The following is a 64,065-nucleotide window of genomic DNA, read 5'->3' as shown; positions in this document are numbered from 1 at the left end:
ACCCTCACTCACCCTCACTCACCCTCACTCACCCTCACCCTCACTCACCCTCAAACCCTCACCCTCAACCCCTCACTCACCCTCAACCCCTCACCCTCCCTCACCCTCACCCTCCCTCACCCTCAACCCCTCACCCTCACCCACCCTCAACCCCTCACCCACCCTCAACCCCTCACCCTCACTCACCCTCACCCACCCTCAACCCCTCACCCACCCTCAACCTCACCCTCACCCTCACTCACCCTCACCCTCACTCACCCTCAAACCCTCACCCTCAACCCCTCACTCACCCTCCCTCACCCTCACCCTCCCTCACCCTCAACCTCACTCACCCTCAACCCCTCACCCTCACTCACCCTCAACCCTCACCCTCACTCACCCTCAACCCTCACCCTCACTCACCCTCAACCGCTCACTCACCCTCAACCCCTCACTCACCCTCAACCCCTCACCCTCACCCACCCTCACTCACCCTCACTCACCCTCACCCTCACTTATCCTCACCCTCACTCACCCTCACCCTCACCCTCACCCTCACTCACCCTCACCCCTCACCTCACCCTCACCTCACCCCTCACCCTCACCTCACCCTCACCTCACCCTCACCCTCACCCACCCTCACCCTCACCCACCTCACCCTCACCCACCCTCACCCTCATCCACCCTCACCCTCATCCACCCTCATCCACCCTCACCCTCACACCCTCACTCACCCTCCCTCACTCACCCTCAACCCCTCACTCACCCTCACCCTCACTCACCCTCACCCTCCCTCACCCTCACCCTCACCCACCCTCACTCACCCTCACTCACCCTCACTCACCCTCAACCCCTCACTCACCCTCACCCTCACTCACCCTCACCCTCAACCCCCCTCCCTCACTCACCCTCACTCACCCTCACTCACCCTCACTCACCCTCACTCACCCTCAACCCCTCCCTCACCCTCAACCCCTCACCCTCAACCCCTCACCCTCACCCTCACTCACCCTCACCCCTCCACCCTCACCTCACCCTCAACCCCTCACTCACCCTCACCCTCACCCTCACTCACCCTCACCCTCAAACCCTCACTAACCCTCACTAACCCTCACTCACCCTCACTCACCCTCAACCCTCACCCTTACTCACCCTCAACCCCTCACTCACCCTCAACCCCTCACCCTCACTCACCCCCTCACCCTTACTCACCCTCAACCCCTCACCCTCACCCTTACTCACCCTCAACCCCTTACTCACCCTCACCCTCTCACTCACCCTCAACCCCTCACTCACCCTCAACCCCTCTCACCCTCACCCCCTCACTCACCCTCAACCCCTCACCCTCCCTCACCCTCACTCACCCCCTCACCCTTACTCACCCTCAACCCTCACCCTCACCCTTACTCACCCTCAACCCCTTACTCACCCTCAACCCTCTCACTCACCCTCAACCCCTCACTCACCCTCACCCCCTCACTCACCCTCAACCCCTCACTCACCCTCACCCCCTCACTCACCCTCACCCCCTCACCCTCCCTCAACCCCTCACCCTCCCTCAACCCCTCACCCTCACTCACCCTCAACCCCTCACTCACCCTCAACCCCTCACTCACCCTCAACCCCTCACTCACCCTCAACCCCACTCACCCTCAACCCCTCACCCACCCTCACTCACCCTCACTCACCCACCCTCACTCACCCTCACTCACCCTCAACCCCTCTCACCCTCACTCACCCTCACCCACCCTCACTCACCCTCAACCCCTCTCACCCTCACTCACCCTCACCCACCCTCACTCACCCTCAACCCCTCACTCACCCTCACCCTCACTCACCCTCACCCTCACTCACCCTCAACCCCTCACCCTTACTCACCCTCTCACCCCTCACCCTCAACCCCTTACTCACCCTCAACCCTCTCACCCTCAACCCCTCAACCCTCACTCACCCTCTCACCCTCAACCCCTCAACCCTCACTCACCCTCAACCCCTCACCCTCACTCACCCGCAACCCCTCACTCACCCTCAACCCCTCACTCACCCTCAACCCCTCACCCTCCCCTCAACCCCTCACTCACCCTCAACCCCTCTCACCCTCAACCCCTCACCCTCCCTCCCTCACCCTCACCCACCCTCACCCTCACCCTCAACCCCTCACCCTCCCTCCCTCACCCTCACCCACCCTCACCCTCACCCTCGCCCCCTCACCCTCACTCACCCTCAACCCCTCACCCTCCCTCACCCACCCTCACCCACCCTCACCCACCCTCACTCACCCCCCTCACCCCCCTCACCCTCAACCCCTCACCCTCAACCCCTCACCCTCAACCCCTCACCCTCAACCCCTCACTCACCCTCACCCTCCCTCACTCACCCTCACTCACCCTCAACCCCTCACCCTCACTCACCCTCACTCACCCACCCTCAACCCCTCACCCTCACTCACCCTCAACCCCTCACCCTCAACCCCTCACCCTCACTCACCCACCCTCAACCCCTCACCCTCAACCCCTCACCCTCAACCCCTCACCCTCACTCACCCTCAACCCCTCACCCACCCTCACCCTCAACCCCTCACCCTCACTCACCCTCAACCCCTCACCCTCACCCTCACCCTCACCCTCAACCCCCAACCCCTCACAACACATTGTGTTACAATAGGTGTCACATTTGCGAAAGATAAAACTATTGGCATTGTAAATAACAAAGCTATTAATTTAGCTATTTTCAAAACAAGCACATAAATAAAAAATGTGTCCTTTACAATACCAATAGCTCAAACTTTCCTAATGTGAGACCTATTGCATTGCTGTGCTTCTCTCCCCTGCTGCACTCTCCTGTTCTCTAGAGATGTGGCCTAACGACCAGAGCTGCCATCTAAGTGACGTAAATACAAAACATGTTGCATTCCAAATGCTATAGGTGTCACATTCGCGAAAGTTATAACTATTGGCATTGTAAATGACAAAGCCATCAATTTAGCAATTTTAAAAACCAACAAATAAATAAAATATGTCATTTACAAGACCAATAACTCCAACTTTTCTAATGCGAGACCTATTGCATTTCCAATGCTTGTTAATATTATCAGGGTGACCACCATTACATAAATACATTTTGATTACACCCTAGATAAGTGTAATTAAATTTTATAAAGTCCAAAAGGTACATAAGCTCCTTCTTAGTATCAGATCTAAACTTTGTAGCATGTGTATTTAGGTTATGTGTACTGGAAATAGGAGTCAAGATATCCACTGGGAGCTATTTTAAAAGTATGCAAAGCTAGTCAAAAACTACATCACAGTAGACATAAGTGTTTTTTATACTATCATGTGCAATATTTCACATGACAACACAAGTGCCATATGAAGTTTAAACTATTAGTGCTGTAACACCTTCGTTGGAGGTAGCTGTGTGCTCTATAAATGTAATTTACTTTATTCATACAGACAATAACATTTCTTTTCTGCTATGTTTGATTATCAGTAAATACATGATACAATGGCTAGGGGGGGGGATTACTAGCCTCCTAGTATGTGTTTGATTACAATTTGTGACATTTTGAGGTATTAGGTGTCAACCTCAAGCTTTCCATCCAAGACCATGGGGCTCACAGTCAAGTTGCTTTTTTAAGTATCAAGCCTCATGACTGTTTGTGGGTCCCTGTGTCCACCAGGACACCATAGTATCTCTCAGGTGATATAGCAAGAGTGGCTAGGGCCCATTGCCAGCCTCCAGGTACAAGTCTGACTCCTATTTAGGACATTTCGAGGTGTTTGGGGGGTCACTCATTTTTTCCATTCTAGGCCATAGAGCTCAGTCACATCACATTTCTAGTTCTGGACCCAAGGACCCCATAGTATACCTCAGATGACATAGCAGGAGTGTCTCAGACCCATTTCAGACCTTCAGGGGTGACTGACATTTTGAGATTTAAAGGGGCAAAGTCACTTCTTCCACGCAGCCCAAGGTTCTCAAAATCAGGTACAATATCAGGTTTTTCCCTTGGCTGGAAGCTGGAAAAAACTTCAGATAATACCAAAGGTATATAGATCACATGTTATGTTATGGGTTTGATTAAGCGCGAACAGCTGCCCCAGCAATGAGGCGTCCCGGCGCTAAAGAACCTAGAAAACCAGCTGAGGGGAGGGGGTGAAAACAAAGGCCTAACACAGAGGGAACAAGTGAGTTTTAATAGCCTTCCTGAAGGCAGTCAGATTGTTAATGGAACGGATGTTCGGTGGAAGGGAGTTCCACAGTTTGGCCCCTAGAACTCTAAAGAAACGGCCCCCAACCCGACAAAGTTTCGTTCGGGGGACAGTCACAAGATGCTGGCCTAGGGAGCGCAGATTTCGCTGAGGGGTGTAGGGTACTAAGAGAGGACGCAGAAGTTCAGGGCATTCAGATTTGAGAATTTTAAAAGCAATGGTGAGGGTCTTAAATTTAATTCTGGATTCAATGGGAAGCCAGTGTAGTCTTTGGATAGTAGCTCTGGCGGAGCACCTACGGGGGAGGCCTACCATGGCCCTTGCTGCTGAGTTTTGTACCCGTTGCAGGCGTGCAGTTTCAGTTTTATTAGCGCCCAGAAATAGGACACTGGCATAATCCAAACTGGATAGAATAGTGGATTGGATTATCAGTTGCCGTGTTTTGGAGTCAAAGAATCCAAGTATTGGATTGAGGCTCCTCAGCAGGCCCACACAAGTGGCTGCCACTTTCTTTGTGTGGGCCTGAAAGCTGAGTGATGAATCCAGCCATACACCCAAGTTTTTCACCAGGGTTTTTGGGGGCGGTATGGGTCCCAGCACAGAAGGCCACCTGTGGTCACTCCAGAGACTGGGGTTCTTACCGAGGAGCAGCACCTCCGTCTTTCCTGCGTTCAGCTGGAGGCAGTTGTCCGTCATCCACTGGGCAACTGCCGCCAGGCCATCCCTAAATCTCGTAGCCGAGTTTGAGGGGCCCTCAGTGAGCATGATGACCAGCTGTGTGTTGTCTGCGTACGACACCAGCGTGAGGTCCCACTTCTTGGCTACTGCCGAGAGAGGCTGAACATACAGATTAAAAAGGGATGGGCTGAGTGCAGAGCCCTGGGGAACCTCTTGTCCGATGGAGTGGGACCGGGAAATGAACGGAGGAGCAGAGACCCGAAAGGATCTGTCCTTCAAGAAAGAACGGAACCAGTCAAGGGCGAGATCACAAATCCCTATAGCCTCAAGGCGTTTTAGCAGGATGTTATGGGACACTGTGTCAAAGGCTGCGCCGAGGTCAAGCAGAATCAGCGCAGCACTCTGACCGGTATCTAGTATCTTTCGGAGGTGTTCGGTAGTGGATAGAAGGGCAGACTCGGTGCTATGACCAGGTCTGAACCCATTCTGGGAAGGGTCCAAGATGTTATTCAGGGCCATGTGGTGGGACAAGACATTATTTACATGGGCTTCTGCTAGTTTGGACACCCAGGGGAGCAGTGAGATGGGTCTGAAATTTTCCAACTTTGTGGGATCTAGAGTGGGCTTTTTAATAATGGGGGTGACCCATGCCTGTTTCCAGCAGTTTGGGACTACAGCCGAAGAAAAAGAGAGGTTGAGCAGTGTGGCCAGGGAAGGAAGAAAAAACTCCAAGGACTCAAGAAATTGAGCCGGTCTCATGGGATCGGTAGGGGAACCAGACTTAACCTTTCTACAAAGTTTGGCTAGATCATCATAGGAAATCGCAGGTAAGTGCGACATCCTAATGCCAATGATAGATGGGTTAGAAGGATTGGTGGGATCGGAAGAGTCCTGTGGGAAGGCACTATATATTTTCCTCACCTTATCTATAAAGAAGGCGGCGAGATCTTCACACTGTTGGGTGGAGGTAATACAAGAAGCTGCATTGCCGCAGTTTTGAAGTTTATGCACCAGTTTAAAGATAGTTTTAGTGGGATTAGTGCTCAAGCTGATTTCTTTGGCGTAGAAAGACGCGCGTGCAGCGCGTATGGCTTTGTGATAAAGTTTCAATTTGGACATGTAAAGAGCTTTGTCCCTGTCCTTGTATTCCTTTCTCCAATTACGCTCCGCTACTTTACACTCTTTCCGCATAGTTTTAAGATTTTCATTATACCATGGGTTACTGGGGGAGCTCCGTCCTTTTAGCTGGAATGAGGGTGTCAAGTCCTTTAGTAATCCAGTTCTGGAATGCCGCGTAGGACGAGTTAATGTCTTCAGTGGCATTATAGCGAAATTCTCCCAGAGTGGTGAGAAAGTCATCAGTTTGCAGTTTATGCCATGGTCTCTTGAGACGAGAGGTAGACACTTCTTTCTTGGGCAGTTCTCTTACCATAGTTGTAAATCTGATTAAAAAAGTTGTCAGTCCATCCCATGGGTTTGGGTGGGTAAGCCCTGGCCTCCGAGATGTTGGTGAAGACGGGGTCTAATAAGTGACCAGCCGAGTGTGTGGACGTGTGGATAAGTGGAGTTAGCTGTAAGGCGGTGAAGTCCGCCAGAAGATTTTTAACGGTGGGGTCTAGGGTAGAATCGAAATGGAGGTTAAGATCTCCCAAAATAGTGAAGTTAGGTGAGGTCACTACTAGAGCATGGGCCGTCTCTAGAAGTTCCTCAATGAACTTAGAGGAGGGACCCGGAGGTCGATAAATATAAAGGCCGGAGAGGGAAAAATGAGGGCCAGTTATGATTTTAAAGCGGGCACTTTCACATCCCTTGATGCCTTCCTTCGAGAAAGAGCAGGTGAATAGCAATCGGTATATGACAGCTATGCCCCCTCCCCTGGTGTCTCTATTGATGGACTTCATAGAGAAACCTTCTGGCAAAGTAAGGCATGGGATGCTGGACATATCGTCCTGTAGCCAGGTCTCACATAGGAAGAGAAAATCCGGATTCTCATCGATTAGGAGAGTTGACTTCCGGGTGATGTTTTACAAGGGACCTGACATTCAGCTGGAGGACCGTGAGGGGAGTGTGTTTAGACACACTGGCTTTATGTCCAGACAAACAGGGTTTGGGGGTGTCAAAATTGCAGGACTTACAGTGTAGGCCAGTCTGTCCAAGGCAGCCGACTAGCTTATTGCATTTTTGGGCCGGGTTCAAGGCAAGAAGATACTCCCTATCGTATCGGTAGGCATCCCGTGAATTTTGAGCAGGGGGACAGGCGAGAGGCGATGTCCTGGCGCAGACTGGCTTGCCTTCGGCGCGCAGACGGCGCGCCCGTCCGCTGCGCGTACGGTGTAAGCACATATTATAAAGGGCGGGGGCGTGGCCTCGAGGCTCGCCGTCAATGGCGGCGTGATTTGTTTGTAAACTCGATTCTGCAGCCAGCGCATGAACGCATCAGATCTGACCTTTCTAACAAGTGTATTTACATCTTGTGCAATCAGGGTCTCTGATATCCAGTCTGAGCTATTTGACAAATCAGCAACACTCACTAGAAGTGCTCACTATTAGCGAGTTTTTCTAATTTTCAGTATAAACCCTAATGACTGTTTGCAGGTCCCTGTGGCCACCAGGACCCCATAATATATCTCAGGTGTTATAGCAAGAGTGGCTAGGGCTCATTTCCAGCCTCCAGGTACATGTCCGACTCCTACTTGTGAAATTTTGATGTTTTTGATGTCACTCATTTTATCCATTATAGGCCAGAGCCACGTCATATTAGGTCTTGATCCCAAGGACCCCTAATTATCCCTCAGATGACACGGCAAGATTGCCTTGGACCCACGAAGCATCCAGTAACAGGTTATAGTAATTTTTATAACATGGATAGGTGTTCAAGGGGCAAATTAACTTCTACACAAGACTACAGGACTCCAAGTCTGGTATGATAGCATGTGTATCCCCTTGGATGGAAGTGAAACCGATCTTCATATCTCCAAAAGGTACATACACCTCTGCATAGTATCAGATCTAAGCTTTCTAACAAGTACATCTAGGTCCTGTGTACTCACAAAGTGACTCAGATATCCATTATGAGCGGTGTGGAAAATTAGCAAATCTTGTCAAAAACGATTTTTGGAGAGCTTTTGCTAACTTTCAGTATCAACTCATGACAGTTTGTAAGTCCCTGTGGGCATTAGGATAGCATATTATACCTAAGGTGATGTAGCAGCAGCGCCTAGGGCCCAATTCTTGCACCCAGACACATGTTTTAGTAATATGTGTCACATTTTTAAGTGTTATGGGGAGAGAGTCACTTCTTCAACAGAAGGCTATGATACTCCATGTGCTCCGAGAGGTCAAAAAAAGATTTAATACAAAATAATTTTTAAAGTATAGGTACAACAGCAGTGTCCTGAATGCTATATAAATGAATTTGCATTGATCAGTGCACCTCCAAAATTAATTTTCAAAACTTTTGAAGTCTTCATGAAGCAAAAACTGACTAAGTCCCAAGACATCATTGATGTATCAGTGTTCAAAAACTGTAAAAAAAATAGATAAAAATGAAAAAAACAAAGTGCTACAGTGGCCCAATAGCATGCTAAACACATAATGAATGACACAGAATAGTTTTACAAAATACTTTAAAAATGCTATTTTAAATTTCAGGGGGACAAGGTCACGGAAGTCATGGAACTCAGAGTAGGGTAAAAGTTAAACCTTTACCCTCTTATGGAGGTCTAAATTTTAATACATCAAAATCATTTTAAAACTATATAGGTGTAATTGCAGTGTCATGGATACATCCCACATGAATTTTAAACACATTAGGAGTATCTCGGATCAAAATAATCATCAAATTTCCAAAGCTGCACCAGTGTTTCAAAGTGCTCCAAAACGCTCAAAAATGGTGGAAAGTGAAAAAAGACATTAGAGGCTTTATAATATTCTACAGATAATGTATATCTTCAATTAGTTTTAAATCCCTTTATTAAAAAGTTTCTCTTTTGTGCAACGCCTCAAGTCTGAGAGGCTGCACCAGTGGTGCAAAAGCTACTGGTGCAGCCGAAGCTGCACTGGTGTAACGGAAGTCAAGCTCTTACGTTTGATGTGGGTGCAGTGCCTGATTCAAACTGGATGTTAAGGTTAAATGTGGGAAGACACTAGTGATTACTATAGTGCACGCCTCAACGCATTTCGCCATATTGAAAATACCACATGGCATTTTGGGTCAGTTTGCAGTAATGCAAACAGTAACTACTGAAGACCCAGAAACGTTTACCCCACTGGCTAGGGAGTGCCAGAGTCACCCCACCCACAAGTTGGTTCCAGTCATATGTGGCACCTGGACATGCAGAAGAGTAGAGGACTGAAGTTCAAGACATGAGGGGTGGCTCAGTAAGTTGCCCCATGATCCATTCCCAGACTCTGAACGCCAAACTTCAAATAGGCTTAGTCGCCAACAAGAGTTGTGGTCAGTAACTGTATTAAAATCTCCAATGCCCACATGCATCAAACTCAATTGCATTCGCATACGGTGCGAATCGCAATTTTCGGCCATTTGCGAATCGCAATTGACTAATTTGGAATGCATCATGCATTTCGCAATTTTAGTAATCGCAAACCATGTTGCGATTTCTAAAATTGCGATTGCATTTAAGAAATCGCAATTTCAGATTTCCTAAATGCAATGCATGAACATTTTGAAATTGCGAATTCGCAATTTGGAAGGGGTAAATTAAGATGAAGTTGAACTTCATGCTAATTTACCGAAAACTTTCAAATATGCACCAATTACATTTTTGAAAGTTTTAAGTTACACACACACCCACACACATGCCCCTGGGGCATGTGTGTGTAAATTTCATTTAAAGTTACATTTCAGGGGTGCAGGGAGGGGTTCTTTGGACCCCCCTGCACCCTTGAAATTGCATTCACATTTTGCGAATCGCAATTTGAAATTCGCAAAATGTAAATGCCTTCCCATTCATTCCCATAGGAATCAATGGGAAGGGTTTTCCTTAATTGCGATTCACAAATTGTGAATCGCAATTAAGAAAAAATACCGAATCGCAAAAATAAATGCGATTTGTTCATGCATTGCCGTTTGAGATATCTAAATTGCGATTCCTTAATTTTCGCAATTTAGGAATCGCAAACTGAAACGTTGATGCATGTGGCCGCAAGTATCAAATTATGCCCGTAATCCAGCTTGCTGACAGGCATGTTTCCATGGATAAAGTTTGAGTTTATACTGGGCCCAAAAATATATCATACAAGTTAACGACAAAGCTAAAAAATTTCCTTTACAGGTTGAATAAAATGAAACAGTTTACGGTTGGCAGATATAGGGCTTACGAAACCATCCAGAGTTCATTTGAACCACAAGGATAAACCAATCATGCACGCCAGCAGTTGAAGGAATCGTGGGTGTAAAATAGGAAAAGCCATCAAACAAGACTTAATAGACTGGGTTTCCTGGAGTAATAGAATATCCCATTTCTTAATTTCTTTGCTCAGACTACTGGAGATTGGCAATGTTCCAGCTCAGAATGCTGATTGTGTGGGTAATACTGCTAGCTTGGTGCACTGGCCCCTGGTTCAACACTGCCCTTGTAAAGTAAAACCCAATCGGCCTCAATGGGATTGCTCTCAGGCCCATAATTAACCTAGCCAGAGCATTTAATAGTAGAAACCAGAGAGCTGTCATGCTTAACAAGTTCCAGTCAGTCACTCTTGCAAATTATGTAGTGCCCAATGCAGGTTAGGGGTTGAGCCTGGGGTGTCCACAGGGGGAAGATACAGATTGACGCACATTATGTACAAAAGCCCCTGGTGCCCCCCTCAGGCCCCGAACAAACACACTGGTAACCCCCATATAGATACTGTCCCTTGCAGGCTGAAATTGGATGTGTATTAGCTCGCCAGCAAGGTGTGGCTTCCTGAGTCACAATAAGGCCCCTTTTAAACTCCTTAGCCATGGGTCCCATCCATTTCATCATACGACTAAAAGGATGCCATTAAAAAGCCATGCAAGACTGAAAGTTTCTGTACAGCCAATGGGTAACTTTGAGGAGTTGGTTTGTGGTTTCAACTACCTATGCACTTAGTATTGATGCAGTCACAAACACTAGAACATATGGGAAAGAGCAGGTGCGGATAGGTCATCAGGCCAACGAAACTTGACATTTGTGTAAGATGTGGGAAATTAAAATGCAGATGGGTGGTTGTCCTGAATGATTCTTCTTTGCCCCGAACTTTCCTCACACGAGATTTGTTGACATTCCTGCCCTTTTCCTAACATCAATGAGACGCACTCTCAAGAAGAGAAGTCTTTCTTGAAACAGAAATGCCACCCTTGTGTGATCAGAGGGTTACTAGTTGTCCCAAACAAACCTAAACTATACGGCATCATAGCGACTGGAAGCCTCATGGTCCGCTCGTCCCCAGCTTGCTGCGCCCAACAGGAAATACTCATTTACTTATATCATACTAACCACCTTGACCCGGCCAGCATTGATCAGTTCAATCTTCACACATTAAAACAAAATGGCTTGGATACTTTTAAATATACTTCTCTTTGCGGGGCTAGAGTGCTTTGGGCTTCATGTAAGGCAAAGTGTGACAAACATAAGGCAAACACAATCTATACAGAACCTTTCTTTATTCAGACCCAACTCAAGTAGTCAACACCTATGCCATGAGAACACAAGCTCCCCCAACACCCTTAATCTTCTCTTCTGCCCTTCTGCTGAAAAACTTGGCTTTTACAATTACAGGCTGTTTTGGTAGCTTGCCTTTTCCCAAGACTTTGTAGTAGCCCTAGAAAAAAAAAAAAAAAAAAGTTAGCCGAAAATAGAAGACTTCAGTAGCAGGATAGTCACATGAAACAGTTCAGTCATGTCTACAGTTTTTATGCAGAGGATTAGGAATTCCTAAACTCTAGAATACCACTGACTTCAGAGCATTTTACAATGCAACATTAAAGAGTTGACTTTAGCCTTCCCAACAGCCAGCACTCACAGGTCAGAGTAAGCTGGGTGCGACCTGCAAATTACAAGTTTTAATTCAGACAATTCAGACAAGTCGACCCCGTCCTGCCTTTAAGTAATAGTAGTACCATTAGGTGCTAAGAAAAATTTATTTTCGGTGGGTGCCACACAAGTTGTGAATAGATCAGTACCAAGAAAAGATAGCAACCCACTACATCAACAAATAAAACATTTATTGTTGAGTCAATCACATTACTAGATATATTTTGATGGGCATTACAAAGAAACAGAGGGTACAGAACTGTTGCTTTGTCAATTCAAGCATGTGGTAGTGTTTTTCGAAATAGTGGGAGAACTTTAACCCCTTCGACGCTCATGACGAGCTGAGCTAGTCATGAACCGCGGGTTTTTAAAAACTTCAGCACACAGCGGGAAAATGCGCTGCGCAGATGGAGTTAAGTATTTCACATGTCAAAAATAACGACTCCAGGCATTTCATGTCCCATCTTTTAAAGAAACCACTTCTATATTATGAACAGTGCCAAGAAGGTCACAGTAAAGGTACACAATGTTCTCGCACATAAGTTATTCAGCCTTTGATTTCAGAAAGCTGTATTTTAGTCTCACCAAAACATTCTAAAACTAGAGTATCAATATTCTATAAACAAAATGCCGAGCAGTTCAAAATATATTTCAAATGCAGCGGGATGGAGAATATGAGTTTGAGGGAGTTAAGTGCAACGCTTTTGGTGATGCAATATAAAGTTGGTATGACCACTAAGAAGATTATAGGTTAATGCAAATAATTTCCATGAATAAACATGAAGATATTCCAATGCATTTGTGGTATCTACAAATTCATTGTCTCTTTGTAGAGGGGAAGGGACAGCCACAGCCTTCAGCTTAAGATCTCTTCCTCTGGACCGTGGAGACTGAAGGAAATAAGCCCAAGAGGTGGGTTTTTAGGTAAGAAAAGATTTGCTTCACAAGACAGTCAATAAGCCATTGCTACTATGTGTACTCCTAGTACTTGCCTAATCCAAAGCAGCATCAAACCACCCACAGCCTCCTAAAGGGCCATACCAACAAAACAGTATCAGGCAAGTGGTGTTAGAGGTGGTAAAAAATGTAAATATTACTCAAAGTTTAAATCAATGGGGAATTAGATTAACTGCATCGGTGCGGCGCATTTTCCCGCTGTGCGCTGAAGATTTGAAAATACCGCAGTTCGTGACGAGCTCAGCTCGTCATCAGCGTATGAGAGGTGTACCTCATGACGAGCTCGTCATCAGCGTCTATGTGGTTAAACCCAATCTCATTGTTCCTAGTGCTCAACGTATTCTACACGAATACAAGCCTTTTCTCACAAAATGCTTATTTGTAATAGCCCGTAGGATAACTACAATGTATTCCATGGATTCAGCAAAAGCAAAATTCCTCAAAGAAAAAAAACATTTAAAATCCAATTAAAATATACCTGTGACTGAACCGGTGACTGGCTGGATTACAATAAAGCGCAGCCAGTGAATAAAGATCAGCAATTAATTTTCGAGACCGTTAGCACACCAAGACAATGAACAGTGCCAGGATGCGACTCTATAGTCTCGGTGCTCACGTGAAAAACACATTTGCCAAGTATAACACAGATGCAAACCGAAGACTTAAATGCAGGTAGAATCCATACAGAAAAAAAACTGCATTGGAATGACCCTCAAACGTACCGAGTGTACTACATCGATGATAGGAGCTGGTCCTTCAGGATTCTTCGCATAGTTAAGCCTTGTCTGCTCACTCACTAGAGTCCAGAGTTTATCCAGGTTGATTGTGGGACAGAACTGCTGATTTTTCTTCAGATGGAAATATCTCATACCGACTTTGCCAAAATACCCTGGATGGCTAGACATTAAGAGAGAAAAAAAATAAGTTAAGAAAACAAACCTTGAAGCAAATGAATACATACCGAAAAAGCAGTTCTCTGCTTTGAAAATTATGAGCAGCAGGAAGGAATCTATAGATTCAAGCTGCCAACTACAATTACCTTACATTGTCACACAATTTGCAAACATTTTATTCAATACTCAGATTGCGCCAACCACTTGCAACCATGTCAGCTCCTTCATAGGAAGCTTGTGCACAAATATGGGTACTTGCCACATTGAATTACAGGGTGTAAGAGAAGCCCCCAATGGTCACCAACGAAATCTGGCAGGGACACCATGCAGGCGCCCAATACCGAGCCAATCCTGCAAATTAGCTGAGGTGACACTGAAATAAATCGTTACGGATACTAAAGGTGCTGTGAGCCCATTTTCAGAGCCTCCCATCTTTTCTGCCAGCCATTTCTCCTGGATTTCTAATACTTGGGCATTTCAGTTTAGACTCAACTTTCAGCCACTGTTAAACCTGCAGGGCAGATAGATGGAACCAACTTTGGAACAGTCTTTCCTTCAGTTTGCCGCAATTCTAGCAGAATACGAACTTGTAAAGATGTTCAAAATATTGTGGCTAACAAAAATTATAAATCATGAACACATTATTTGTACTCTTAGGAGTTGCCTCATCCAAAGAGTTATTGAACCACCTACAATGACTGCAGGACTATACCAATAAAACAGTAATGAGAAGAGGTGTTACAGAGGAGGTATTGGAAATTTTAACTTGAGTTCAAATTCTGGGGACATTAAATTAAAAATATTCTCCGCTGCTCCTAGCGCTGGGTAGTCTAGATAAATAAAGGCCTGTTCTCCTTAAAATGCTTATTTGTAATACTGCATAGGCTAAGTACAATGAATTCCATGATGCAGCAAAGTCCCAAAAACTAAAAAAATTAAAACACCTTTGAAATCCAATTACAAAATACCTGTGACTGAACCGGTGACTGGCTGGATTACAATAAAGCGCAGCCAGTGAATAAAGATCAGCAGTTAATTTTCGAGACCGTTAGCACACCAAGACAATGAACAGTGCCAAGATGCGACTCTATAGTCCCGTTGTTAGTGTGAAAAACAAGATTGCTAACAATGACATATGCGAACCGAAGACCTTAATTGCAGGTAGAATCCATACAGACAAAAATCTGCATCAGAATGACTCAAACGTAACAAGTGTACTAAATCGATGGTCCTTCAGGATTCTTCGCATAGTTACGGTTTGTAGGCTCACCAGAGTCCAGAGTTTATACAAGTTGATTGTATGACAGAATACATCTCATCAAGATACATAGTGGAGTTAACCCCATGCGTGCGGCGGCTTTTCCCGCTGTATGCGGCGTTTTTAAAAACGCGCTCAGCATCAGCGTGCGAGCGGCGCAACTCATGACGAGCTGAGCTCATCATCAGCGCCGAAGTGGTTAATAGTAAATTTATAAGCTCCTACTTCTAGCTACCTTCATAATATTTTGCCCATGATATTCTGCAGGATCTTTTTCTCGTTCAGTCACAAGCAACTGGAGAATTTAATACACAAATTTACACTAGATGTAATAAATTTACTCTCATTGCATAAACATTGTCAAAGGAAAGACACTAAAGTGGCAGAAATGATACAGTGGTTTAGAGAATAGCCCCAAGGAGGAAAAAAACTGGTGCGTAAATATCTAAAAAAACACCAAAATAATGTTAAACAGCATAGTACGCACGTGCGTCACAATTGTTTAACGTCCTATGTATTTCAGTGTTTCGATGAGTTATTTTCAGCTAAGCAAGTTAAAAGTAGCTAACCCAGCACATTAAGTAGACCAGACAAGTTGGGTCTCTATTTTGGGGAGGTGTGAAATCAACCACCATTACAGTACCTTCTAAATGTACTAAAATAAACAAGTAATTTAAGTTTATCTGGTCACTTTAATCCAATCTATATGCCATACTTTCAATAAAAGCAGCGAGCGATGACTAATAAAAGAATCTTTTGCAAGATGCAACTCCTCAGGTCATTGATACATAGGTGGCCTCGCGGCACACCACGAAACAAACTATCTATACAAATCTCAATCAATGTACACAGTTTGACATTAACCTTTGAATATTCAAAATAATTCCCCTTTAACACAACTATGAAAACAGATACCTTAAATATTGCGCTTCTAGAATATCCTGCAAATACGGTGCACATTAATAGGACAAAGACTTTTTCCTGCATAGTTCCTACTCAACCTCTTTGGGCTTTTGCAAGTTATCCGTAAGTAGAGCCCGGCATTTCCATAATTAGACTACTAAGGTTAGTACATCAGAAACTTACTATTTGTCAAAGTTGATTCTATGATGATGCATGCCACCAGCATTTCCTCGACCACCAGGGTGCTTTCTGTGTTTACCTGAAATGAAAAAAAACATTATCTTACAAGCCATTACCACACAAACTGCCTTCGTGGAAAGCAATCGCACCCTGGTTTATCAGAACACAGTACAGATGACGTCATTATAGTGACACATTTTCACCTTGTAGAACTAAGATGGCAAAACACACCAGATGCAGGTTTCCAGTAAGTCTATAGTACGACCCTTAACTGCCCTAAATCTATGGCAGCAGTAGGACATTACTTGTCGATTTCCCTGCTATGTGCTGAACCCTTATGGTTTAACTATTTACATTTATCAAGGTTTAGACAAGATTCTTAAATGTGATTTTGCAGACGTGCATAAGTAGCATAGCAGGTTACACAAGCAGACAAATGTGCAGAAAGCAAGTAACAGATTAGCTAGAAAAAAAGTTCATAAAGCTCCCAATTAAGAGTTTGAGATAGTATTAATTCTGGCGTACAATTTCTGGAACAATGCCTCATGTTAAATTTTCTAACAACTCATGGTAGGCCACACGTGTTTCACCCTTTGTGGTCTGCTGGCCCTGGGCTTTTTCATGGTTTAATGTAACAGTACAGTAAACAGTTCTGCTCATTACGTCATAGAGGATGGCCTGATTTTGAGTCCATGATAGATGGTCAAACAGGGAAGTCAGTGCAGTCTAAGCGCCTCATTCATCTGGTCTCTGCTATAGTTTCTATCGGATAAAGTCATGGAACTTTGACACCATTTCTGCAATGTGGAGTTGTGCACTGTAGTGGTTTATTCTTTGTAGTGTGCTGGCATGTGCTGTAGAATGGTTATTGGAATTGTTATATGTCATCTCAGATGTTCACATGTCACATGCGTGATGTTTAGAGTGCTGGTCAGTCCTGAATTCTCCTTCAAGCTGGCAGCACCTTTTAAACTACTGCTTTACTTCTTTTCCAATAAAGCATTAAATCTATTCTACCTGTGTTGGAGTCACTACAGATTTGGCGACGAGGGAAACCTTTCAACTCATTTGGAAATCCTTTTCTACAACTTAATTGGATTTTTTTTTTTTTGGATTTCATTCAACCGAACAACTGAAATTTTATTAACAACTCCGCCTTCAATTTGATTTGCATCAGAACTCCTTTTCATCATTTGCGGTGAGAACCTGTGTGTTTTCTTTATTCCCTACGTTTATTACCTCTGCATCCTTTGAATCGTGTGCGGTTAAATATGCCTGACACTAATGAAAGTACTGCAAGTGGAGAAAAGTCTATTCATGGATTGAACTTAAATCCTCCCAGAGAATTTTTAATTATTCCTGGTGATCCTCCTGTTGCTTGGCTAGATTGGAAGGAGTATTTTCTAAATTACGTAGCCAATCTTGAGGATGTCAGTGGTGCTTTTACACCAGAAAGGAAGAAAAGAATCTTATTAGGTCTTGGTCTTGAAGGATTAAGAATCTATAACCAACTTGATAAAACAGACAGATCTTCTGGAGATGTTGATGTGTTCAATGCAGCACTATTGGATATGGAGGATTATTTCTCTCCTTGTGTCTGCATTGCTGTCACCAGACATTCTTTTTTTCAACGCAAGCAAGAAAAAAATGAATCAGTTGAGGATTACGTTTTTGCCTTAAGAAAATTAGCTGTCAAATGCAAATTTGCCCAGCTGCATGATTATCTTATTCGTGATCAAATTGTCATGTACACTAAAACCAAAACCATACAAAACAAGTTGTGGGTTGAAGGTGATGGAACTTTGAAAGAAATTGTTGCCATGGTCAAAAAGGCAGAACTTTCTGAACGCTGTGCTAAAGCTTCTCTTTCCAATGACAAAAAAGAAACTGAAATTGTTAACAAAATTTCTGAGGGTAAAACTTGTTAAACATAACAAAGATTTCAAATCAGGGAGTATGAGAAGGGAAACCTTTGATTCAAGAAAAGGTCCTGATCCTGTGTGTTACAGATGTGGGAGTTATTCTCATCTTGCTCATTATCCTAAATGTCCAGCCAAAAATACTAAGTGTTTAGTTTGTGGTGTTATGGGCCATTTTGCAAAGGTTTGTAAAAAGAAAATGTATAAGAATTTCAAAAGCAAAATTGCATGTATCCAAGAAACTGAACATGATGTTAGTTCATCATCTGATGATGAAGTATTACAGGTACAGAACATAGTTTAAAAAAAAGGTTGTTTTGAATATTTCTGATGTTGATTCAAGCAAACCTTTTTGTCAAGTTTCCTTAGGAGGAATTCTAACAACTTGCTGCAGATTCAGGTTCACCCTATACTATAGTTAAGCATGTATGGGAGGAGAAATGTATTAACCAAATTGGAAATTGGTTAGAACCTTCTGATATTTCACCTGTTAGCTACACAGACAACACTATTGAAATTTTAGGTTTTAGAGTTTTAATTTTTAGATTCAAAGGGAGGCATGCTACGTGTAAATTATATGTCTCTAAAGATGGACCATCTGTTCTTGGTTGGAGGGATCAGAGGAGTTTACATATAATTCTGGATCCAAACAGCAAAGAACAAGTTTTGGTTTCTAGACACTAAAAAGTGGGTAATGGATGAATTTCCGTCTGTGTTTACAGGGAACATGGGTAAACTGAAAGGTTTTACACACCAAATCAGATTAAAAGATAATGCTATTCCTAAAATTCATAAAGCTAGGAATATTCCTATCATTATTAAGGATGAGGTCAAGTCTGAATTGGATAAATTACTAAATTCCAACATTATTGAAACTGTAGAGGCTGCTGAGTGGGTTTCTCCGTTGGTCGTCGCACGTGTGGATTTGAGATATTTGAACAGCCAGATCTTGGTTGATCAATATCCACTCCCACGTATAGACGAGATGTTGTCCCTCACCAAAGATGCCAAGGTATTTTCCACCTTAGACCTATCTGCAGCCTATCATCAGGTAGTCCTTGATCGTGAGAGTAGACATCTAACATCGTTTGCCACTCCTTTTGGTTGCTTCAGGTTTAAAAGAATGCCTTTTGGCTTAGCCTCTGCCGCGGCAGTATTTCAAAGGTTAATGGCTAATCTTTTTGGACACAAAGGTGTGATCTTCTTCCAGGATGATATTTTGATCATGGGGAAGGATAAGACTCACCATAACAATCTCCTGAGAAAGGTTTTAAAAATTCTAGCTGATAATGGATTAGTGGGGGAACTTAGCAAATGTAAATTTTCCGAAAGGTCTGTTACGTACCTCGGACATGAAATTTGTGATGGAGGTATTAAACCCAAAGCAAAGTTAGTGGAGGCTATTGTAAACTCACCAGAACCTAAGTCCAAGGATGAGCTCAGATCATTCTTAGGATTAGCTGAGTTTTACTCAAAATTTGTTAACCAGTTTTCACAGAAAACCTTTCACATGCGTGTCTAATGAAGAACAAATCACCTTTTTTGTGGGAAGAAAAGTATAAATGTGCGTTTAAAGAAATTAAATCTGCAATAATTAATGCACCTATGCTGCAAGGATTTGATCCCTTTGCAAAGACGTATCTGACCACTGACGCTAGCGGGGTTGGTTTGGGCAGTGTTCTGTCACAGGTTTCTGAGCAAGGCAGTGAAGTTGTCATAGCTTTCGCTTCTCGTTCTTTATCGCCTTGTGAAGAAAAATACTCTGTGATCGAGCGTGAAACCCTGGCTGTTGTGTGGTCAATGGAACATTTTCGTAAATTTATTTGGGGTAAACAATTCATCTTACGCTCTGACCACAAACCCATAACTAAGCTTCTTACTACGGAAGGTTTGAGCAGGGCGTCAGCCAGGATTGCAAGGCTGTCAATGAGGCTTTAGGATTATATGTATACCATACAATATGTACCCGGGGCAAAGAATGTGGTAGCTGATTTCTTAAGTAGGTTACCTTTACCCATGAAAGAAGTTGATCTAAACTCATGGAATGATTGTTATGTTGCTGGAGTTTTTTTCTAGTTCTCAAGGTTTATCAAAAGAAGAATGTGAATCTAAATCTATCAAAGATGTTACACTTGAAGCAATCAAGACCAAAATCAACCACGGTTGGTTTGTCCAATCTAAAGCCGATGTCCAGTATAAGCCATTCTGGGAAGTCAAAGATGAACTCAGTGTTGATGGGGATTTCTTATGTCGTGGTGATAAACTTGTGCCACCTTTAGGTGTGCGTCAGAAGATTATATCTTTAGGGCATGATGGACACCCAGGTATTTCCAGAACCAAAAAGAATGTAAAAGCTTTGTACTGGTGGCCTGGGATTGACATGGAGATTGAGAGGTCAGTTCGTGATTGTGTTCAGTGTGAGTGTTCTGACAAAAGTCAAAAAACACTCAATCCCCCAATGTCATCTCTTAATTGTCCTAAATTGCCCTGGGAGGATTTGGCTTTAGACATTATGGGGCCAATCATGTGGCAAGATGACTGTCAAGCATATTCTGGTTTTAGTTGATTTATTCTCGAGGTGGATTGAACTGAAGGTTGTTGATAGAGTAAACACTGACACAGTTATAACCTTTTTAGATGAGTGTTTTATCAGGGAGGGTCTTCCTGCCTCTATATTAACTGACAACGGTGTTCAGTTCAAGTCTGACGCTATGAAAGTCTTTATGGATTCTACAGGCATTAAACAAAGATTCAGCGCTATACCATCCTCAAGGTAATTCAGTTGTCGAGAGAGTTAACAGAGTCATTAAGGGGACTTTACAACTTGCCAGTAAGAATAGAAAAGATTTGTACAATGAATTAGATAAAATGTTGGTCGTATAGAATCACTGTTCATGAGACTTGTGGTGAAAGCCCTTTTGGTTTGATGAGAGGCAGATTTCCTTATTCCAAGTTAAATCCTGTGTGGATGGGCAGGAGTAGAGAATATATTTGGAATGCTGACAAGGTCATTAACATCTGCAAATCTCAGAACAAGAGTAAATCTTACTATGATAGAAAACATGGGACTAAGGAAACTCGTGTTGGTCAATTAGTTAGAGTCAAGTTGACTAGGAAGGTTGGTAAACTGCAGCCTCGTTTTTCGGATCCTAGAACCATAACTAAAGTTATGCGTAACACTGTCATGTTGGATGATAGATCCATTCATCATTTAAGATTGCTTTGGCCAGGGTGTCTGATGCTATTAAAACTAAGAAGGAGGATGTGGGTGATGTTGGTGAATTTTGGTGGTTGTCTCCAGTTGTGCTTTCTGACTCAGGTTCTGCTTCTTCCAACTGTGATGTTCCTCTCAACGGTATGGGTTGTCAACCTTTGGTTCCACATGGTGACTGAGGTCCTGGCAGATTCATCTGAGTCATTACTTCCATATCCTCAATCTTCTCCCCACACTTTTTCAAATTCTTGTGCTGACCTTCCACGGGCTCCCAGTAATGTGGATTCCTCTATTGATAAAGAGCTACAATTCCAAACTTCCACCAGAAGTGGAAGGAAAATTGTGGCTCCTAAATTCTTAAAGGACTAGGTTTGTAAATAAGTATTTTTTCCTGTTTTATTTGTGTTTTTTATTCTTTTGTCTTTTCATTAATTGTATATTTAAGGAGGGGGATGTGTAGTGATGTTTATTCTTTGTAGTGTGCTGGCATGTGCTGTAGAATGGTTATTGGAATGGTTATGTCATCTCAGAATGTTCACATGTCATATGCATGATGTTTAGAGTGCTGGTCAGTCCTGAATTCTCCTTCAAGCTGGCAGCACCTTTTATACTACTGCTTTACTTCTTTTCCAATAAAGCATTAAATCTATTCTACCTGTGTTGGAGTCACTACATGCACACAAAACATATTTGGGAAAGGTACCCCAGCTGTACAAGCGGGCATGTTCTTTTTCTCTGTGGTAAAACATTTTTTCATATGGATAATCATTTCTTTACTTCCGCGCCATGTTTTGGAGGGTGGAAGATTAAGGAAAGCCGGTTTGAGTTCCACTTCCCACCCAAAGATATTTCATCCTGAACGTATATGTTCACTGTAAAAGTGTAATGAGAACAATGCACATCACATTCACTCGTGTGATGTGAATAGCTTGAAAAGAAAAAAAATACTGAGCCACAGATTTGATAAGCCACCACAATAACGGTATGCAGTGCAGAGCACTAATGAAAAGTACTAATCATCAAAAACACACAGCATTAAGATAGATTATGAAAAATACAGTGGCCATGTTACTGAACCGGTGACTGGCTGGGGTACGAAACAAAGCAGCCAGTGAATAAAGATCAGTAATTTCTGTTCGAGAACTCTAGCACACCAGGACAACAACAAAAATGTCAGATGTGACTCTAGTCTCGGCACTAAAAGCTCAGCAGTAATATAGACTACAAGCATAAGAACCAGGCCGTGAAGACCACTGGCAACTCTAAATCACTGGCAAACCAGCACAATCCCGTAAGCGCCGACAAATGCTCCGCTATTTGAACCATGAGGATGAAAATATCTATGAAAGTTAATGTAACCGAAAACTGTTAAAAAAGGCTTATAAACAAACCTGCTTTATATAAAATTCTCTTGGGTGTGCTTAACAAAATAAATAAAACCAGGCTCAGCGGTTTTGCTCACTCAGAGTGGCTGAAATAAAAAGTATTGGCAAAGCCTAAAGGTCTCGCCTTAACAAGCCACTGCTTTTTATTTTACCTGTACAACATGGCAATCGACCCTGTTGAAAAGGCAAGGTAAAAAGTCAAAAATGGACACTGCACCTACAGAAACATGGCAATGTCACAATATCGAACTAAATTCTTGAAATCTTGGTACTTACCAATGATGCTGAAGGGTCACAATGCAGCAGGAGAAAAGTTAAAGCAATCTCTTGCACAAGCTGTAAAACTCTAGCTGGCAATGCAATGGTTGGAACAGGGCTGCTGACAGGTGTCGCAAGAGCAGATCAATTTGATTTCAGCCCTCGGATGTAGGTGAGGTGACTTGAGAGACTGGGACCAAGATGACAGTGAATGATGCAAATCAGACGAGTCACCTTGCAAGTTGGTTTTGTGGGGTTGATCCGTTTTGTAAACTGCGGCCCAAAACAAATCCAGGTTTACTGTATGGTGTTCTTTACACATGCCTCGATAAATCTACTTGTGCGCTCGCTAATAGCAGGTAAAATGTTATCTAGTCGATCTATTTTTAGCACCTACTAATCTCACCTGGCGAGGAAATTTAGGCAGAAAAGTAACAGGTGTTCGGTTTATTTAAAAGTAAATGAGCAATAAAAGATGCCATTAAATCTTCCTTTTATCTGGACACATTTGATTGACTATTCACAACATGAGGTCAAATGTCATTCTGCCTTTTAACTGATTCCTCCTTGGAAAATTAGGTTTATTTTTCTCTCTAACTAGAGTAAGAGGTTTTTTTCAACTGAGCTGTCTGGAGATGTTTTTTCTCTAACAATTAGATAAATGCTAGTAAATTAATATTTCAAATATATCAGGAATTACAGAAGCACATTTGTTTGTAATTAAGTATGATGCAAACGGATAAACAGGAGCAAACCTAAGCAGAACAGTATACTTGATGTGCAAATGACATTTGCAGAAACTATTTCCAAACATTGATATTTTAACACTATATAGATTCATCAGTAAATCTGCATGTCAGTGGGAAGGTCTGTGGCCATTTCATTGTAAAATCTGCTGATTGCAAGTGCCAGTGTGCTACCACGTCATGCTTTAATTAAAAATTGTCCTCTTAAACAAGATTTGAGCAACATTCCTGCCCCCACCTCGATGAAAATGCTGGCAATGAACTAAGAGGCAAGTCAATGGTCATGTGTATCCCATATGTGGCTAGATTTGTATCATATATGGAAATAAGTTTAGTCTATTAAATCAAGCAAGAGTTTTTGTACAGCAGAAACGCTGAACTGGCAGATTTGATGGTGCTCTCATTTGGAATGGAATATTTAGCATGCCATATTTTACTTTTCAACTGTTTTGGTGCATGCTTATTTTGAACTTTTTCTTCAAGTTAAGCATGAGTCTTCTCTGACATAGCTACTAGGGGTTGAGCTCACATTCAAATTATTGAAACCTTGTGTTGGACCTAACAAGCTGGTGACTATTACTAGTGGTAGACTGTTTAACCCAAATAGTTTTTCATGTTTATACATAGCCATCACAGCACCTGTATACCAAGAAGGGCAAAGTAAGGTGCCAAACCACCATATTCAACAATTCTCCTTTATTGTCACAAGTAGGGTCGCTACTGCCAGCCGTCATGTCATATTATGCACACAGACCAAATAATTACATTACCCACCTATGCGGCCATGACCATGGCTCACGTGGCCTCTGAGCTTTCTGGTCTTACTGGTTCGTGCTGGCTGGCGAAAAAAAGAAAAACATGGTTATAGAAAAGTAACATTTAACTGATGATCTTTCACGTGACAAAAGTCAAACTTAAACATTGTAAATCACAGCAAATGTCACTGACCAGGTGACTGGCTTGGTCCAAAGAAACAAAAACCAGTGAATAAAGATCAGTAGTTATTCTACGAATGCTCTAGCACACCAAGACAATAGACAGTGTCAAGATGAGACTCTAGCTTCGCTTTAACATACGAAACTGTACATCTACTTAGTTCAATAAGAACAGGGGGCGGGGTTACTTGGGTACAGGAAAATACTGGGTTCAGGAAGACAGGGCTGGGCAAAACTACGGACAGCCCATTTTAATTCCCAATACCTGAACCTTCTACTTAGCCATCAATGAAAAGAACATCAAGAACCTACAGACAACATAGTTCACAGTTAGAAAAGTTAAGTGGAAGGCACTTCATTCAGCAAAGCCAACACCTTGGTCTACTGCTAGCAGTCTACAGTTCGAACCCTCAAATCTCTTTAGGAAGGAGAAACATATTCAAGATTCTACAACCAACAAATGTTCCGAAACAGTCTAAACAGTCCAAATTAAGCTCATTACAGGGTACCCCATTTCTGGATATTTACTTTCATTTTAGGCAATTCAGTTTGCACTTACCCGCAATTTTTTTGTGCTACTCCTATAGTGTTTTCACATATTAATTGAATGAACATATACGGCTGCAACTAATTTCTACATTTGCTTTTTGATAAAAACACTTGCACTTCAATAGCTGATGGATATCAGCACGCATACAATTCACAAGTGAAAATATCAGCACTGCGGTACAATCACATGCACATACTAAGTTTTTTTTAAAACATTAGGTGCTCTAGTCTTTTACTCCACTCCAATATCAAAAGTCTGAGCCTTGGCTGGCAGCACTGAGAATCAGAAGTCTACCAATCTTCAGATTCTCTCATGTTTCTAAATAGAGAAACAGGTGATTCAGTCGGTCTCAATCGTAAAAACTGTGTTTTTATTTTAATGCACGCCACTTGCTACATTATTCAAATGGAAGCCTAGAGCAGGGCATTAATAAGGAAAATAGTAAAGGGAGGAGAGACCTAGCCCTGCATAACTCAACATGTAAAGCATTTTGAGGTGGACTACAAGCGCCAATCAAGAGCTTGCTTTTCAGTAAGAAATAAAAGAATCCTGGATTGAGTAGCTCCTGCTGTATTGATACTCAAAGTACGGCTCGTGAGCTTGTAGCCCTTTTGACCTTTACATGCGCCCTCTGGTGAACAGCGTTGAGCACGAATATCCAGGATAACAATGTTAAGATGGCTAGCATTAATTAGCCTGCCAATAAATGCTAGCCAATTTTTTTTAGACCTTACACAATCTCCGACCCAACCAGACCCCCTACCGCCACCCTGCTGGCATCAATGCAGCCCTCAGTCGCACCAGACCGTATTTTGTGGCCCCTGGGCAAGTGTTTGCGAGTACTCATGTCCTACAGCCTAAGAGACTCTGCATCACAGTAATCTATTAAATATAACCTTCAAATATCAGTATTACAAATCACTTACTCCAGGGATGGGCAATCTACCGCTACCCAAGAGGGCCAAGAAAAATCTACTCGCACACTCACTATGACGAGGAAGATTTTATCAGGTCGAGCTATTTATAGGACCAACTGGTCTGTTCTAGGGAGTGAACTTATACAGGAAAGAACAGGCACTGTTCATTCAGAAAATGAATGACCAATAAAGATTCCTTTAAACTCATCTTCAGGGGTCTACATTGAGTCCAACTCAAATGTTTACATCACTTCCCTGGCTCAACTGATTAGATCCGTCAGGTCCTCAGTGAGCCCTCACTGCAATGATAGCTAATTGGTGATAGGTTATCCGATTCTGTTAAAGGGACTGCTCATTTCAAGGCATGCATGAATATCATTGCAAGAATGGATGAACCTAAATTTTGTAAAACAGAGGTCTTGCTGTTTGGTAACAATGGCATTTTGGAACAGGACCTGTTGGACACCCAACTTAGGACCCCCACCGCTAGAATGATCTAGAAATCAGGTTGTTGGTTGATGAATACCAACAAGGTAATGCCTTCTCTCTTCATATGCGGAGCTGAAGAAAGCAGTTCCCAGCACTTCTCTAAAATAGATTACTGCAATGCATTCTTTGTAGGATCTCAACAAGAGTACTCCAACTTCAGACGCTCCTAAATGCAGCAGCCAGAGGGACATTAATAGGGGCTTTATACAGCTTGCAAATAGTATAAAGTTCCAAAATATATTTAAAAAGTGTGTGCAGCTGCCAAGCTGAATTCCATCATTAGTGATAAGGAGGAAAATGGCTGCTCGGCGACTTAAAATATTTGCCCTGAATTGCATAAATGTAAACTAATTAATGGGTCAATAGCAGTTTAATCGGGCGGAGTAGATCATTTAAGTCACTACACCTGCAGGTCTAGTAACTTATTTTTCAAGGCCCAAGATCCTGGCAATTTGTTACACACAAGCAGCCAATAACCAGTCACGTATATCGTTCAATACCTAATCTGCGGGAAAATACTGCAGTTAGAAATCCGAGATACGGCTTGCTCCAAAATACTATATTGTCCAATAGACCTTTAGACTATGAAGTAAGCAGAACGTCATTCAATGTTGCCTCTTCACGCAGTAAAAGACAAATCCAGAATTGAGCAAAAATACACAAAAATGTCATTTAGTGCTATGCGTAAGTGAGAAACGCATCCTTGCATACATTTTCAATCTAAGCTCATATTGCTCTGAAAACAAAATAGCGCGAAAAAACACAAGTGATACAGACAACCAGTCGTGTTCTGGTCATTCGCAGTCTCCCCCTACTCCGGGGCTAAAATGTTGCCAGAAATGTAACACAGGATTAGACCTGGTCAACAAGACACGTCTTTTACGTGAATGTTTTGGCCAAGAACGGTCAGGGGGCTCCACGTTTCACGTCCCGTTTGCCTTTCGATTCCATTTGAAAGCACACGCAATGAAATTGCCAAGTATATGTGTAAAGAAAGAACCCATGAATACACCACCACAATTTGAAGCAATACTGTAGGATCCCGCTAAATACTAACATCCTCAGTTCCCCCGTGACTATAAATCATTCTCAAAATCCAAACTGCAAAACGTGCACGATTCCTCCCAATAAGACTAGCTTTGCCAAACAGCAAGTTCGAATTATGTATAGGGGCTCTCCATAACAAGAAACCCCATGCAACCATTACTAAATAAGCTAAAAAGAACAGAGCTCCCCAAACCCACACCTACCATCTCGGCAGCCGCAGGAAAAAGAGGAAACTTCGGTCTGAATCTCGCGATAGCAAGAGCACAGGAAGTGCTACAATCCCCGCCCAGTGATCAAGGCCGTTGCCACGTGCTTTTATTAATTTATAATATTACGCTTAGTTTTACCGAATGACTCTATGACGCGTAAAAGTCGCTTTCTCGCCTTCAAGAAACAAAGACTCTGTTCCAATTAGTTTTTTAAAAGCCATTTTCATCGGCAAAATATTGCTCCGGTAGATAACGGAGGTGGGGAGGTGGAGTTTGAAAGAGGGGTATCAACCAATCGGACTGCCCAGCAAACAAGCAGCTACGTTATTCGAGAGTAAGGCCGAAGCTGTTATCAAAAAGAACGGACAAGAATCATGACTAACGTGGTGGACATCTTTAAATAGGAATCTTTTAGGGAAGTTCATATTAGTGCCGCCATAGAAGGGTATAATACAGAACGATTTATTGTTTCCATTAAAGTTAAGAAGCAGGCCAATTACTTACTTTGATGCTCACTAGAATAGCAGTAAAAATAATTAGAAAAAAAGTTTAATTTGACGTACGATATCCAGAAACTAAATATACGTAAACAAAACATTATCAGCGGTAGATGATTAAGATATATCTCTGTCGCTGATAGTCAGCGGGTCAGCTAACTTTGCTGGTCAAGGAGTAGAAATTTGAGGCTCGGACACTTCTAGTGCGCGAAGACAAGGCTGCTGACATCTCGCTTCTTTTCTATTTCCGGTGCTCTAAGACAAGTGCGCTAACCCCGGTAGCGTTTCTGTTTTTGGTTTAGTTATCGCGAGATTCCATTTAGCCCTTCTCCTGCCTCCATTCAAATGTTTAGGTTTAGGACTTCGAGTGGTTAGGTCAGAGTGTTTAATGAAGGTTTAGGTGACTGGTAACACTCTAAGGTCTGGTTATGTTGACTGCGCGTGCTTTACCGTCACTAAAACCAAGAGAGTACGACCCACAATGAGTATGTGACGTGCGCAGCCTGGTGAAATACCTTTAGCCAAATTTGCAGTTGCAGTTTTATTTACTGACATTAATAGTTGGCTTATGTATAAGGTCACTTTAGTACTATGGGCTGTTGCAATAACACATTCTGGTAACTCATGTGGTATTTGTACGTTGACCTTTGTGTTCTGATAATAAACTCTTGCCTGACTGGATACTAATAATACACCGTTTTTTTTTTTTTTTTTTAAACGATCCCTTAATGCATTTTAATGCCGAATGCCTGTCTGGTCTGTCTTACATTTTTTATAACACATTATATAGGATGTTACTTATGAATCAGTATTTGTACTCCAGTCATTTTCATATTTGCTGCTTATATTGTATGTGATGGTTTTAATTAACTAATACATTTGTCCTGCCTCTAGGTGTTTCACAGCTTTCCACCTGTTCTGATAAGTAAGGTGGTAATTAAACTTCGAAAGAACATCCCAATTCTATGTCAGGAAGGGGAGGCGAGGATTATGCATATGAAAAAACAACAAATAACTGTGGGTCTCAAATGGAACTATGTGTGTAAAAACTAGCCGTCTCTCTACTACAAGAAGACAGACTCATGGACAGAAAACCACTGTGAAAAATGTCCATCAGTTACACGATATGTACCGCCCAGTACATCATTTGGTCTACTTCACAGTAGGTAGCCCAATGTCTATCTTCAGTTATAGTTAAAGGAGACACATGACTGGTGGGTGTTGTTATTGTTGTAACTGTAAGCAGTGCATAGGTGATTTTAGTGAAAAAAAGTGAAAACGTGTTCAGAATAAAATTGGATAAGGCATGCAATTTAAACTTTATTCTGGAGCCATGCCCTTCCAAATATAAAAACAATAAAGTGCAATGTAGTCAGATGTTTCAAACAAATACCTTCTGACTGGGTTATCTGGTCGACATGTTTCTGCGGACTTACACGGTCAATGATAGTACCTGCCGCTTCCTCAGGACCCATAGACTAAATTGCTACTGCTTATATGTGCAAAAAATATATATAAATGAAAAATATTTTTTCAATGGGACATCTGTGAACACAAATGCTGTAAGTCACTTGTTCACATACAGTTTTCCTCCTTCGGTAATAAATTCGCCAGGATATCCACACATAGATACAGATAAAATATAATAACACAATCATTAGAGGATTATGCATAGCCTTTCTCTATTCGACAGCAAGTTAGAAGAAACAAAAAAAACACAGACTGCCAACTACATATCCCATGAGGCATGGCAGTAACTATAGTAACCAGTCCACCAATCACAGTCCATCTGAATATATATAACAGCTCCCGCGCCGAAGTCCGTCCTCTTTCTTCATTGCTGCCTTCATCTTTACTGCATACTCGGGACTTGTGGGGGCAGTTTATTGTTGTGACGGCTTGTTTCTGTATTGTTCTGGTTGCGGGTTTACTCCCGCTGTGTGGCTGACGCGGTAGGCTTGGCTTGAGCGTCTGTGGTTAGCGCGTGCGCCGTGCGGTGCTGTCTGTTCTGATGTGCCCCCGGAGCATCTCCTTCACCACAGCGCCCTTTGCGCGCGTGTGGTGAAACGCACTGAGGCTTCTGGCGCTTCGACTTTCTTGTTGCTCTGCCTCCACCCCAGCACTGACACCGCGTTGCGGTCTGTTTTACGGGCTCTGCCCATTATTTACAGTGATTTGGTTATTGTGAGAATTAAAAAAAACGAAAAAAAAAACAATTTCTGTATCAGTGTTCATTGCCACTTCTGTTTTAAGTTACAAGTACTATCTTTGGTTGAACGCCTGTTTTCTTGAGGCACTCGTGTTGGAGGGAACCCTTTGTAATTAGTAGGGTGTTTATGTTTATGGGTGCCTGACCCTCATTAAATATGCAGTCACATTCTGACCATGACTATGTATCAGCTCATTCTGCTGACGAGCAGCCCTCCAAGGCACGCACTTCTGCAGAGGTGGACAAGCTCCTTTCTTCGGCCATTGCCCAGGCGCTTGCACCTCTGCAGGACAGCGTTAACAAGTTGTCTGCCCATGTATTCAAAGGTTCTGGAATACTGGGAGACAGTGGGGCTGGGCCTACTGGCATTCACACTGTGATGCCACGTAAGGCCATTAAGCGTGACGCAGGGCACCTGGAAGGCTTCAGCAAACATGCTGAGGTCTTCCATAAGCGTGCCCGCATGCTGAGAAGCGCACCCTACCGGGAGGAAGACTTACCCGGATATACTGGTGGCGAGTCCACCCCAGACTTCGACCCTGAAGAAGGGTTACCCGAAGGCGGATGAGGAAGTGTTTGAGGATGATGACAATTCCTCCGATGATATGTTTGATTCAAGCAGGTCTTGGCGTCCACGCTCTTCTTGTTCTGATGTTGGTGATGGACACCAGGTTCATTCGGATATGTTTGACCCTACCTGTACCTTCCTTCCACGAACTTCTGATTGGGTACCTGATAAAAAGACAGTGGATTATGTTGCCGCAAAGATTAGGCAACCTCTTTCTCAAGAGGTGAAATCTCGCCTTCGATCAGAGTGTCCTAGTCCGTCTCTCCCCAATGGTGTTGCTAGTACCCCTGAGTTGGACCCCAAACTTTGCAACTTTTTCGCAAAATACATGAAGGACCCAAAAAAGGGGATTGATCGTTCCTGGAGATCTTGTCAGGACAAGCTTCTTGACGTTGTAGGGCCCCTAACAAATATCATAGAACGGCCCCGAGAGTTAGGCGTTCCTCTCCCAACGGATGATGTAGCGGGATGGGCACAAAGGGCAATGTGTTTCTTGAGCAATGCCAATTGTGCCCTCTCCGCCGAGCGTCGCCGTTCATTGCTTTTGAAAATGGATCCCAAGCTGGGAGAGCTGTCTTCCTCCGAAGCAGGTTCTGTAGCTCAAGGTACGCTCTTTGGTGACCCCTTCGTTAAGGAGTTAGGGAAATTTGTGGCCACTTTTTCTGCCCTAGATAAGGCTCAAGCATGCATGAAGAAGATTTTTCCCAAGAAGGTTTTTGGTGGGGCCGGGCAAGGCAGGGTCGCTCTTCCAGCCGCCAGTTCAATCAAGGTCCCAATAGAGCCCAGACGAAAAGAAATAATGGATGGAACGATGGCAGACAAGGAACCTTCTATCCTTCCCATGGAGGAAAGGGACAAGGCAGATGCCGTGGTGGCAACCAGAATTCACGAGGCTACAACGGTAAGCTTGAACATCCTCTCACCTGTTCATCTGGGGGGCAGAATTTCTCTGTTTCTGGCAAACTGGGCAGATTTAACATCGGATCCTTGGGTGTTAGAGACAGTTCAAGGTTTTCACATAGAGATCTACGGGTCCCCCGTCCAAACATCTTGTCTGGTTTTTTCGGCTTCAGAGACCGATCTGATAGACCACGAAGTTCTAGATCTTCTTTCAAAAGGCGCTATCGCCCCCTCCCATCTTCATCCGCGCAGATTCTCAAGCAATCTATTTCTGGTAGAAAAGAAGGAAAAGGCTTCCACCCGGTAATCGATCTCAAATCCTTCAACGAGTGGTTGGTTTACCGGCACTTCAAGATGGAGGGAATCCATCTGCTCAGAGACCTTATTCTACAGAACGATTGGTTGGTCCGGTTAGACCTCAAGGATGCGTACTTGTCGGTTCCCATTTTTTCCCCTCATTGCAGGTTCCTGCAGTTCCAATGAAAGGGTCAAACTTACGAGTTCAAAACTCTTCCCTTTGGTCTCTCCTCAGCTCCTTGATGTTTTACCAAGCTTCTTCGCCCAGTGGTGGAACATTTCCGCCTCAAGGGGATTCGGCTGATAATTTACCTGGACGATATCCTGCTCATGGACCAATCCAGGGATCATCTTCTCCTTCACTTACAGATTACCATTTCCCTATTACAGAATCTGGGGTTCACCATCAATGTCCAGAAATCGGACTTGGTTCCCCAGCAGAGCAAGATCTTTCTAGGCTTCCGCATCGACACGAGGGATGCCACCTTCAATCTTCCATCTCAGAAGATTTCCAAAATCAAGAAGGAAATTCGGCAGGTTCTCCGCAGAGACAGGATCTCCCTGCGACAGTTAGCCAGAATTGTTGGCTTGTTATCATCCTCGATTCATGTCATCTTCCCGGGTCCTTTACACTACAGGGCCCTGCAGAGGCTGAAAGCCTCGCACCTTAGGAGGGGTCTCACTTATTCGGAGTTGATCTCCCTTTCCTCGGAGGCCAGGTCGGAACTTCTTTGGTGGATGGACCATATGGAAGCCTGGAATGGGAGAGCGATCTTCGGCTCCAGTCCGGATCTAGTAATAGAGTCGGATGCCAGCCGTCTGGGCTGGGGTGCCCGATGCGGCTCTGTTTCGGTGGGAGGTCGGTGGACGGAGGAGGAACTCCTTCTCCACATCAATTGCCTGGAACTCCTAGCAGGCTCCTTTGACATCCGCTCTTTCACGACCAACAAGGTGTCCTGTTGTGTCCTTCTCCGGATGGACAACACGACGGCGGTGAGGTACATCAATCGCCTTGGAGGCACTCATTCCCCAATTCTGGCGGATCTCGCCAAGGATTTCTGGCATACTGCCTCCAACGTCAGATTTCAGTGACGGCAGAATATCTCCCGGGAGATCAGAATTGTGTGGCGGATTGGAACTTCAGGAATTTCAGGGATGCCAGCGACTGGAGACTGGATCCAGGAGTGTTTTCTCAGATTGTGTCCCTTTGGGGGCTTCCCCAGGTGGATCTTTTTGCCTCCAGATGGAACGCTCATGTTCCCCCGATTCTTCAGCTGGAAACCGGATCCGGGAGCGGAGGCGGTGGACGCCTTCCTTCAGGATTATTATTATTATTATTACTTAGTAATTTGTAGAGCGCACAGCTACCTCCTACGGAGGTGTCACGGCGCTGAAAACCGTATCTCATGGGGTTCAGGGGGATGCAGGTAACAGAGGGTAATTAAATTAGGGAAAAAAGCCAGGTCTTGAGTTTTTTTCGAAATAGAGGCTCTGAAGTCAGGAATCTCAGTTCCATGGGTAGGTGATTCCACAGTCTGGAGGTGGCTACTGTAAAGGCCCTTCCTCCCGTTCGTACAAGGCGAAAACGCGGACAGATCATAAGGCGGAGATGGTTCGATCTGAGGTTTCGCGATACTTGTGAGAACTTCATTCTGCGTCTCAGGTAGATAGGGCCACGATCATTAAGAGCTCTAAAAGCTAGGATGAAAGATTTAAATTGGATTCGGAGTCTCACTGGGAGCCAATGAAGTTTGATCAGGTGGGGTGAGATGGAGTGACGATAGGGAATGTTGCAAATCATCCTGGCCGCTGAATTTTGAACTGTCTGTAGTTGATTTACAAGATACGCCGGAGCTCCGACATTTAGACTATTTGCATAGTCCAAATGAGCAGTGATAAGGGCGTGGACTACTGTCTTGCATGAGTCCAATGACAGGAAAGGGAGAATTTTTTTTATCATCCGGAGCTTTCCAAAGCAAGATGTAGTGACTTTATTAATTTGGGTCTTGCAGGAGAGGGCAGTATCAAATTGGAAGCCTAAGTTACGGGCAGCTTGGACTGGTACTGGTGAAGGGTTTAGCTCAGTCGGCCACCAAAGACTGGGAGAGATGGGAGATTTCTGGTTAAAAAAAAGGACTTCCGTCTTGTCTGTATTAAGTTTTAAATTATTAGAAGACATCCATGCGACGATATGCACCATACAGTGTCGGAAGTTGTGAAATTAATTTTCAGAATGGTCCTTAAAGGAGAACACCAACTGAGTGTCGTGAGCGTAAAAATTTACTCTGACGCCCCAGGATTCTACCACTTTTGCCAATGGTTTTAGGTACACATTGAATAAGAGCGGGCTGAGGGCAGATCCTTGTGGAACTCCCCAGATCAATGGTTTCTTGGTGAAAAGGAAGGAGCCCAGCATCACCTGTTGAAATCTGTCCGTGAGGAAAGATTTAACCCAAGCGAGGGGAGTTCCGCCGACACCTACCTCTTGCAGGCGAGTGAGTAGTATGTCATGGGAGATGGTGTCGAATGCAGCGGATAGGTCGAGGAGAACCAGCATGGCCTCCTCTCCCCTATCCGTGCACTCCCTGATTGACTCAGACACCTCAAGTAGGGCTGACTCAGTGCTAAAGTTCGGTCTAAATCCTAACTGAGAGTCATGGAGCAGCGAGTTTGACTCAAGATAGTTGGACAGCTGCTCTTGTACCGCCTTCTCAAGCACTTTGGCTGGCTTGGGTAGGAGTGAGATTGGTCGGTAATTGGTCAGGCAGGAGGGATCGATACCTGTTTTTTTTTAATGGGAATTAGCATTGCGTGTTTCCACGCGGAAGGAACGACACCTGAAAATAAGGAGGAGTTCCAGATTTCAAGTAGGGGGTCAATAGCTAATGGGGCTATTACATTCATAACCAGGGCCGGGGCTGGGTCCAGTGGTGAGCCTGATTTACATTTCAAAAATAAATTCAGTGCATTCTCCTTAGTGAGTGGTTTAAAAGTAGTAAATGTATTCGTGCAGAAGGCAATAGGGACTTCAGTAATCTCTGTTCCATTTTGAAGAATAGTTGCCGTGATGTTGGCAATTTTGTTAGCAAAGAAATCTGATAAATCTTCGCTAAATGCTTGGGAAGGGGAGACTGATGCGGATAGAGCAGAGGGATTGGTAAATTCTTTAACTATGTTAAAGAGGGCTTTAGTGGAATTTTTTGCATTGGTAATAGTTTCAGCAAAATAGACAGTCATAGAGTTACGTTTGAGTTTATGGAACTCCTTGAGGGCCTGTCTATATAGTAGCTTGGCAGCGGGGTCATATGTCCGACGCCAATGTCGCTCCAACTTTTTACATCGGCTTCTGTTTTCCCTTAGTTCCAGGGTAAACCAGGGAGCTGATGGTTTTTGTCTGCGGAAGGTGAGGGTCTGTAACGGGGCAACTTTCTCAATGGCAGTCATAAGATCATTATTGAATGTGAGGACCGCTTCATTGAGATCGTCAGGGGAAGAATTTAGGCTGTTATTGTATGATTGCTCTAGGGCAGTGCAGGAAACTTTGTCCCATTTTCTGCCTTGTGTTCTGATGGCAGATTCTTTTTTGACAATTTGAGTTAAAGATACCTCGAATGGGATCAAAAAATGATCAGACCATGTCAGGGGTGTGGAAGGGAGGATTTTTTAACTTCGGCCAGTTGGAAAAAATAAGGTCTAGGGTGTGTCCTGCCACATGAGTAGGACCCCTTACCCCTTGAGTCATGTTTATATTTTGCATGGAGTCTAGGAGATAAGTGGCGCGGTTGCAGCTACTTACATCAACATGGTGGTTGAAGTCTCCTAGTACCATGAAGTGAGGATGTTGAAGAGAGAGGTCTGCGGTAACTGCCAATAGTTCAGAGATACAAAAATGAATTGGTGGTTCTGCACACCTTAGTAAATAAATCAACAAAAGTGTGAAGGTATATACTCAGATTCGTGAGAATATATGCGTACAGTGCAATGGGAGGGGTACTAGATCCCTGCTTATGAATAGAAAATTGAGTCCTAGGGAACCCAGGGCTATGTACTGCACAGCTTTAGGGCGTTCCGCCTCTGGAGAATTTTTTTTGAAAGTTAATACATTATAAATACATGATTTTTCACATTTTATTCATGCGTTTACTAGTGGTTCTCAAAGATTATATGCTAAGTGCAAAAACAAATTAGAACGAAAATCCAATATAATGCATAAATATCTGAAATGCATATGTCAATCAAAAATACATATTGTATCTACAAGAGTTTCAAAAGGTTCAACTAAAATCAAATTTAGATAACCCAATGCATTTCGAGTTCAACCTGAACTCTTCTTCAGGGGTTAGTTGAACTTCACATGAATTATGAATGTACAATAATATTCGTGTTCAAGTCCTTGGGAGAGGTGCTGTGGTTCTGAAAATCTGGATTCGTGTAATCGTTCTGGACTCGAGAATTAAAACTTCGTCGAAACATGACGAATTTGGTATCAAAAGACCGAGAATGACGAGTACATCATGTACATATATTTTCAGCATATTCGAGTGACGATTTCACCTCAAAATCATCATTTGCGTTCTGAACCCTTGGCTTCCATTTATGTATTGCCCTTTACATAGGCCTTAATCCAGTTGAATTCAATTCCACAAGGACACATACTCCTTAATCAACTTTTCCATGACCTGTGCAAGTTGGAACCATTGCCCCAGGCCGAACTCGTTAGGTCAGTTCCCCTCTCAGTGGCCGAGCAAGATAGCATCAAGGCTCAACAAGCCATAAAACCATTTCAGCGCGCACACCTGCCGTATCTTGCTCACATCTGTCTCTACTCTTTTGCTTCACTTACTGTATGATGGGGAGATGCCTGTTTTATTGGGGGTCCACTGATATCTGATGAAATGTTGGGCCTTGCCAGGTGATTTGTTATGGGCAGCACGACGTGAAATATGTACATGTCATCATGACTCTGCTTTTCTTTTGTAAACCAATAACTGTAAATGACATACTACAAATTCGAAGAATGTTTGCCGGAAGCTGAATAGTCTGTATAAAGAGAGAAGCCTGACTTTGTAAATTCGAGCAGTCTCCTGAGAATATACTTCCCCGTGTTGTACTTCTAGGACACTTGTTACCTTGGTTGCAGCCAATAAACTAATCTTTGACTTCACCTAGAAGACTCTGAGTTTCTGTGGTCTGGATCAGGAAGAACCAGAGGTCTCTGGGTGTACCCTGACACCGCTGGGTTACCGGTGTCTGTGCCGGTTCTGAAAAACCCAGTACCTCAGCTGGCGCCCAACGTTTGGGGCGATTCCAGTGGTACCAGTCAGCCAGAGGATCATGAGGAGCTTCGTGTGAAAATTCCAGAGGACGGCCAACCACCTCATCGACCCCTGCATGTCGACGTGGTCCGAAGGTCTTTGCTGCGAGGTTCCCCGCTTCCCGACGGCTACAAGGACTGCTGCCCTGGCTATCACCCTGATTTGGACCCTTGAAGTTTGGTAGAGCGAAACACTAAGAAGAGTCTTCTGGTGACGTCATCGATATTTCAGTTAAGTATAAGCGGAGCGTCTCCCAGTCCTTAGTTGGTCTTAGTCTTGGGTATCCTTTTGGATAATTTGTTGGTACTTGCAAGCACCAAAACCGAAGGACTCGTGTATTCACGAGAAATATCGTAATCGATAATCCTTTGAAGTTTGGAACTAGACTAGAGAGCGAAGATGCCTAGTCTTAGACTTGGAAATTTGTTTTGTCTTGGTTATAATAATAGGGACTCCCGATTGGAGGACTCATGTCCGGTTCCTCCAGTTGGAACTCCAACGTACGAGCTATATGTGAAACATGAGGTAGGCCCCATCACCTACAACGAAGTATGGATTAAATACACCAGGAAAGATGGTGTTCTAAAATGGCCCCAATATGGTAGTTTTGATTCCGAAATCTTAGACAACCTTGAAGTTAAACTCTTTAAAAAGAAAGCCCGGCCGGCGATGTTTGACTCTTTCCGCTTATGGCGTAAAGAAGCCAAACAAAAAGAAATCAAATTAGCTAAGAAAAATAAGAGAGAAGAGGGAATTTCAGTAATGCAAGCTGCTATGCAGTTTAAAGATAATGAAGAAGAGCAGATGAGTGAGCAGTTGCACAGGCAACGTAAAATGGCAATAGATAAATGTTATCCAGTTTTGCCGTCTCCTCAGCAAGAGGCAGCAAAAGAGCGTGAGAAAGACCCATTAATGTCGCATTTACTAAATTCGCCACCCACTATGCGCAAAATGCCACGGCACCCCCGCAACCTTTAGTTGCGCAAACTACGCCTCCTGTTCCTCCACAGCACCCTCCAGCTGTTCTCCAGCTGACTCCTGTCTCTATGGTGCAGCCTGCTCCAGGCCCACCAACCACACTCGCTTCACCTGTGTTTTCTACGATTTCGCCTAATGTACCTTCTATTATTATTATTATTATTATTGGGACATTTGTAAAGCGCTGAGTTACGCACACCGGCGTGTCCCCGCGCTAACGGTGGGAGTGCATAAACAGAAAAAAGACTGTGGCTGCCACGGGGGCCAATTTATCTAACATAGAGGTGGGTTTTTAATTTGGCTCGGAACCTAGTTTCTACTGGTTCCAAGCGAAGAGCCACTGGCAGTTTGTTCCAATGATTTGGTGCTAGGTGCCTGAAGGATCTGCCTCCCATGCGAGCCTTCTTCACCTTAGGGATCCTCAGCAGTCCCCCCCCCCGCAGATCTAAGCGCTCTGGCAGGTTCATAGGCTTCGATCAAACTCTGCAACGGACGGGGTGCCCTGCCATTCAAAATCCGATGGCAGGTGCAGAGGGCTTTATACTCGACTCTGCTCCTCACAGGCAGCCAGTGTAGTTTTTGCAAAGCCTGTTTCGAAGGCGCTCTTTTAGGTAGCCTGAGGATCAAACGTGCTGCCGCATTCTGCAGCACTTGAAGACGGCTAACACTTTTACTCGGCGCTCCCAAATACTGCAGGTTCGCATAATCCAACCTTGCGGTCACCAGAGCATGTACCAAAGTTTGACGAGCTTCCAGCGGCAGTAAGTCAAGGACTTTCCTCAGTCTTTTCAGAATCCCAAAACATACTCCGACCACACGATTGATCTGGGGCCCGAAGGTAAGACCCGCGTCGAACCATATGCCAAGATTTTTTGCCTCCTGACAGGGGATAGGGGTTGGCCCGAGACAAGATGGCCACCAGGCCGATGACCAGGCCGACTGGGCTCTCCCTACCACCAGCACCTCTGTCTTGCTGCCGTTAAGCTTCAAACAATTCATGGCCATCCAGTCGGCAAGATCTTTCATGCACAGACGGAAGCCATCCGCAGCAAGACAGGGCACGTGTGACAGGGAGATGACCAGTTGCGTATCATCTGCGTATGATACCAATTGGAGGCCATGACTCTCCACAATAGATGCCACAGGCGCCACGTACAGGTTAAACAGGGTCGGGCTCAGGGACGAGCCCTGAAGCACGCCCTGGCCCAAAGGTACCCCAATGGAGTAACAGTCACCCTGCCTCACCCGGAAACTCCTTCCCGTCAGGAACGCCTGGATCCACCTCAGCGCGGTGCCCGCAATGCCACCTTTACTCAGACACTGTAGCAAGGTTGAATGTGCTACAGTGTCGAATGCCGCGCTGAGGTCGAGTAGAATTAAGGCCATGGTGTGCCCCTCATCTACACCCTGTCTCAGGTGTTCTGTTGCCATTAAATGGGCCGACTCAGTGGAATGACGCGGTCTGAAACCAAACTGCGTGTCGTGTAACAAACCCACCTCCTCTACATGGTGCATAATTTGAGTGTTTACCACCTTTTCAGCTACTTTGGACAGAAAAGGTAGTACTTCTCCTAATGCTCCCTCTACGATTTTGCCTAGTGCCCCCTCTATTTCCCCTGATACCTCTTCTGCTATCTCTGCCCCTGCCTTATCTCACCCCGTTTTTCCATCCGTTCTTCCTTCAGTTTCACCTTCCATTCGGCAGAAAATGGCCAGCACTGTTACTAACCTTCTTTTACCTCTTTTCGGGTCGCCTACTACGACCCCTAACATGGGAAGAAGACAGTTGCGAAGTCGACTGCCTGACTATCAAGAGAGAGACTCACTGAATAGTTTAGCACGAAAATGGGTCATGGACACTGTAAAATATGATGTACAGTCTGTCATGGAAGTCTTCCATCAATGGGAAGCAGCGACACAGAGATATGTTTTCGAACAGATGTGTGTTTTTCTTTGCGAGGATTTAGAAGACAATGATCTGGAATGCATCCCGCAAGAGATGTGTCGTGTACGGTTTAAGTTCGGAGAGGGTATGATTGTAGGTTCAGATGTAGAGGAAGCAGTTGAAATGTTGTTATCATATCGGAGTAAGGGGAGCAGTTCTGGGTCACAATCTGAGCCTAGTAGGAAAAAGGCGCGACAATACCCTATGAGAGACGTTCCCCCACAATGGAGAGAGGGTGACACAACTGCTAACCCACCTATTCTGCCACACTTTCAGCGTGTATGGGTACATGTCCCATGGAAGTGAGCTGAAGTTTTAGCACTTAAACAGACATTACCTGATCCGCGTAAAAATCCTTCAGGGTATTACAAAGAGTTGTCGCAAACTGCTGGGTCATGTATAATGAATTTAGCCGATATCGATATGCTATTTGGGAATGTTGTTCCACAGCCTTTATGGGGTAAAATTCGTCATATAGATCATGATCAGGAATTAGGTGACTCATGGGCTAATATTGCCGCTGCAGATGCCCGACAAGTTGGTGGTGCTAAGCCTGAGCCTTTGATAGCAGAACTCCCTGGTAAAATAGTAGATTACATGAAAACGATAATGCCTGCAATACGTGTAAATTGGGATAAGTTGTCTGCATGCAAGCAAAAGAAAGAAGAAACTGTTTCAGATTTCTTCACCAGGTTTGAAGAAACATTCGTTGACCACAGCGGTCAAGATATAACCACAGAAGGTGGTCAGAGATTGTTTGTCGATAAATTCGTGCACAATCTGCTTCCAGAATTGTGTAAAAAGTTAAAGGATTCAGAAAGTTCTTGGGCAGTCTCATCTTCAGCCCAGATATTGGCTACTGCACAATATTACGAAAATAGAGACAAGGATGAGAAAGATAGAGTAGAAAAGAAAACTAAAGAACTAAAAACGAAGGTTTTGCTACAGCAAGCCTATCCACCACGTGGTGGTGGTAATCAAAATAATAATGGTCAGAATCACTACCAAAGTAATTTCCAGCAGCCTCAACAATATCAGAGGAACTCGCAAAGAGTCGAGTATACTCAACCCCGTGTCCCTGTAGGCCCCAACCAGTGTTCATATTGCAGACAAGAGGGTCATTTCAAGTATAATTGTCCTATTCTATTACAACGTGCAAATGGAGTTTCTGGTGTGAAGGGTCGTGGCAGTCAGCAAGCACCTAGAGGTAGAGGGCGTGGAAACGCCCCTCAGAACGCACGTCCCCTTCCACCACAAAACTCTATGAACAGGTTTGATCAGCAAAATAACGTATCTGACAGGACAGCTCAATACTACGTTGATGATTACTATACAGAAGATGAGTATTTGGAGAATAATGATTGTTAGGACAGCCATAGACAAAGAGAGGGAGTTGTTTCAGTTCCAGTAGATCAGAGTGGACCTTACGTTGAGGTGATTACATCAGGTGTGTCAGAGCCTTTTCTGTTGGATACTGGTGCTACAAAGAGTTCTATTATGCACTCCAAACTCCCTGGCGCACCTTTGTCTGGCGAAATGAACGTTTCTGTAGGTTTTTCTGGCGCCCCAGTTAGTAATCCGATTTCTGACCCTTTGTCTCTTTCTGTTGGTCCTTGTGAATTCGAAGCACCCCTCATTCTGACAACAGGTTGTGGTGAAAACTTGCTAGGATTGGATTTGTTAAAGAGATTGTATGCAACTTTGTACTGTTCTCCGTCAGGAGTACAACTCACTTTAGGTAAGAAAGTGGTTTCTCCCATGTATTTGTCGAGGGATAAAATTCCTGCAGAATTGTCGTTTCTCCCAGATATTCTTTGGGCCACTGGTCCTAATGATGTAGGTCTTTTAGAAATTCCACCATATGTTGTAACATTGAAAGCCAACGTTAAAATGCCACGAATTCCCCAATACAAAATCTCGAGTGAAGGTGAAAAAGCTGTACTAGCTATAGTTTACGAATTGATTAAAAAGGATGTGATTGAAGAAACACGGGGAAATGTTTGCAATAGTCCTGTTCTGCCTGTCTTAAAACAAACTGACCCTTCTCAGCCACCTGTGTACAGATTCGTGATTGATCTGAGAGAGGTCAATAAAATAGTTGTGCCACAATTTCCAGTTGTCCCCGACATTACCACATTATTGACTATGATTCCAGCCTCTGCCTCTTGGTTTTCGGTGATTGACCTGAAGAATGCTTTCTTCAGTATCCCAATTGCTGAGGAGAGCAGGGATATTTTTTCCTTCAGTTTAGGAGGTCGAAGTTTCCGCTTTAAACGCGCTCCTCAGGGCTACTGTGAAAGTCCATCAATATACAGTCAAGCTCTAAAAACACAGCTTGACACGATTGTTTTACCAAAAGGTGCTACTCTTGTGCAATATGTGGACGATTTGCTCATTGCTGCAGATACTAAGAAAATTTGTAAAAAGGCCACGTTGACATTATTGCGTCATCTGTGTGATCTGCATCACAAGGTGTCACTTTCCAAACTGCAATATTGCCGACAAGAAGTGACCTACCTAGGTCACCTCTTATCGAAGGAAGGAAGGAAACTGACGCCAGAAAGAATTCAGGCAATAGCAAAATTGAATGTGCCAAGAACACAGAGAGAAGTGCGTGCTTTCTTGGGCATTACATCGTACTGTAGACAGTGGATTCCTAATTTTTCGTTATTGGCCAAACCCTTGGTGGCACTAACGTGTAAAAATACACCCAATCCCATTCCTTGGTCTGAAGAGTGTCAGAAAAGTTTTCTCGAATTACGCACAGCATTATGTTCGGCTCCTGTGTTAGGTCCCCCAACTACAGTAAGCCTTTCACATTGTATGTCCACGAGAAGGAGGGCTGTGCATTGTCTGTGTTGACTCAGTTATTTGGAGGTAGGCAGCGCCCATGCGCCTATTTTTCGTCAACTTTGGATCGGGTAGCAAAAGCATTGCCAAGTTGTTTAAGAGCCACAGCAGCAGCAGCTGTTTCTATTCGACAGTCTGCTGGTCTAGTAATGAATAATACACTAATCGTGATGGTCCCACATGCAGTAGACACATTGTTAAATAGAACCAAGACACAGTACTTAACTAGTGCTCGACTGTCCAGTTACGAATTGACACTGCTAGCGAGCCATGTGCACATAAAAAGGTGCAGTACCTTAAAACTAGCCACGTTATTACCAATTGCAGAGGAATCAGATGCTTTAGAACAGCACGATTGTTTTCTCACAACAGAGGAAGAGACAAAAGGGAGAGTAGATTTATCTGACACTCCTCTTGCTGAATGTGATGGTACATTATGGGTGGATGGTTCATGCTTCAAGCTCCCAAATGGTAACGTGACTGCAGCATATGGTGTCACGACTTTGCAAACAGTCGTTGAAACTGCACGAGTGCCACATGGTTCAGCTCAAGCTGCAGAATTAGTTGCACTCACGAGAGCATGTGTATTGTCTAAAGGAATGAGAGTGACTGTCTACACCGATAGTCAGTATGCGTTTGGAGTGGCTCACAGTTTTGGACGATTGTGGAGAGAACGTGGGTTCCTGACTTCGCATGGAGCTAAGATTCAGCATGGTCAGTTGGTGAATGAGCTTCTTGAATCACTGACCTTGCCCCTGCAAATGGCGATTGTGAAATGTAGTGCTCACAAGAAGGTGACTGATGATGTTGGTCGTGGGAATGCATTTTCTGATGAGATCGCTAAAGAAACGGCAAAGAATGTGATGAGCCGAATGTATGTTGCAGGCCCTGAAAGATGGACTGGTGATGTTGGAATATGTGAGGCCACGATAGAGAGTGTGAAGTCCATCCAAGCTGAGGCCACAGAGAAAGAGTTGAGCACGTGGAGAGAGAGTACAGGTAGAATGGATGCAAATGGTTGTTGGATTGAATCGACAGAGCATCAGAGATGGTTGTTACCAGATGCATATGTGCTTGCAGTGGTTACAATGGCTCATGGAATGGCTCATATCAGCGTGAAAGGGATTTGCGAGTTGTTGGCCCCAGTGTGGAAGAATTCAGGGATTCCCAAGTGTGCAGAGAATGTTGTCAAGAATTGCATGGTATGTCTGAAGCACAATCCTGGTAGGGGAACCCCAACTCCAGCTGGTCATTTTGCACCTCCTACGTATCCGTTCGAGGTTTTGCAGCTAGATTTCATACACATGGAGAGGTGCAACAACTTAAAATACGTGCTCGTTGTCGTTTGTGCTTTCTCAAAATGGGTAGAAGCATATCCCCTGAAAGACAATACTGCCTTGTCCACAGCAAAAGCCCTTGTGAAAGAGTACTTCCCCAGGTTTGGAATGCCTAGAATGGTCTGGTCTGATAACGGAAGTGAATTTGTGGGCCGTGTGATGAAAAGAGTGTGTGAAGGGCTAGGCATTAGGCAGAAGTTCCACGCTGCAAATCACCCCCAATCAGCTGGATTAGTAGAATGTTACAATGGCACGCTTAAACTTAAATTGGCCAAGATCCAAGCGAGCACAGGTCTTAAATGGCCTGATGCTCTACCCTTAGCACTCCTATCCACCAGAATGACTGTGCATTCGCGAGTGAAACTCAGCCCTTATGAGATTGTCTTTGGCCGGCCAGCCAACATATGGGGAGTGCCTAGGCCCACAAAGTTCAGCGAGCTAGAACACCCTATTTTGCTTGATTACCTGTATGAATTGACGGCTAAATTGCGTGTTAGGCATCAACAGGTACATGACTCCCTGCCTCCGGCCTCTGATACTCCAGGACACCCCATAAACCCTGGATCCTGGGTGTTGATAAAGAATTTCCAAAGGACTAAAAACGACCAGCCCAGGTGGACGGGACCATACCTCGTCCTTCTCTCTACCAGATCGGCAGTTCGAGTAGAAGGGAAGAAGGCCTCGATCCACGGGGTCCACTGTAAAAGGGTACCCTTACCTCTGCTCTATGACCAGTGGGTCCAGGAGAGTGTCGCTGACCCAGAACCTGATGCCTTGCCAAATACTGTCCCTTTTAATGATATGCGTGTAAAAGGAACTGACTCTGAACAAGAAAACGAAAACATTTTGCACAAGGATGTGCCACCATCCAAGCGAGTGAACATTACAGAGCCTGACCTTTTGTTCCCAGATCAGACAATACCTGGGAAGCAACGGTATAATTTGAGACCGAGAAAAATGAACTAATAAAATCATTTCTTTTGCCATTTGAGACAAAGACCCATGGACAAATAAAAAGATATTTCTTTCTCCCCCAAGTACTATTTTTGAAAGTGCCGCTCTCCCATCTAAGAAACGTGCTCATTTTTTGTTTTTCGAACCGCCATCCGGGTTCCGCTGCTAGGGCCGCGGTTGATTAAAGTCTTTGGGGTGCAGCTGACGACGTTAGGTCGGTAGTTCTGGTTGGTCCAAGGGAGTTGCCCTAGACTGACGGAAGCATCCCTTAGCAGAGGCAACCTCCCACCGCGGGCAGCACTTTAGAGAGGATGGAGTTTCCCGATGTCGAGAGAGCTGCCAAACAAATGAACTTTAAGCAGAGACTGTGTAACACGATGACAAAGAAAAGTTTTATAATATTGTGTATTTTTATACTATTCAGCGTAATGATCTTTTTGATAAGTTATGTTTTATTCTCTTTCCATGTAACATTTGCGCCCACTGCATCACCCATACCTCCTCCTACTGTTTCCGCTCATTCTTTCCACCCTCTGCCCGACCACGAATCAAATAGGAGGTTGGAGTTCATTAATAACTCCTTTGTTCAGTTGTTACACCAACACCAACTTGTAATGAACACGACTAACTGTTGGGTGTGCGGTCTTATGCCTCACACAACGGATAAAGGTATCCCCTATTTGGTCCTGCCATTTAGTCACAATTGTTCTGTATGGGCATATAGGAAAATGTTCATATATGCACACGAAATCTACCCCCTGCGTTCTATAACAGACAATCCTAGAAAAAGTGCTCTAGTCAAAGGTATAGTTGACATGATTAAGGAAGGTATTTCTTATGAGACTATCCCTAGAGATGAGACACTATTATACATAGGATGGAACATGACTGGGTATGGAACTACTCTAAGTGAGAAACAGCAAGCTAAGAGATCGTCCCCGATTTGGATTGTACCCCATCAGGGTCATCTATGTCTGCAAGGTAATGGCACGAATCCCAGGGCTCAGTTAGGGAAGAGTGTCTGTACTGAAACGTATATGTTTGGATCTCAGACTTCCCCAGCGTTTTTAGCAGCTAAAGGTACTTATTTCATCTGCCACGATAGAGCCTATACATGGTTGCCCCCTGACTTTTCGGGCTCATGTTTTGTTTCCTTCCTGTTGCCTCCCACCTACACAGCAGCGGCAGACTACCACCGGACAAGGATAGCTAGAGGTGTTTTGAGTGAAGAAGACACTGCAGGTCAAGAATTTGGGGACTTTGCAAAGGGTTTTCTGCGGTTCTGGGGATCCATGGCTAACAGCAGGAACATAAGGCAATTGACAAGGGTAGCTGAGTCCACCGTGATTGAAACTGCTGGTGCCCTTAGTAATTTGACTGCTGAGCTCCAGTCGGATCGGCTTATGACCCTTCAGAACAGGGCCGCTTTAGATGTCATCCTTGCAGACCGAGGTGGGGTATGCAGATTGATCCAATCTAGTTGCTGTATCTTCATCCCTGGTAACGCTCCAACAGTGTACCAGGCCATCTCCAAACTACATAAGATTTCCGAATCTATTCATGTGGATAAAGGAGATTGGTCGCTAATGGGATGGGTCTGGGAACTAATATCCGCCTGGGGATGGAAAATTCTAATGGTCATTGGGATGGTCTTAGCCATTCTTTTCCTGTTCTGTCAATGCATACAGTGTGCTCCTGCAATATGTGGCCTCTGTGTTACATCATGTGTAAGGAAACCTGTGTCAAGAGATGAACTAAGTACTAGAATGATGTTACAGCAACATCTCAATGACTTTAGGAATATAGATGTGGACTCAGACTAACATGAGAATAGATTAATTGCCTATGTAAGGGCAAAAGGAGGGATTGTGGTTCTGAAAATCTGGATTCGTGTAATCGTTCTGGACTCGAGAATTAAAACTTCGTCGAAACATGATGAATTTGGTATCAAAAGACCGAGAATGACAAGTACATCATGTACATATATTTTCAGCATATTCGAGTGACGATTTCACCTCGAAATCATCATTTGCGTTCTGAACCCTTGGCTTCCATTTATGTATTGCCCTTTACATAGGCCTTAATCCAGTTGAATTCAATTCCACAAGGACACATACTCCTTAATCGACTTTTCCATGACCTGTGCAAGTTGGAACCATTGCCCCAGGCTGAACTCGTTAGGTCAGTTCCCCTCCCAGTGGCCGAGCAAGATAGCATCAAGGCTCAACAAGCCATAAAACCATTTCAGCGCGCACACCTGCCGTATCTTGCTCACATCTGTCTCTACTCTTTTGCTTCACTTACTTTATGATGGGGAGATGCCTGTTTTATTGGGGGTCCACTGATATCTGATGAAATGTTGGGCCTTGCCAGGTGATTTGTTATGGGCAGCACGACGTGAAATATGTACATGTCATCATGACTCTGCTTTTCTTTTGTAAACCAATAACTGTAAATGACATACTACAAATTCGAAGAATGTTTGCCTGAAGCTGAATAGTCTGTATAAAGAGAGAAGCCTAACTTTGTAAATTCGAGCAGTCTCCTGAGAATATACTTCCCCGTGTTGTACTTCTAGGACACTTGTTACCTTGGTTGCAGCCAATAAACTAATCTTTGACTTCACCTAGAAGACTCTGAGTTTCTATGGTCTGGATCAGGAAGAACCCGAGGTCTCTGGGTGTACCCTGACACCGCTGGGTTACCGGTGTCTGTGCCGGTTCTGAAAAACCCAGTACCTCAGCGCAGGTGCGGAACCTACAACAAAAAATATCAATAATCACAAATTGGTCAATGCGCTATAAGTAATGCACCTTCACCTGTAACCTCAGGGTTTGCATTCTCAAGAAGAAAGAAGTGAATTACAAAAAACGATATAGAATAAAGATAAAATTAAAAATAGTAGTGATAGCAAAAGTAATGGTGTCCACGTGACAAAAAGCTTGCAAATAAGTTTGCAAAATGTAATTCCTTACTCCCCTGAATTCAACACCAAATGAAACAAAAATAGTGCAGATCACACTAATGCACCAAAGTAAAAGATGAACCGGCCCTGAACCTAAAGTGGATGTGCCAATACCTAGCTGGCTCTTGCAGTAAAGGTAGCCTGACGTCTGTTCAGCAGTGAAATGAGACCTGCGACCATTAATCTGTGAACAAAATCACAGTTGTTATCATCAAACAAACCTCTGTGTATGCAAAATCTACTCAATTAGTAGCCAAATGTAAAGATAAGCAGACATACCCCATAAATCCAAAACCGAAGGAAATGGCTTCCGATATCTTCATTTTACATCTTTCAAAACACTCAGTGCAACGTCTAGATAAAGAAATATAGACCTCAATGTCACCCTTATCACTGCTATCAGATGAATCAAATGTGTCCTCAATATTAAATAATGCTTACCCAAGAGTTCAAGAGTGGACCTCGGCGTCCTAAATGTTTTGACAAAATCGTGACTCGACCCCTGGAAACACCCAAAAAAATCTATCACTGCCTTCATTTACACTAAAATGATCCTCTCATGCCACAAATAGCTCGTAAAGAACTTACTCATACCTGTATGTTCTAGTCTAGCACTCTCTCCTGACCCATAAAGACGCTGTAACAAGCTCAAAACTTCGGCGTCTTCCAATTATAGGTGCACTGTGTTCACCTGTAATAGTCATAGAAGAGGGACTACAGTGGAAGTATACTGTTCTAAGATGGCGTCTATATTTCTCTTCAGTATTCTCAATGAAAAACGGGTTAAAGACTGCCCTACACTACAATTCCAATAATTCCACGACAGTGAGAAATAATCAATACTAGAATATCTAAATAATCAAGGAAAATAAGAGGAACTCAGGTGCAAAGAGAAACCCCTAGTTAATAGCTATAACAAAAAAGTGTTGAAAGAGGATGCAAAGGACCCCTTACAGTCTAAAGGACAAGAAAGTACATATTTATAAAAAGCACAACATTTCATAGTGGTCGTTAAGACCCCCCGGGATTACTGTCCCCAGTTTTTTGATCCATGTAGTTTCTTTGCGTGCTAGTGTGGTGTTGATATCCATGCCTGTGTGTGTGATGATATGCTCTAGTATGGTGAAACGTAATTGCGGAATTGTATGCGCAGAATTCACCCAATGTGCCGCCAATGACGAGTTCATGTTTTTGTTTCTGATGCGGCTCTTGTGTTCTACTATTCTTGTTTTTATCTTTCTACTTGTTCTGCCCACGTAAACCAGTCCACACGGGCACTTGATTGCGTAAATGACATTTTCAGTAGTTCAATCAGATGTATGTCTCAAAGGTATGGATTTTCCAGTTTTAGGATGTTGAAATTCATTTCCTACGATGACATTGCCACACTGGCCACAGTTGTAGCATTTTCTCATTCCTTTATATGCACTCTTTTGTTGCGTATTCCTCGCAGTTTTCAATAGCTCCCTTAGATTTTGCGCCCTAGTTTGTGCAAACAGCGGTGGTTGTGTAAAACTGTTCGGAAGTCAGGCTCATTGTCAATCAACTCCCATCTTTTACGAATGATGGCTTTAATTTTCGGTGCCTGTGCTAAGTATTTCATCACAAAGACTTCTCTTTTTTCAGTGGATTTTTCATGTTTTGTCAGAAGGTTCTGTCTAGTTTTTTTGGACACTGTCCTTTTTGCTTCTTGTAAAGTAGTTTCTGGATAGCCTCTTAGTCTATATCTTATCTCTTGCTCATCAATTTCTTCATCACACACTTTGCTATCTGATGTAATTCGCTTTATCCTCATCATCTGGGAAACCGGTAAATGTTTCTTCAATGATAGTGGGTGCGCCCTTGAGAAATGCAAGGCACTGTTTACGTCAGTAGGTTTTTTATAAACCTTTGTTGCTAGACTTGTGCTGGTTTTTGATATTTCAATGTCCAAAAAATGTATTTTCTCCTCATTTATTTCAAATGTAAACTGAATTCTGTTGTTGAAGGTATTTAATTCTCCAAGACATGTTTCCAACAGTTGACGTGAACCTTTCAAAATTACTAGGATGTCGTCGATGTATCTGACAAATAGAATGCAATGTTGTTTCCATTCAGGGTGACTCAATATATGCTGTTGTTCAAAGTGTGCCATAAATGTATTCGCATATGCGGGTGCCCCCGGAAAACCCATGGAGGTTCCTGTCCTTTGTACATAAAAGGAATCCTGCCATCGAAAGTAGCTGTAGTACAATGAAAAATGTAAAAGTTCCAGTAGAAATACGCATTTATCCTGTGGTAAATCTGATTCAAGTAGCCTCCATTCTGTAGCTTCCAATCCCTCGTTGTGGGCTATGGACGTGTACAACGCCACGACATCAATTGTGCATAAAAGTATGTCCTCTCTGAATGCTTCTTTGATGGCTTCAAGTTTCAGTAAACAATCCGTAGTGTCCTTAAGATACGTAGACCAGGCCTGGACGAGTGGTTGAAGGTTATAGTCCAAAAAATAACCTAGATTTTCATGTATGGATCCACATCCCGCAACGATGGGGTGGAAGGGCGGATTCTCTCTATTTTTATGCACTTTGAGCAACATGTATATAGATGGAATTTGTGGATACATGTTGAAAAGAAATTGTCTAGTTTTAACATCGATTACTCCCATTTCCATTCCTTTATCCAAAATAGCACTTAGAGTTTGTTGGAATCTCTGGGTTGGGTCATCAGACAGTTGAATGTATGTATCCTCATTTTGAACATGCAAATTTACGCTGTGTTGACAGAAATCAGTATCAAGGACCACCAGGGCCCCTCCCTTATCATGAGGTACTGGGTTTTTAAGAACCGGCACAGAACCGGTAACCCAGCGGTGTCAGGGAATCAACACCCAGAGACCTCGGGTTCTCCTGAGTCAGACCTACAGAAACTCAGAGTCTTCGAGGTGAAGTCAAAGATTAGTTTATTGGCTGCAACCAAGGTAACAGGGTCCTAGAAGTACAATACGGGTATATTCTCAGGAGACTGCACACTTTCACGAAGTCAGGCTTCTCTCTTTATACATGATATTCGGCCTTGGGCAAACATTCTTTGAATTCGTGGTATTTCATTTATAGTTACTGGTTACAAAAGAAAAGCAGAGTCATGATGACATGTACATATTTCACGTCGTGCTGCCCATAACAAATCATCCGGCAAGGCCCAACATTTCATCAGATATCGCTGGACCCCTAATAAAAACGGTCACCTCCCCATCATAAAGCAAGTAAAGAAAAGGAGTGGAGGAAAGATGTGAGCGAGATATGGCAGGTGTGCGCGCTGAAATGGTTTTATGGCTGGTTGAGCCTAGATGCTATCTTGCTCGGCCACTGGGAGGGAACTGACCTAACGAGTTCGGCCTGGGGCAATGGTTCTAACTTGTACTGAGGTCAGGGAGAAGTCCATTAAGGAGTATGTGTCCTTGTGGAATCAAATTCAACTGGATTAAGGCCTATGTAAAGGGCAACATGTAAATGGGAGCTAAGGGTTTAGAATGTAAATGACGATTTTGAGGTGAAATCGTTACTCGAATACGCCGAAAATACATGTACATGATGTACTCGTCATTCTCGGCCTTTTGATACCAAATTCGTCCTATTTCGACGAAGTTTTTATTCTCGAGTCCAGTACTATTATACGAATCCAGATTTTCAGAACCTCAAACCCTCCTTTTGCCCTTACATAGGCAATTAATCTATCCTCATGTTAGTCTGAGTCCAGATCTATATTCCTAAAGTCATTGAGATGTTGCTGTAACATCATTCTAGTGCTTAGTTCATTTCTTGACACAGGCTTCCTTACACATGATGTAGCACAGAGGCCACATATTGCAGGAGCACACTGTATGCATAGACAGAACAGGAACAGAATGGCTAAGACCATCCCAATGACCATCAGAATTTTCCATCCCCAGGCAGATATCAGTTCCCAGAACCATCCCATTAACGACCAATCTCCTTTATCCACATGAATAGATTCGGAAATCTTATGTAGTTTGGAGATGGCCCTGTACACTGTTGGAGCATTATCTGGGATGAAAATGCAACAACTAGACTGGATCAATTTGCATACCCCACCTCGGTCCGCAAGTATTACGTCCAAAGCGACCCGGTTCTGAGTCGATCCGACTGGAGCTCAGCAGTCAGGTTACTAAGGGCACCAGCAGTTTCAGTCACGGTGGATTCAACTACCCTTGTCAATTGCCTTATGTTCCTGCTGTTAGCCATGGCTCCCCAGAACGGCAGAAAACCCATTGCAAAGTCACCAAATTCTTGACCTGCAGTGTCTTCTTTACTCAAAACATTTCTAACTACCCTTGTCCGATGGTAATCCGCCGCTGCTGTGTAGGTGGGAGGTAACAGGAATGAAACAAAACATGAGCCCGAGAAGTCAGGGGGCAACCATGTATAGGCTCTATCATGGCAGATGAAATAAGTACCCTTAGCGGCTAAAAACGCAGGGGAAGTCTGAGATCCAAAAACATACGTTTCTGTACAGACACTCTTCCCTAGCTGAGCTCTGGGATTCTTGCTAATACCTTGCAGACACAGGTGACCTTGATGGGGTACGATCCAGATAGGGGACGATCTTTTGGCTTGCTGTTTCTCACTTAATGTAGTGCCATATCCGGTCACGTTCCAACCTACATATGCAAGTATCTCATCATCCGGAGTATCTTCATAGGAAGTTACTTCCTTGATCATGTCAACTATACCTTTGACTAGGGCGCTAGTCTTGAGGTTGTCTTTTACAGAACGTAGGGGTTGGATTTCTCGTGCATATATGAACATTGTCCTATATGCCCAGACTGAACCATTGTGACTAAATGGCAGGACCAAATAGGGGATACCTTTATCCGTGGTGTGGGGCATGAGACCACACACCCAACAGTTAGTTGTGTTCATTACAAGTTGGTGTTGGTGTAACAACTGAACGAAGGAGTTATTAATGAACTCTAATCTCCTATTTGATTCGTGGTCAGGCAGAGGGTGGAAAGAATGAGAGGAAACAGTAGGAGGAGGTATGGGTGATGTAGTGGGCGCAAATGTCACATGAAAAGAGAATAAACCATAGCTTATCAAAAAGACCATTACACTGAATAGCATAAAAATACACACTATTATAAAACTTTTCTTTGTCATCGTGTTAAAAAGTCTCTGCTTAAAGTTCATTTGTTTGGCAGGCCTCTCCACATCAGGAAACTCCATCCTCTCTAAGGTGCTGCCCGCGGTGGTAGGTTGCCTCTGCTAAAGGATGCTTCCGTCAGTCTAGGGCAACTCCCTTGGACCAACCAGAACCAACGACCTAACGTCGTCAGCTGCATCCAAAAGTCTTTAATCAACCGCGACCCTAGCAGCGGAACCCGGATGGCGGTTCGAAAAAACAAAAATAAGCAAGTTACCTAGATGGGAGATATGCACTTTTTTTTAAAAAAAGGATTTGGGGAAAGACACATTTTATTAGTTCATGGGGTTTTCTCTCGAATCACAAAAGGAATCACTTTTAATTAGTCTGTTTTTCTTGGTCGCAAATTGTAGCGTCTTTTCCCGGGTACTGTCTGGTCCAGAAATAGTAGTTCAGGTTCCACAGAGTTCAATTGTTCTGGTGGTGGCACAGTTTCTCGAAAAATGTTCTCGCTTTCACAGTCAGGGTTAGTTTCTTTTACACGTTCATCAGTTGTGCGCTCTGAGTCAGTGCCTCCTTTCTGGACCCATTGGTCATGTGGCAGAGGGAAGGGTATCTTCTTACAATGGATCCCGTGGACCCAATTGGCCTTCCCCTCCACCCTAACAGCCGACCTTGTAGACAGGAGGACGAGGTGAGGCCCGGTCCATCTGGGCTGATCGTTTCTTGTTCTTTGAAAGTTGCGGACTAGGACCCATGAACCGGGTTCAATGGAGTGACCCGGAGTCTCAGTGACAGGAGGCAAGGTGTTGTGGACCTGTTGATATAAAACACGCAATTTAGCCGTCAATTCATACAAGTAATCAAGCAAAATAGGGTGTTGCAGCTCGCTGAATTTCGTGGGCCTAGGCACTCCCCATATGTTGGGTGGCCGACCAAAGATGATTTCATAGGGGCTCAGTTTCACTCGTGAATGCACAGTCATTCTGGTGGATAGGAGTGCTAAGGGTAGAGCGTCAGGCCATTTAAGACCTGTGCTCGCTTGGATTTTGGCCAATTTAAGTTTAAGCGTGCCATTGTAACATTCTACTAATCCAGCTGATTGGGGGTGATTTGCAGCGTGGAACTTCTGCCTGATGCCTAGCCCTTCACACACTCTTTTCATCACACGACCCACAAATTCACTTCCGTTGTCAGACCAGACCATTCTAGGCATTCCGAACCTGGGGAAGAACTCTTTCACAAGGGCTTTTGCTGTGGACAAGGCAGTATTGTCTTTTAGGGGATAGGCTTCTACCCATCTTGAGAAGGCACAAACAACCACGAGCACGTATTTTAAGTTGTTGCACCTCTCCATGTGTATGAAATCTAGCTGCAAAACCTCGAACGGATACGTAGGAGGTGCAAAATGACCAGCTGGAGTTGGGGTTCCCCTACCAGGATTGTGCTTCAGACATACCATGCAATTCTTGACAACATTCTCTGCACACTTGGGAATCCCCGAATTCTTCCACACTAGGGCCAACAACTCGCAAATCCCTTTCACGCTGATATGGGCCATTCCATGAGCCATTGTAACCACTGCAAGCACATATGCATCGGGTAACAACCATCTCTGATGCTCTGTCAATTCAATCCAACAACCATTTGCATCCATTCTTCCTGTACTCTCTCTCCACGTGCTTAACTCTTTCTCCGTGGCCTCAGCTTGGATGGACTTCACGCTCTCTATCGTGTCCTCACATATTCCAACATCACCAGTCCATCTTTCTGGGCTCGCAACATACATTCGGCTCATCACATTCTGTGCAGTTTCCTTAGCGGTTTCATCAGCAAATACATTTCCACGACCAACATCATCAGTCACTTTCTTGTGAGCACTACATTTCACGATCGCTATTTGCAGGGGCAAGGTCAGTGATTCAAGAAGCTCATTCACCAACTGACCATGCTGAATCTTAGCTCCATGCGAAGTCAGGAACCCACGTTCTCTCCACAATCGTCCAAAACTGTGAGCCACTCCAAATGCATACTGGCTGTCGGTATAGACAGTCACTTTCATTCCTTTAGACAACACACATGCTCTCGTAAGTGCTACGAGTTCTGCGGCTTGAGCTGAACCATGTGGTATTCGCGCAGTTTCAACGACTGCGTGCAAAGTTGTGACAGCATATGCTGTAGTCACGTTCCCATTTGGGAGCTTAAAGCATGAACCATCTACCCATAATGTACCATCACATTCAGCAAGAGGAGTGTCGAACAAATCAACTCTCCCTTTCGTCTCTTCCTCTGTTCTAAGAAAACAATCGTGCTGTTCTGAAGCATCTAACTCCTCTGCAATTGGTAACAATGTGGCTAGGTTCAAGGTACTGCACCTTTTTATGTGCACATGGCTCGCTAGCAGCGTCAATTCGTAACTGGACAGTCGAGCACTAGTTAAGTGCTGTGTCTTGGTCCTATTTAACAATGTGTCTACTGCATGCGGGACCATCACGATTAGTGTATTATTCATTACTAGACCAGCAGACTGTCGAATGGAAACAGCTGCTGCTGCTGTGGCCCTTAAGCAACTTGGCAATGCTCGTGCTACCGGATCCAAAGTTGACGAAAAATAGGCGCATGGCCGCTGTCTATCTCCGAATAACTGAGTCAGCACAGACAATGCACAGCCTTCCTTCTCGTGGACATACAATGTGAAAGGTTTACTGTAGTTGGGGGTACCTAACACAGGAGCCGAACATAATGCTGTGCGTAATTCGAGAAAACTTTTCTGACAATCTTCAGACCAAGGAATGGGATTGGGTGTATTTTTACACGTTAATGCCACCAAGGGTTTGGCCAATAACGAAAAATTTGGAATCCACTGTCTACAGTACGATGTAATGCCCAAGAAAGCACGTACTTCTCTCTGTGTTCTTGGCGCACTCAATTTCGCTATTGCCTGAATTCTTTCTGGGGTCAGTTTCCTTCCCTCCTTCGATAAGAGGTGACCTAAGTAGGTCACTTCTTGTCGGCAATATTGGAGCTTGGAAAGTGACACCTTGTGATGCAGATCACACAGATGACGCAATAATGTCAATGTGGCCTTTCTACAAATTTTCTCAGTGTCTGCAGCAACAAGCAAATCGTCCACATACTGCACAAGAGTAGCACCTTTTGGTAACACAATCGTGTCAAGTTGTGTTTTCAGAGCTTGACTGTATATTGAGGGGCTTTCACAGTAGCCTTGAGGAGCGCGTTTAAAGCGGAAGCTTCGACCTCCTAAACTAAAGGAAAAAATATCCCTGCTCTCCTCAGCAATTGGGATGCTGAAGAAAGCATTCTTTAGGTCAATCACTGAAAACCATGAAGCAGAAGCTGGAATCATAGTTAATAATGTGGTAATGTCGGGGACAACTGGGAATTGTGGCACAACTATCTTATTTACTTCTCTAAGATCAATCACGAATCTATACACAGGTGGCTGAGAAGGGTCAGTTCGTTTTAAAACAGGCAGAACAGGACTATTGCAAACATTGCCTCGTGTTTCTTCAATCACATCCTTTTCAATCAACTCGTAAACAATCGCTAGCAAAGCTTTTTCACCCTCATTAGATATTCTGTATTGGGGAATTCGTGGCATTTTGACATTCGACTTCAATGTTACAACATATGGTGGAATTTCTAAAAGACCTACATCATTAGGACCAGTAGCCCAAAGAATATCTGGGAGAAGTGCCAATTCTGCTGGAAGTGCATCTCTCAACAAATACATGGGAGAAACCACTTTCTTACCTAAAGTAAGTTGTACTCCTGAAGGAGAACAATACAAAGTCGCATACAATCTCTTTAACAAATCCAATCCTAGCAGATTCTAACCACAACCTGTCGTCAGAATAAGGGGTGCTTCGAATTCATAAGGACCAACAGAAAGAGATAAAGGGTCAGAAATCGGATTTCTAACTGGGGCGCCAGAAAAACCTACAGAAACGTTCATTTCGCCAGACAAAGGTGCGCCAGGGAGTTTGGAGTGCATAATAGAACTCTTTGTAGCACCAGTATCCAACAGAAAAGGTTCTGACACACCTGATGTAATCACCTCGACGTAAGGTCCACTCTGATCTACTGGAACTGAAACAACTCCCTCTCTTCGTCTATGGCTGTCCTAGCAATCATTATTCTCCCACTGCTCATTTTCTGTGTAATACTCATCAACATAGTATTGAGCGGTCCTGTCAGATACGTTATTCTGCTGATCAAACCTGTTCATAGAGTTTTGTGGCGGAAGGGGGCGCGCGTCCTGAGGGGCGTTTCCACGTCCTCTACCTCTAGGTGCTTGCTGACTGCCACGACCTCTAACGCCAGGAACTCCATTCGTACGTTGTGGCAGGGCAGGACAATTATATTTGTAGTGACCCTCTTGTTTGCAATATAAACACTGGTTGGGGCCTACACGGGGTTGAGCATACTCGAACCTTTGCGAGTTTCTCTGATACTGCTGAGGCTGCTGAAAAGTATTTTGGTAGTGATTCTGACCATTATTATTTTGATTACCACCACCACGTGGCGGGTAGGCTTGCTGTAGCAAAACCTTCGTTTTGAGTTCTCTAGTTTTCTTTTCTACTTTATCTTTCTCATCTTTGTCTCTATTCTCGTAGTATTGTGCAGTAGCTAATATCTGCGCTGAAGATGAGACTGCCCAAGAACTTTCTGAATCTTTTAATTTCCTACACAATTCTGGAAGCAGATTGTGCACGAATTTATCGACAAACAATCTCTGACCACCTTCCGTGGTCCTATCTTGACCGCTATGGTCAATGAATGTTTCTTCAAATCTGGTGAAGAAATCTGAAACAGTTTCTTCTTTCTTTTGCTTGCATGCAGACAACTTATCCCAATTTACGCGTATTGCAGGCATTATCGTTTTCATGTAATCTACTATTCTACCAGGGAGTTCTGCTATCAGAGGCTCAGGTTTGGCACCACCAACTTGGCGGGCATCTGCAGCAGTAATATTAGCCCACGTGTCACCTAATTCCTGGTCATGATCTACATGACGAATTTTACCCCATAAAGGCTGTGGAACAACGTTCCCAAATAGCATATCGATATCGGCCAAATTCATTATACATGACCCAGCAGTTTGTGACAATTCTTTATAGTACCCTGCAGGATTTTTACGCGGATCTGGTAATGTTTGTTTGAGTGCTAAAACTTCAGCTCGCTTCCATGGGACATGTACCCATACACGCTGAAAGTGTGGCAGGACAGGTGGGACAGCAGTCGCGTCACCCTCTCTCCACTGTGGGGGAACTTCTCTCATAGGGTATTGTCGTGCCTTTTTCCTACTGGATGTATTACATTCAGATGGTGACCCAGAACTGTTTCCCTTACTCCGATATGATAACAACATTTCAACAGCCTTTTCCACATCTGGACCTACGATTATACCCTCTCCAAACTTAAACCGTACACGACACATTTCTTGTGGGATGCATTCTTGATCATTGTCTTCCAAATCCTCGCCAAGAAAGACACACATCTGTTCGAAAACATATCTCTGTGTCGCTGCTTCCCATTGATGGAAGACTTCCATGACAGACTGTACATCATATTTTGCAGTGTCCATGACCCATTTCCGAGCTAAACTATTCAGGGAATCTCTCTCTTGATAATCAGGCAGTTGACTTCGCAACTGTCTTCTTCCTATGTTAGGGGTCGTAGCAGGCGACCCGAAAAGAGGTAAAAGAAGATTAGTAACAGTGCTGGCCATTTTCTGCCGAATGGAAGGTGAAACTGAAGGACAAACAGATGGAAAAACGGGGTGAGATAAGGCGGGGGTAGAGATGGCAGAAGAGGTATCAGGGAAAATAGATGTGGTACTAGGCAGAAACGTAGAGGGAGCATTAGGAGATGTAAAAAGTACAGTAGGCAAAATCGTAGAAAACACAGGTGAAACAGAAGTGGTCGGTGGGCCTGGAGGAGGCTGCACCGAAGAAGTAGGAGCCAGCTGAAGAACAGCTGGTGGGTGCTGTGGAAGAGCAGGAGGCGCAGCTTGTGCAACTAAAGGTTGCGGGGGTCCTGTGGCATTCTGCGCATAGGGGGCTGGTGAAGTTAATAATTGCGACATTAATGTGTCTTTTTCACGCTCTTTTGCTGCCTCTTGCTGAAGAGACGGCAAAACTGGATAACACTTATCTATTGCCATTTTACGTTGCCTGTGCAACTGCTCATTTATCTGCTCTTCTTCATTATCTTTAAACTGCACGGCTGCTTGCATTACCGAAAGTCACCCTTCTCTCTTATTTTTCTTAGCTAATTTAATTTCTTTTTGTTTGGCTTCTTTGCGCCATAAGCGGAAAGAGTCAAACATCGCCGGCCGGGCTTTCTTTTTAAAGAGTTTCACTTCAAGGTTGTCTAAGATTTCAGAATCAAAGCTACCATATTGGGGCCATTTTAAAACACCATCTTTCCTAGTGTATTTAATCCATACTTCGTTGTAAACGATGGGGCCTACCCCATGTTTAACATATAGCTCGTAAGTCGGAGTTCCAACTGGAGGAACCGGACATGAGTCCTCCAATCGGGAGTCCCTATTATTACTACCAAGACAAAACAAATTCCCAAGTCTAAGACTAGGCATCCTCGCTCTCTAGTCTAGTTCCAAAACTTCAAAGGATTTATCGATTACGATATTTCTCGTGAATACACGAGTCCTTCGGTTATGGTGCTTGCAAGTACCAATACAAAACCTTTTGTATCCCAAAGATACCACAAAGTAAGTCCAACTAAGGACTGGGAGACGCTCCACTTATACTTAACTGAAAATATCGATGGCGTCACCAGAAGACTCGTCTCAGTGTTTCGCTCTACCGAAAATTTCAAGGGTCCAACATCAGGGCGATAGCCAGGGCAGCAGTCCTTGTAGCCGTCGGGAAGCGGGGAACCTCGCAGCAAAGACCTTCGGACCACGTCGACATGCAGGGGTCGATGAGGTGGTGGGCCCTCCTCCGGAATTTCCACACGAAGCTCCTCACGATCTTCAGGCTGACTGGTACCACTGGAATCGCCCCAAACGTTGGGCGCCAACTGAGGTACTGGGTTTTTAAAAACCGGCACAGAACCGGTAACCCAGCGGTGTCAGGGAATCAACACCCAGAGACCTCGGGTTCTCCTGAGTCAGACCTACAGAAACTCAGAGTCTTCGAGGTGAAGTCAAAGATTAGTTTATTGGCTGCAACCAAGGTAACAGGGTCCTAGAAGTACAATACGGGTATATTCTCAGGAGACTGCACACTTTCACGAAGTCAGGCTTCTCTCTTTATACATGATATTCGGCCTTGGGCAAACATTCTTTGAATTCGTGGTATTTCATTTATAGTTACTGGTTACAAAAGAAAAGCAGAGTCATGATGACATGTACATATTTCACGTCGTGCTGCCCATAACAAATCATCCGGCAAGGCCCAACATTTTATCAGATATCACTGGACCCCTAATAAAAACGGTCACCTCCCCATCATAAAGCAAGTAAAGAAAAGGAGTGGAGGAAAGATGTGAGCGAGATATGGCAGGTGTGCGCGCTGAAATGGTTTTATGGCTGGTTGAGCCTAGATGCTATCTTGCTCGGCCACTGGGAGGGAACTGACCTAACGAGTTCGGCCTGGGGCAATGGTTCTAACTTGTACTGAGGTCAGGGAGAAGTCGATTAAGGAGTATGTGTCCTTGTGGAATCAAATTCAACTGGATTAAGGCCTATGTAAAGGGCAACATGTAAATGGGAGCTAAGGGTTTAGAATGTAAATGACGATTTCGAGGTGAAATCGTTACTCGAATACGCCGAAAATACATGTACATGATGTACTCGTCATTCTCGGTCTTTTGATACCAAATTCGTCCTATTTCGACGAAGTTTTTATTCTCGAGTCCAGTACTATAATACGAATCCAGATTTTCAGAACCTCAATCAGCAGGCTGAAAGGTTATAGTCTTGTCTTGTCTCATCTTGTTGAGAATCCTCCGTTCATGTATCGTGAAATTAGAGTACCGAGATTGTGAGTATTTAATTTGTTCCAAGTCTTTTTTGATCAAAACCTCAAAGTTATCCAGTGTTTTATGGGACACAGGTGAAATGAACTTGCTTTTAGGTTTAAATTGACGTTCAGTTGTGAGTTGTGTCTCCGATGTATTTTCGTTAGAAAAGAACCATCTCAATCTCAATTTTCGCATGAATTTGAATAGGGACACTTCCGTCTCCAGTTCATTAGAAATGTATGTAGGAACAAATGTCAATCCCTTGTTGAGTATCTGAAGCTCTCTATTCGTCAAAACTTTTCGTGAAATGTTTATCACTAGGGATCCCTCTTTGATTATTTCTTCAGGTCTCTTCTCGGTCTCCCCGTGTCTGTTAGAATAGGGTCTCTGACTTTTTTTGCTGCTTTTTCCCCTGCGGGTCCTCCGTTTCCTGATGGCGTTTTGTCTGGGGGTTGTTTGTCCCCATGGCCTACCTCTAAAAAAGGGTGTCCCGTTGATGAGCTTGTTGCAGTTTCCTCTCTTGGTCTTACAATGTTCTGTGATACTGATGTAGCGCTCGGCCTATGCATTAGCAGATCTTGGTCAGTGGCCACACTTTCTTCTGATGATGAAGTTCCCGGTTTTCTGAAAGCTCTTTTTTGGGCATAATTTTCTGCCCAAGTGTAAACCTCATCCAACTTATAATCGATAGTGTCTCTTCTGAATTTGCGTGTCTTCCGTTCATGTACCTCACGTGCATTGGCATCCAATGTTTTATTGATGTTCTCCAAAATCTTTGTCCAATCCTCGTCTTCTAGTTTACTTGATAATTCGTCCTTGAGTTTATCTATATCCAATGTAAGTTCCCTCAATGCAGATGAGATTTCTTCAATTAATAGCAATATCAAATCCAGAGAACACTTGTTGAGGATTGCGTACCAACGTGCCATGAAGGTTTTATCAAATTTAAAGAGCATCGGACGAAGGGCAATGCGTAATCCTCGGGGTGTCCTTTTGACCTTATGATACTCTATGAGTGTGGTAGCGTGTAAGCGCTGATTTATCTCTTTCTTCATGAGGTATTCTAATTGTTTTGTTGTAGATCCGGTCGCTGAACCAAACTCCCTTACTCCTCTAACTAATGCATAAATAGTGTTGGCTTCTTCTGTAGAATAGGCTTTTGTTTCAGCCTGGTTGGTTGTGAGATTAGATATGTCCTGCCACATTTTTATTCCTGGGTGCAAAGTCCACGAGTTGGTACCAAAGGGTAAAATACAAAAATGAATTGGTGGTTCTGCACACCTTAGTAAATAAATCAACAAAAGTGTGAAGGTATATACTCAGATTCGTGAGAATATATGCGTGCAGTGCAATGGGGGGGGTACCAGATCCCTGCTTATGAATAGAAAATTGAATCCTAGGGAACCCAGGGCTATGTACTGCACAGCTTTAGGGCGTTCCGCCTCTGGAGAATTTTTTTTGAATGTTAATACATTATAAATACATGATTTTTCACATTTTATTCATGCGTTTACTAGTGGTTCTCAAAGATTATATGCTAAGTGCAAAAACAAATTAGAACGAAAATCCAATATAATGCATAAATATCTGAAATGCATATGTCAATCAAAAATACATATTGTATCTACAAGAGTTTCAAAAGGTTCAACTAAAATCAAATTTAGATAACCCAATGCATTTCGAGTTCAACCTGAACTCTTCTTCAGGGGTTAGTTGAACTTCACATGAATTATGAATGTACAATAATATTCGTGTTCAAGTCCTTGGGAGAGGTGCAGGTGCGGAACCTACAACAAAAAATATCAATAATCACAAATTGGTCAATGCGCTATAAGTAATGCACCTTCACCTGTAACCTCAGGGTTTGCATTCTCAAGAAGAAAGAAGTGAATTACAAAAAACGATATAGAATAAAGATAAAATTAAAAATAGTAGTGATAGCAAAAGTAATGGTGTCCACGTGACAAAAAGCTTGCAAATAAGATTTTATTTGGTGTTTCCAGGGGTCGAGTCACGATTTTGTCAAAACATTTAGGACGCCGAGGTCCACTCTTGAACTCTTGGGTAAGCATTATTTAATATTGAGGACACATTTGATTCATCTGATAGCAGTGATAAGGGTGACATTGATGTCTATATTTCTTTATCTAGATGTTGCACTGAGTGTTTTGAAAGATGTAAAATGAAGATATCAGAAGCCATTTCCTTCGGTTTTGGATTTATGGGGTATGTCTGCTTATCTTTACATTTGGCTACTAATTGAGTAGATTTTGCATACACAGAGGTTTGTTTGATGATAACAACTGTGATTTTGTTCACAGATTAATGGTCGCAGGCCTCATTTCACTGCT

At 43.7% G+C, this 64,065-nt stretch overlaps 1 protein-coding gene and 4 non-coding genes across 5 annotated transcripts; all 5 read right to left on the bottom strand.

The window, feature by feature from the left end:
- Positions 1–11,497: 11,497 nt before the first annotated feature.
- On the bottom strand, positions 11,498–27,772 carry RPL27A (ribosomal protein L27a). The gene is made up of 5 exons (XM_078680989.1): positions 27,739–27,772; positions 24,372–24,435; positions 16,079–16,154; positions 13,564–13,738; positions 11,498–11,672 (listed from the first exon to the last, which is right to left on the bottom strand). Exons 1-5 carry the CDS (start codon positions 27,739–27,741, stop codon positions 11,544–11,546), a joined length of 447 nt encoding a protein of 148 aa, XP_078537115.1. The 5' UTR covers positions 27,742–27,772; the 3' UTR covers positions 11,498–11,543.
- On the bottom strand, positions 13,318–13,451 carry LOC144825841 (small nucleolar RNA SNORA3/SNORA45 family). Its single transcript, XR_013609613.1, has one exon. It is a non-coding gene; the product is annotated as a small nucleolar RNA SNORA3/SNORA45 family (small nucleolar RNA).
- LOC144825842 (small nucleolar RNA SNORA3/SNORA45 family) lies at positions 14,701–14,834 on the bottom strand. Its single transcript, XR_013609614.1, has one exon. It is a non-coding gene; the product is annotated as a small nucleolar RNA SNORA3/SNORA45 family (small nucleolar RNA).
- LOC144825839 (small nucleolar RNA SNORA3/SNORA45 family) lies at positions 22,272–22,404 on the bottom strand. Its single transcript, XR_013609611.1, has one exon. It is a non-coding gene; the product is annotated as a small nucleolar RNA SNORA3/SNORA45 family (small nucleolar RNA).
- LOC144825836 (small nucleolar RNA SNORA3/SNORA45 family) lies at positions 24,533–24,664 on the bottom strand. Its single transcript, XR_013609610.1, has one exon. It is a non-coding gene; the product is annotated as a small nucleolar RNA SNORA3/SNORA45 family (small nucleolar RNA).
- Positions 27,773–64,065: the final 36,293 nt, after the last annotated feature.

This window comes from Lissotriton helveticus, chromosome 3_1 (genome assembly GCF_964261635.1).
Source record: "Lissotriton helveticus chromosome 3_1, aLisHel1.1, whole genome shotgun sequence".
NCBI classification, from domain to species: domain Eukaryota; kingdom Metazoa; phylum Chordata; class Amphibia; order Caudata; family Salamandridae; genus Lissotriton; species Lissotriton helveticus.
The sequence above is the reverse complement of the archived record's forward strand: the minus strand, read 5'-3'. Positions and strand labels throughout refer to the sequence as shown.

Excerpts from the sequence above, each read along its gene's own strand:
- RPL27A (XM_078680989.1), bottom strand. Across the intron at positions 13,739-16,078 it reads AGAATCAACTTTGACAAATA|CCATCCAGGGTATTTTGGCA; the intron begins GTAAGTTTCTGA and ends CTTAATGTCTAG. Across the intron at positions 11,673-13,563 it reads TCATCGATGTAGTACACTCG|GGCTACTACAAAGTCTTGGG; the intron begins GTACGTTTGAGG and ends TTTTTTTTCTAG.